The sequence below is a fragment of the Procambarus clarkii genome, chromosome 58, assembly GCF_040958095.1.
Source record: "Procambarus clarkii isolate CNS0578487 chromosome 58, FALCON_Pclarkii_2.0, whole genome shotgun sequence".
Taxonomy (NCBI): domain Eukaryota; kingdom Metazoa; phylum Arthropoda; class Malacostraca; order Decapoda; family Cambaridae; genus Procambarus; species Procambarus clarkii.
The window spans coordinates 27177664-27249752 of NC_091207.1; the positions used below are offsets into that span (position 1 = coordinate 27177664).

Genomic DNA, 72089 nt, shown 5'->3' on the forward strand with positions numbered 1-72089 from the left:
AATCATTTTTTGTCAAATATTTTTGACAAGTTTGGCAGAATTGATATATAGGTCTGAAGTTGTTGACATCAGGGAGATCACCACATTTATGGATTGGGGTTACTCTCGCTTTTTTTTTTAGAATACAGTATCTGGAAGGTTTGGAGTTCAAGTGACTTGTTGTAGAGCAATGCAATAGCATGAGCTAAACATCTAGAGTTTTTTTGTAAATTAGAGTTGGTATCTCCGCAAGAGCACTAGACTTAGTTTTAAGGGAAAGGATAATCTCATTAACATCAGTGGAATTAGCAGGCATTAGGTACAGAGACTGTGGATAGTTAACTGTAAGGTAGTCCTGAACATTAGTACAGGAGGATGGAATATCATTAGAAAGGGATGTCCCAGTGGATGAGAAGAACCTATTGAATTCAATAGCAATATCAGAGGCTGAAAGCAAATCTTCATTATTGGACAGGAGTATTGGTTTCTTATTTAAAATCTTTTTTTATCTCATTATTTGTGAAATAGTGCTCCATGTTTTCTTAATGATGCCCTTTATATAGGAAAATTTATTTTCGTAGTATTTAATTTTGGCTCTCCTAATTATTTTAGATAGCACTGATGAGTAATTCTTTGAAAATTCTTTGGGGACGATTCCTAACCTATACTTCTTCTCAAGGTCATGTTTTTTATTAATACATTTAAGTACCCCCTTTGTTAGCCATGGATAGTTAGCCTTTTAGTTGTGACTTGTTTCGTTTAGCATAGGACAGTGGTTAATATAAAGGCTGAGAGTTTTTTGAAGAAAAGATTGCACTGCTAGGTTGATGTCCCCTATGTTACCTAATTCGAACTCCCAGTTGATATTAGCAGCAGCAGCAGCTATAAAATTGCCTATAGAAGTTTCATTGTGCAGCCTAAAGCTTATCTTCTTTGTATCTAGAGGTGGTTTGTTAATGTTGGTTAGGAGAAATGTGGGGTAATGGTCTGTGGTTCTATCAATGATTATCCCTGAAGTAACCGGAGAGGTTATGTTAGTCCAGATGTGGTCAAGAGCCGTGGCAGTACTATCAGAGATTCTAGTAGGTCTAGTGATTAAGGGTATGAGGAAGCAGGAATTCATACAATTAAGGAAACTAGTAGCAGGAGTATTATCAGGCTCGTAGAGGTCAATGGTAATGACCTCTGTTGATTACAGAGGGTCATGTACCTCTGGTCATGATAGATTGGCATGACGTCTGTTAATGACCAATGTTGATTAATAAATAATGAATTTATATCCTGTGTATTGTTGAGTTCAGATTACCAGTTTATATTGTAAAGTGCATATATGAAGTTCTTTACAGCTGGTTTTCTGTATAATCTAAAGATAAGTTTATTGGTAACCGAGTGTTTTATGTCTATGTTTGCCGACAGGAAGAAAGGATTGTGATTGTTTTTTCTGTCAGTTTTTTTTTTTTTATACCAGAGATAAGGGGGGCTGTTATATTAGTTCATATGTGGTCCAGGGTTTTAGCAAATGTGTGAGTAATTCGTGTGAGGTTGATGATTGTGGGAATTAGCATACCGGAGTTCATGCTATTTTGGAAGTATTCGGCTTGCGGGCTATTTTGTTGACAGAGGTCAATGTTGAAGTCGCCTCCTAGGATGATGTGGTTTTTGTTGACTTTGTTGTTAATGATTAGATTCCTTATATTATCAGAGAATGTAGTTGTATTAGTATTGGGGAATCTATAAATAGCTTTAATAGTTATAGACGATTTAAGGGATTTGACCGAGAATTGAGCTATGGTGTATTAACAGTAAATCGTCTCTTTTGCTAATAACACTTCTACAATTGAAGTTATCATAATAATAGATAACTGTACCACCTCCTATTTTGTCAACCCTGCAGTTGTAAATGGTTTTTTATTCGGCTAAGTTGTATAGTTGGGTATGGTCTTTACTTAGCCATGTTTCTGTTAAAATAATGAGAGATAGTTTAGAGCCCAGTGCTTCAAGTAGTGCACGATGTCATCAAAATGTTTACAAAGTGACCTGACATTTCGGTTGAATACTGACAGGTTAGTGTAATTATTATTATTTTTTTTTTTTGCAAAGTTCGCTGTGTAGTAACTGCATTAGTGACGATCAATGTGCTGGTTATTGTAGATATGTGACATCAGATTTACTTCAGGGACAATTGTAGTTAGCATAGAGTTAGAATGGAGAAGACTTTAAGGATATTGTGATTAGATTATTGGGGAAGTGTGTGATAATAAATTATAACAAAAAAATATAAAAAAAATAATAAAAAATATTCACAGTGAGATGAAAGGGGATTTCAAAAAGGAAGCATATGGTTAATAATAAAATAAGAACATAAGAACATAAGAACAAAGATAACTGCAGAAGGCCTATTGGTCCATACGAGGCAGCTCCTATTCTATAATCACCCAATCCCACTCGTATACTTGTCCAACCCGCGCTTGAAACAATCGAGGGACACCACCTCCACCACGTTACGCGGCAATTGGTTCCACAAATCAAAAACCCTGTTACTGAACCAGTATTTACCCACCTATTTTAAAATAGTATTTACCTATTTGTTAAAATAGATTTAGCAAAATTACTAAATTTATATTATAGTAAAATAATAATAGAAACATACTAATTTCAGTTGAAAATAAAACTTAGGAGCAATCAAAAATGCAAATACATATATTTGCAAAAGGAACAAGCAAAAGTAAAATAAAGAACATTTTAATTAGACAAGCTGGATACAGAAGCTACATGGACAGCTCGTTCTGAGTAGCTAAATCTAAACAACAACAACAACAAAACAAACAAAGATTTAGGTAAAAGTACATATATATTGATTAACAAGCAGAATGTTGGATTTCTCGAAAGAGTTAGTATGTACTATGTCTAAAGCAACTGATTTGCGCAACGTTTCGGGCAATATATATCGGAATATATATTGTTTCGCTTTAACTATGCTAATAACGATATTGTTCTATCGATTCTATATTGTTTCCCAATAAGTCTAAAATATTTGTGTTGTTCTATTGATACTATATGTTCTTAATTGTCGGGCCCCACACCCTAAGGATCCTCAACAGGATCATCACCTCTTCTATCAAGAATCATACTTTTTAATTGTATTCTGTTAAGGACTTTCCCGCTCTGGTCGCCCAAGAGTTTCTGTTGTTTTGGCCAAGTCCATCCCCCAAGGCCTCTCGTACTGGTACTGGATCAGGGGAAATAACTTTACTGATAATCGTAGCTGTTCTTTGAGATATTTTTTCTTGAAGAGAGAGAGCAAACCAGTTTCCAGTCTAAAAGTTTCAAACCTGATCCACATAGAGGCTCCCAGAGCAGCTCTCATACCAATATTTCGGACTACTCCAAGCTTTTTCCATTGTTGTTGTGACAGGCTTATGAGTGCAGGTGTGGTATTGTCGATCACTGATCTGACTGCCTGTACATAGTATGTGCGAAGGACTTGCAGATTGTGTCCTCCAGAGAGGGAGTTTAGCGACCTGGGGATTTCCGTCCGGGCCGCAGTTATCTCTCTCAAGTGAACTCAGCATTCTAATTTATGTGTGTGTGTGTGTCCATGAAAATTCCTAGATACTGATAAATGTCCACCCATTCAATTGGTTGACCCATGTACTGTGATCTGGATGTTGGGTTTCACTATTTTAAGGGGTTGGCTTTTGTCTTTGTGGGGTGGGTTTGATACCGGTCTGCTTTGCCTCTTCACTGATGCAGTTTAAGCATTTGGCTGAAGATGACAAAGTCGTCCGCGTAGTTTAGCAGCCTGCAGTGTTATGGGCGTTTCAGCCTCATTATTTTTTCCATTAAACCGTTAAAGAGTAGGGGGCTGAGAATGCCTTCTTGCGGTATAACATTTTTCATGTCTTTTGTATTCAGAGACTGTGCCATGAAGATTCACTCTTGCATCCCTGTTTATGAGACAGTTTGTAATCTGGAAGAGCAGGTTGCCTTTGACTTGTTTGTCCATGAGGCAGCAGGGAATAGCTCGGGTACTAGCCAGTTCAAAAGCTTTCTCGAGGTCCAGGAACATCAGTATTCCAGTCCACTGTGCCAACCCCTTTTCTATTGACATACATGTCCTGGTGCAGTTTAAATATTTTTCACTCAAATCTGTTGAGTGCCATTCTGTCAACCCTCTTGACTGTATAGCTTTGGGGAGAGGTGGGCCTTGGAATATCTGGATCTTTGGGTTTTGGTATCGGCATTATATCTCCTCTATTCAAAGCTGAAGGTCTAGTTTGAGAAGTCGAGGCTCAATTAATTAACCTAAGGTGTGCAGCGTATCCCTCTGGGCCGAGGTTTCTAAACTTTTTATAGATTATTTTGTCTTCACGCGGGAATGTTTCTTTGGGGTTTTTCAAACTTGACTGAACTCGTCCAGTGTGAAAGGGATATTAGTATCAGAGACTTCTGCACATGCTGTAAGGATTCCGTGCCACCTTTCTTCCTCTAATCCTGTCTGCACGTCTAGTACATCTGGCGAAAGCTGATTACTGGTTGCTCTTTATGCAAATTTGATTGCCAGTAATTCGACTTCCTGTTGAGGATCCTTAGGGTGTCGGGCTTTAGGTGTTTTATTTCCTTTGGCTCTGAGGATTTGATGCCACATCTCTCCAAGAGAGGTGTGTTCATTCAGATGTGAACACCATTCCAGCCACTTTTGTTCTTTGATTACCCTTGTCTCTTAATGCACATGTTCCTTGACCTCACAAAGTATTGTCCTGTTGTGGTCACTTGGCTGCTTTTTGTATAGCTTCCCTGGGCTCTTGAGTCTATAATTGAGTTCTTTGACACGTTCGCAATCGTACCAGTGAACTTTGTAGTGTCTGATGAACTATTTTTCAGTGGCATTGAGTGGTTGACTGCACTTTGAATCGCTTCGACAAAATCTTGTTCTGCCTGATTAATGTCTTCGAGAACGGGATAGTGATTAATGTCTTTGAGAATGGCATAGTCTTCAGCATGGTCTTCATGGCATGGCATGGTCTTTAGAGTGGCATAGTTTCTATGCCACTCTGAAATAAGATTTTGAAATCAGTCCCATTTTGCTAAAGCAAAGTTCCAGGCTTCAGATGGAGGTGGAGGCGGGGTGGGCAGATCAAATTTAAGATCAATTTGGACCCCATAGTGGTCGCTTGTGAGTGTGGACCCAACTGACCATGTTGCTGCATCTCTTAGGGAAGCTGAAACGAAGGTAAGGTCTAATCTGCCTCCTTGGATGTGGGTGAGTTCATTCTTGTTTAGGATTTGGATTTCTGGAAGCTGATCTAGTAGACATACAATGTGAGTCCCTGCCTCTTTTGTTCGGTTCGAGCCCAGTGCCAATCGATGATCAGCATTGAACGAATTAGACTGTGGTGTGGACGTGTATTAGACGGAGGCTGGAGGCGGCGAACGCTGGTGTGGGCGTCATTGTTACCAGCGCTTGAACATACGGTGCTGCATTGTCATTCATTAACTATTATTTCCTTATGAGAAGCATAATTATTTGAGATGTTGTTCCAGAGTATCTAATATATTAAATTCTTGTGTGTAGAAGTGTTTGGAAGTGATGATCTCAGCATGAAAGTGTGGCTGTTGAGATGTTTTGTCAGCAGTGCTGGTCGATGGTGAGCCTGGACGCGAGTGTGATTTGTTATTGTGTCTGAGTGTTGCTTCGTGTTTGGTAATTCATGTTATTCAATGCTAAGCCATTTTCCTTTTACAATGTGTCAGTGGTCATCAGTCTATAATTAACTCATTAGTGATTAAGTTTGTATTCTGTCATTATTTCTTGTGATATATTATGTTATTTATGTCCCTACCACAGAGTAGACTGGTGTTCCCATTTTGTTCTACAGTTGTTTTACTTAATGATAACTGGAATAATATTGACATTTGATAGGCTAATGTGAATATGATGAACATTGACAGAACACGAGCCTTGCTCAGAAGCGTAGTGGGTAACGCTATGCAGACGTGCAGTGCCATATAGGCGCCGGTGCTCTTGTGGGCTTGACAAAAGCCCGTCATTTCCTATCCTGTATCTATATATGTCACACGATTAAGTATTTCCTGTTTGTACTAATTAATTATCAATTAATTGTACAATATTAATTGTACTAATTAATTATTAAAATATAATTATCAAACAAAAGATAAAAAACATCAATCATGTATTTATCAATTTAAGAAGTTACAACGCTTAGTGCTCACAAAATACAACCAGTGAAAAGTTTCACAATAGTTTCCACAATGGAGCTGAGCAGACAGAACACTGGACGCGTGATCCTATAGCCCCGGGTTCGATCCCGGTCGCCTGCGAGAAACAATGGTCAGAGTTTCTTTCACCCTATGCCCCTGTTACCTGGCAGTAAAATAGGTACCTGGGTGTTAGTCAGCTGTCACGGGCTGCTTCCTGGGGGTGGAGGCCTGGTCGAGGACCGGGCCGCGGGGACACTAAAAATCCCCGAAATCATCTCAAGATAACCTCAAGATATGGGGCTGAGCGGACAGAACACTGGATGCGTGATCCTATAGCCCCGGGTTCGATCCCGATCGCCTGCGAGAAACAATGGGCAGAGTTTTTTTCACCCTGATGCCTATGTTACCTAGCAGTATATAGGTACCTGGGAGTTAGTCAGCTGTCACGGGCTGCTTCCTGGGGGTGGAGGCCTGGTCGAGAACTGGGCCGCGGGGACACTAAGCCCCGAAATCATCTCAAGATAACCTCAAGATGGATCAGGAGTGAGATGTTCTTGTGGGTGTGAAGCTACTCTTGTCCTGGTGTCATCTGCAGGTCTGTGGTACCCCAGCCATCACATGGCATATGACTCAGGAGTCCACTGAACTAGAGGAGGTCCATGTAGTCTAAGAAACATATGCGCTGATAAATGATTTACTTGAGTTCTTGAGCGTGTTGTTATTATCAGGTTCATGTGACTGAATCCTCTCTCACACTCAGTAATACTAATGGGAATAACTTGTAAACAGCTCAATAATGGGTGTAAATCTTGGGGGATGCGGCGTCCATGATCCTCCACATAGTCTCTAAAGGCATTTAGTGCAGAGTATGAAGAAACCTCTTATAGAGAGATAATATTTCAGCTTCTCCGTAATTAGGTGTTATTTCATCAGGCCAATAGTCTTTTTCAAGGACACATTTCACTTAGCAGTGATTTATACATACCTTGAGGGTTCAGAAGTTTGAGAGCCGTTCATGGATTTTGTCGTGAACTTACGGTGCTGCAAATTGTTCACAAGACTAGTAAGGAAGTGTTCATAATTAATGGAGACAATTTTCTTGTTGCTTGTAATAATAATAATAATAATAACTGTGAGCGACGTGCGTACCCAATCAGTTCACCAATCTGGCCAACCAAATGGTAATGTATACGTTTATCTCTCAGAATGTTCGGCAATATGTTTATTGTTTGTCATGTGTGTGTATATATGTATTAACACGTAATGAATAGGGTGAGAATAGCTTGACCTACCTCATCCCTTAGTGTGTATTTTACCTAAATAAACTTATTTCAATTTCAATGGTCTTGCATTGGATTGGCGCGTCCAAGGACCCTATCCCCAACATCTCCATTATCAGCTATTGATACTAATAATGGAGCAACACTTGGTGGGCCAGTCAGAGGCTTTGAGCCCGCGCAGGAATATCGCTGCAAAAACAAAAAAAATCTCCAGTATCAGCTATTGATACAGATAATGGCTCCAAAGAGCCTCCAGCCAACACTTTACGTGCTTACCATGGTATTTTGTTCCATTAGCTGAAGCTAAAACAACGTCAAAATACTGATCTCGTTTAGGAGGACTGGTTTAATAATCAATATTTGAAGGAATTGATTGGTAGAACAAATATTTAACAAACTATTTGCGAACATATTACCGTAATAGGTAGTTAAAAATAAGGTAAATAAAAAATGTAACATAAAATAAAACAGTGAAGGTACTGTAACTATAATAACTTTGTTATTTAATTTATTCTCTGAAATACCATGTAAATGTTTGATAAGTAAATTAAAAATGTATACATTTTTTATAAAGTTTAGTAAGAATTCAAATTTAAAACTTTTTCAAATTAAAAAATTATAATGTTCTTATCGAAATCTGAGCAATAAAGAAGGTTTTGTGTGAGATTTCTGCGAAATGGCAAACGCATTCAGTAATAATTTCTATTCCACTCCTGCTTTTGGTCACCTAGTAGTATATAGGTACCACGGAATTACGCAAGTTGTGGGTTGTATCTTGGGGAAGGTCACCAGAAGGCTTTGGCGGGGCTTGGATAATCCTTACAGGCTTCCTGGTTCCCGACACTGAATACAATGAACAAGATTTTACATTTCTGCAGCGTCCCCTTTATATTGGTCCATTTTCTATATCTTTCACAGGGTATAACTCTGCTGTATAACTATATTATTCCTTTGCATTATTAAATTAAATGTTTTATTTTATAATAATGATAATATTTTATTTACAAGAAGGTACAATGAGTTGGTGAGATTGCATTAGTGATATTTTTACATTCTTGCAAAGCCACTAACACGCATGGCCTTTCGGGCAGGTTCTTAATCTAACATATCTTGTAAGGTGAAAAAGTAAATTGTAGGAAGCTTTTATATCAACAATATAAATTGACAGGTTATATATATATTATATATAAATATTTTAAATATATATTTTGGTCACGGGCTCACCATAGCCCGTGCTGCTTGGAACTTTTTTGTTCCAGGTAGCGAATCTTAAACAATAACAACAGCAAATATATATTTTAAATAAATTAACAGGTATATCATATTTATCCTAATATCTAGTTCATCTTTACCTTAATCTTAACATTGGAAAAGATTAAGTGCTTAATTAATCCTAAGTAATAATATTGGGGAAGTGGGTTGTTCAAGATACAGTGTGAGTTTGAAATACAAACTAGGAAACATCGAGGATGAAATAAGGTACTTTTTTGTTTTACTTTTGAACAGGCCATTGGATGGAAAAATTTTTGATTCATCAATGAGTCAGTTCCCTGGGCCCTTTTATTTGCTTGGAGTGTGTGCACAGATTTAGCCTGACTCTAGGGTATAAAGATATATTTATTTCAATATATCATTTATTTATTTCATTTCAATATATCTTTGATTTCATTTATTTATATATCTTTGAAATATATCAGATAGATATATTTCAAAGATATATTTCCTTCTGGTGTGGTGCTCAGGGGTTCAATTACTGTACACCTATCAAGGAAAAGTTTCAGATCAAGATGAGCATTTAGGAACATAGGTTTTGTACATGTAAACAGCAAATGAGAATATGTGCAGTGAGTGAATGTTTAGCATGTTAATAAGTGATTTAACAGAGAGTTCGTGGGCTGTCTGAAGATGTTTGTTATTTTTTTTTTTTTTAGATATATACAAGAGTTGTTACATTCTTGTACAGCCACTAGTACGCTGTAGCGTTTCGGGCAGGTCCCTGGAACACGATCCCCGCCGCGAAGAATCGTTTTTACAACCAAGTACTCATTTTACTGTTGAGTTAAAGATTTGGTGTTCAGGATCTGCGCCCAGTAAATCCTCCCCGGCAAGGATACGAACCCATGACAAAGCGCTCGCGGAACGACAGGCGAGTGTCTTACCACTGCACCACGGAGACTGGTATTTATAGTTCTAATTATAGTAGTTATAGTTTTACTATAACTACTATAATATATACTATATCTATAACTACTAATTATAGTAATTATAGTTCTAATAGCATATTTTTGCTGAGTGATGATAGGCTTGAGGTAATTTGCCTGGAATGAACCCCATGCGCAGATATCCTACGTAAGATTAAGACAGATTAGGGCGTAGTATAATGAGAGGAGAGCAGAGTGGGGAATATAATATCTAATTTTAGAAAGTATACCAACCATTTTCGAGACTTTTTTTGCGATGTGTAATTGTATGTCTCTTGTATATGAATAGGCAAAGGAACTTTCCCTCATTTTTGTTTGTAATGTTAACATGATTTGATAATTTACTACTAAATATACTTGGGTTAACCCATCCTATAGTTGGGTCTGTTTCCAACTGGGGTTCGAATAATTGTTCTTCGAGCAAGTTTTGGTCCTGTTTGTGGAGAGCACGAAAGTGTTTATTTAATGTCACAGTGAACACTGAATTAACTAAAGTCCATCTTTGGCTAACTGCCAACAAACTCACCCTTAACATTGACAAAACTTTCTATATTTTGTTTGGCAATGAATCCTCAAATCAAATTAATCTAAGAATAAACAATATCCAAATTAGTAACAAGGTAGATGGAAAATTCCTTGGTGTTCTCATCGATAACAAGCTGAATTTCAAGGGACACATTCCTAAATATATCAAAAAAACTTTCTAAAACTGTTGACATTCTTTCTAAGATCAGACATTATGTACCTCGCCCGGCCCTGGTAATTAACGCTCTATTACTCTCTCATCTATCCTTATCTCAATTATGGTATTGGTGCTTGGGGTTCTACTACCCAAAATAATTTACATCCTCTAATTATTCAACACAAAGCTGCTATTAGAACAACATCTATCTATGGCCTCAGACAGCACTTGGTACCATTACTCAAATTTTTTAATATGTTAGATATTAGGTTACTACACATCCTCTCATGCGTACTCTATATATTTAAAACTCTGAACTGCAATGTCAAGCCTGACCTTAGAAGCTTCCTAGAAGATTGTAACAGAACTCATGGGTATCACACCTGAAACAAATACCTATTTGATATTCCAAGAGTGCGACTTAACCAACTAGAAATGCTCTACAAATCAAGGGACCCAGAATGTAGAATGGTCTCCCCAATCATGTTAAAGGCTGTACCTCTCTCAAACAATTTATGAATAAAACCAAGTGCTACTTAATTCCATGTAACCTACCATAACCCCATAGATGTCAACCCATGTCTGGCTTTTGTTAACAATGCTGTTTATTCTCCAACTTGTGCAATTGCTGATTTCTGCCATGTTCCCTCTTTTTTATTTTTTATTCCTTTTTTCAACACAATTTATATCTAATCCCAATTAAGTTTTAGTCTAAGTGTTTTTTTTCCACAGCTTGCCCATAATGCTATGCGTATTAGTGGTTTTAGGTATCGTATGTACTAGCTCTATCTTTAAATCCAACATTATTTTTGTAAATCAACTATGTATGTACTTTTCCCGAATAAAAATTTATTTTTATTATTATTATTATTATTATTATTTATTATTAGCCAACATCTTTTCTCTCATGTACCTAACCTGAAGCTCGTACCTAACCCTACACTCGTACCTAACCTGAAGCTCGTACCTGACCCGAGGCTCGTATCTAACCCGACGCCCGTACCTGACACGACGTTCATACCTAACCCGACGCTCGTACCTAACCCGACGCTCGTACCTAACTCGATGCTCGTACCTGACCCGACGCTCTTATCTAACCAGACGCTCGTACCTGACCCGACGCTAGTACCTGACCCGACGCTTTTGCCTGACCCGACGCTAGTACCTGACCCGACGTTTTTGCCTGACCCGACGCTAGTACCTGACCCGACGCTAGTAACTGACCAGATGCTCGTACCTGACCCGACGTTCGTACCTGACTCGACACTCGTGCCTGACCTGATTCTCTGACCTGACCCGACGCTTGTACCTGATCCGACGTTAGTACCTGACCCGACACTTGCACCTGACCCGACGCATGTACCTGATCTGATAGTTGTATCTGACCCGACGCTTTTGCCTGATCCGACGCTAGTGCTTGACCCAACGCTCGTATCTGACTCGACGCACGTACCTGAACCAACTCTTGTACCTGACCCGATGCTTGTACCTGACCTAACACTTGTACCTGACCCGGCGCTCGTACCTATCCCGACAGTTGTACCTAACCCGACGCTCATACCTAACCCAACGCATGTACTTGAACCGACTCTTATACCTGACCCGACACTTCTACCTGACCCGACGTTCGTGCCTGACCCGACACTCGTACCTGATCTGACGTTAGTATCTGACCCGACGCTTGTACCTGACCCGACGCTTGTACCTGACACGACGCTTGTACCTGACCCGACGCTTGTACCTGACACGACGCATGTACCGAACCTGACACTCGTACCTGACCCAACGCTCTTACCTAACCTGATACTCGTACCTGACCCGACGCTCGTACCTAATCCGACGCTCATACCTAACCTGATACTCGTTCCTGACCCGACGCTCGTACCTAAGTCAACGCTCATACCTGACCCGACGTTAGTACCTGACTCAACGCTTGTACCTGACCCGATGCTAATACCTGGCCTGACGTTTGTACCTGACCCGACACTTGTACCTGACCCGACGGTTGTATCTGAACTGACGCATGTACCTGACCCGACGCTTGTACCTGACCCAATGTATGTACTTGACCCGATGCTTGTACCTGACCCGACGCATTTACCTAACCTGAAGCTCGTACCTAACCTGAAGCTCGTACCAGACCTGAGGCTCGTACCTAACCCGACGCCCGTACCTGACACGACGTTCATACCTAACCCGACGCTCGTACCTAACCCGACGCTCGTACCTAACTCGACGCTCGTACCTGACCCGACGCTCTTATCCAACCAGACGCTCGTACCTGACCCGACGCTCGTACCTGACCCGACGCTAGTACCTGACCCGACGCTTTTGCCAGACCCGATGCTAGTACCTGAACCAACTCTTGTACCTGACCCGACGCTTGTACCTGACCTAACACTTGTACCTGACCCGGCGCTCGTACCTAACCCGACGCTCATACCTAACCCGACGCATGTACCTGAACCGACGCTCATACCTGACCCGACGTTAGTACCTGACTCAACACTTGTACCTGACCCGACGCTAGTACCTGGCCTGACGTTTGTACCTGACCCGACACTTGTACCTGACCCGACACTTGTACCTGACCCGATGGTTGTATCTGACCTGACGCATGTACCTGACCCGACGCTTGTACCTGACCCAATGTATGTACTTGACCCGATGCTTGTACCTGACCCGATGCATGTACCTAACCTGACGCATGTACCGGACCTGACACTCGTACCTGACCCAACGCTTGTACTTGACCCAACGATTGTACCTGACCCGACGCTTGAACCTGACCCAACGCTTGTACCTGACCCAATGCTCATACCTGACCCGACACTCGTACCTAACCTGATACTCGTACCTGACCCGACGCTCGTACCTAACCCGACGCTCATACCTAACCCGATACTCGTTCCTGACCCGACGCTCATACCTAAGCCGACGCTCATACCTGACCCGACGTTAGTACCTGACTCGACGCTAGTACCTGGCCTGACGTTTGTACCTGACCCGACACTTGTACCTGACCCGACGCATGTACCTGACCTGATGGTAGTATCTGACCTGACGTATCTATCTGACAAGAAGCTTGTACCTGACCCGACGCTTGTACTTGATCCGACGCTTGTACCTGACCCGACGCTCGTACTTGATCCGACGCTTGTACCTGACACGACGCTTGTGCCTGACCCATTGCTGGTACCTGACCCGACACACATATTTGACCCGACGCTTGTACCTGACCAGACGCTTGTGCCTGACCCACCGCTCGTACCTGACCCGACGCTCGTACCTGACCCGACGCTCATTCCTAACCCGACGCTCGTACCTAACCCGATACTCGTTCCTGACCCGACGCTCGTACCTAAGCCGACGCTCATACCTGAGCCGACGTTAGTACCTGACTCAACGCTTGTACCTGACCCGACGCTAGTACCTGGCCTGATGTTTGTACTTGACCCGACACTTGTACCTGACCCGACGGTTGTATCTGACCCGACGCTTGTACCTGACCAAACGCTCGTACCTGAACCGAAGCTCGTACCTAACGCGACGTTAGTATCTGACCCGACGCTCTCACCTAACCCTACGGTCGTACCTAACCCGACGCTCATACCTAACCCAACACTCGTATCTAACCCGAGGGTCGAACCTAACCTGACACTTGTACCTGACCCGACAGTTGTATCTCACCCGACGCATGTGCCTGACCCGACGCTAGTACCTGACCCGACACTTGTACCTAACCCGACGCTTGTACCTGACCCGACGCTCGTACCGAACCCGACGGTTGTATTTGACCCGACGCTCGTACCTGACCCGAAGAATGTATCTGACCCGACTCTAGTACCTGACCCGACGCTAGTACCTGACCTGACGCTCGTACCTGACCCGACGCTCGTACTTAAACCGACGCTCGTACCTGACCCGACGTTCGTACCTAGCCCGACGGTCGAATCTAACCCGACACTTGTACCTGACCCGACGGTTGTATCTCACCCGACGCATGTGCCTGACCTGACGCTAGTACTTGACCCAACGCTCGTACCTGACCCAACGCTCGTACCTGACTCGACGCTAGTACCTGACCCGACACTTTTACCTTACCCGACGCTTGTATCTGACCCGACGCTCGTACCGAACCCGACGGTTGTATCTGACCCGACGCTCATACCTGACCTGAAGAATGTATCTGACCCAACGCTAGTACCTGACCCGACGCTAGTACCTGACCTGATGCTCGTACCTGACCCAACGCTTGAACCTAACTTGACGTTTGTACTGGACCCGAGGCTCGTACCTAACCCAACGCTAGTACCTGACCCGACGCTAGTACCTGACCTGATGCCCGTACCTGACACGACTCTTGTACCAAACCCGATGCTCGAACCTGACCCGACGCTTGTACCTGACCCGACGCTTGTACCTGACTCAACGCTCGTACTTGTACTTGACCTGTACTTGACTCGACGCTTATACCTGACCTGACGTTTGTATCTGACCTGACGTTCGTACCAGACCCGACGGTTGTATCTGACCCGACGCATGTACCTGACCCGACGGTAGTATCTGACCCGATGCTTGTACATGACCCGACGCATGTACCTGACCCGACGGTAGTATCTGACCCGATGCTTGTACATGACCCGACGCATGTACCTGACCCGACGGTAGTATCTGACCCGATGCTTGTACATGACCCGACGCTTGTAGCTGACCAGAAACTTGTATCTGACCCGACTCATGTATCTGACCTGACGCATGTACCTGACCCGACGTTTGTACCTGACCAGACGCTTGTACCTGACCCTACGCATCTACCTGACTCGACGCATGTACCTGACACAACACTTGTACGTGACCTGACGCTTTTACATGGCCCGACACTTGTACCTAACCCGATGCTAGTATCTGACCCGATGCTTGTACCTTACCCGACGCTTGTACTTGACCTGACGCTTGTACTTGACCCGACGCTCGTACGTGACCCGACGCTTATACATGACCCGACGCTTGTACCTTACCCGACGCTTGTACCTGACCTGATGTTCATACCTGCCCCGACGTTAGTACCAGACCCAACGCTCGTACCAGTCCCGATGCTCGTGCCTGACCCGACGCTTGTAAGTGACCCAACGTTAGTACCTGACCCGACGCTTGTACCTGACCTGACAATTGTACCTGACCCAACGGTTGTATCTGACCCGACGCATGTACCTGACCTGACGCTCGTACCTGACCCGACACATGTATCTAACCCGATGCTTTTACTTGATCCAACGCTCGTACCTGACCTGACATTCGTACCTGACCCGACATTTGTATCTGACCCGACACTCGTACCTGACCCGACGGTTGTATCTGACCCGACGCATGTACTGCACCTGACGCTTGTATATAACCCGCCGCTCATACCTGACCCAACGCATGTACCTGATCCGACGTTCGTACTTGACCTGATGCTCGTACCTGACACGACACTTGTATCTGACCCGATGCTCGTACCTAATCCGACGCTCGTACCTGACCCGACGCTCGTACCTGACCCGACGTTCATACTTGACCCGACGATCGTACTTAACCCGATGCTTGTACTTGACCCGACGCTCGTACCTGACTCGAGGCGCGTACCTAACCCGACGCTTGTACCTGACCAGATGCTCGTACCTATCCCAACACCCGTAGCTGACCTGACGCTCGTACCTGACCCGATGTTTGTACCTAACCCGAAGCTTGTACCTGACCCAATACTTGTACCTGACTCGATGGTTGTATCTGACCCGACGCATGCACCTGACCCGACGCTCGTACCTGACTCAACGCATGTACCTGACACGATGCTTGTACCTGACCCGACGCTTGTACCTGACCCGACGCTAGTACCTGAACTGACGCTCATAGTCTAAACCGAAGGTCGTACCTGACCTGATGCTCGTACCTACCCGACGGTCGTACCTAACCCGACGCTCATACCCGACCCGACGCTCGTACCTGACCCAACGGTTGTATCTGACACGACGGAAGTACCTGACCCGACGCTTGTACTTAACAATACGCATCTACCTGACTCGTCGCATGTACCTGACACGACGCTCGTACATGACCCGACGCTCGTACCTGACCCTACGCTAGTATCTGACCCAATGCTTGTACCTTACCCGACGTTCGTACCTGACCAGACGCTCGTACCTGACCCGACGCTAATATCTGACCCGATGCTCGTACCTGACCTGACGCTTGTAACTGACCCGACGCTTGTGCCTGACACGACGCTTGTACCTGACCCGACACTCGAACCTAACCCGATGCTTGTACCTAACCCGACACTTGTACCTGACCCGACGCTCATACTTGACCCGAAGCTCGTACCTAACCCGACACTCGTACCTGGTCCGACGCTCGTACCTGACTCGAGGCTCGTTCTTAACTTTACGCTTGTTCCTGACCCGATGCTTGTACTTATCCTGAAGCCCGTTCCTGACCCGACGCTCGTATCTAACCTGACGCTCGTACCTAACCCAACGTTAGTATCTGACCAGATGCTTATACATGACCCGATACTCGTTCCTGACCCGATGCTCGTACCTAACCCGATGCTCGTACCTAACCCGACGCTCGTATCTGAGCCGACGCATGCACCTGACCCGACGCTCGTACCTGACTCAACGCATGTACCTGACAAGATGCTTGTACCTGACCCAACACTTGCACCTGACCCGACGCTAGTACCTGAACTGATGCTCATATCTAAACCGAAGGTTGCACCTGACCCGATGAACGTACCTACCCGACAGTCGTACCTAACCCGACGCTCATACCCGACCCGACGCTCGTACCTGACCCAACGGTTGTATCTGACACGACGGAAGTACCTGACCCGACGCTTGTACCTGACCCAATGCTCGTACTTGACCCGATGCTCGTACCTGACCCAACACTAGTACCTGACCCAACACTTGTACCTATCCCGACGCTGGTACCTGATCGGACGCTCGTACCTAACCCGATGCTTGTGTCTGACCCGACACATGTATCTAATCTGACGCTCGTACCTGACCCGACACCTGTACCAAACCCGACACTAGTACCTGACCCCCGACGCTCATACTGAACCCGACGCTCTTACCTGACCCAACGATCGTACCTGACCCGACGCTTATACTTAACAATACGCATCTACCTGACTCGTCGCATGTACCTGACACGACGCTCGTACATGACCCGACGCTCGTACCTGATCCTACGCTAGTATCTGACCCAATGCTTGTACCTTACCCGACGTTCGTACCTGACCAGACGCTCGTACCTGACCCGACGCTAATATCTGACCCGATGCTCGTACCTGACCTGACGCTTGTAACTGACCCGACGCTTGTGCCTGACCCGACGCTTGTACCTGACATGACACTTGTACCTGACCCGATGGTTGTATCTGACCCGACGCATGTACCTGACCCGACGCTCATACCTGACCTGGCGCATGTACCTAACTCGACGCTTATACCTGATCCGATGCATGTATGTGCCTGACCCGACGCTTGTACCTGACCCAACAGTTTTACCTAACCTGATTACTCGTACCTGACCCGACACATGAACCGAACCCGATGCTTGTACCTAACCAGACACTTGTACCTGACCCGACGCTCATACTTGACCCGAAGCTCGTACCTAACCTGACACTCGTACCTGATCCGACGCTCGTACCTGACTCGAGGCTCGTTCTTAACTTTACGCTTGTTCCTGACCCGATGCTTCTACTTTTACTGATGCCCGTACCTGACCCGACGCTTGTATCTAACCAGACGCTCGTACCTAACCCAACGTTAGTATCTGACCAGATGCTTATACATGACCCGATACTCGTACCTGACCCGATGCTCGTACCTAACCCGATGCTCGTACCTAACCCGACGCTCGTACCTGACCCGACGCTCGTAATTGACCCGACGCTCATACCTTAAGGGCGCCTGACAGCTGGGTGGAGAGCACTTCGGATTCCTGTCCGAAGTCCTGAGGTTCCACGTTCGAATACCGGTGGAGGCGGAGACAAATAGGCAAAATGTTTCTTTCACCTTGTTGCGCCTTTTACCTAGCAGTAAATAGGTTCCTGGGAGTTAGACAGCTGCTACGGGCTGCTTCCTGGGGGTGGAGGCCTGGTGGAGGACCGGGCCACGGGGACACTAAGCCCCAAAATCATCTCAAGAAGATCTCAAGATTACCCGATACTCGTACCTGACCCGACGCATGTACCTAACCCGAAGGTCGTACCTGACCCGACGCATGTACCTGACCCGACGCATGCACTTGTCCCGACGATTGTACCTGACCTGACGCTTGTACCTGACCCGACACTTGTACCTGACCCGATGCTCGTACCTGACCTGACGCTCGTACTTGACCCAATGCTCGTGCCTAACCCGACGCTCGTACTTGACCCGACGCTCTTACCTGACTCGAGGCTCGTACCAAACCAGACCCTTGTACCCGACACGATGCTCGTACCTATCCTGACACCCGTACCTGACCTGACGCTCGTACCTGACCCGACGCTCGTACCTGACCCGACGTTCATACTTGACCCGACGATCGTACTTAACCCGATGCTTGTACTTGACCCGACGCTCGTACCTGACTCGAGGCGCGTACCTAACCCGACGCTTGTACCTGACCAGATGCTCGTACCTATCCCAACACCCGTAGCTGACCTGACGCTCGTACCTGACCCGATGTTTGTACCTAACCCGAAGCTTGTACCTGACCCAATACTTGTACCTGACTCGATGGTTGTATCTGACCCGACGCATGCACCTGACCCGACGCTCGTACCTGACTCAACGCATGTACCTGACACGATGCTTGTACCTGACCCGACGCTTGTACCTGACCCGACGCTAGTACCTGAACTGACGCTCATATCTAAACCGAAGGTCGTACCTGACCAGATGCTCGTACCTACCCGACGGTCGTACCTAACCCGACGCTCATACCCGACCCGACGCTCGTACCTGACCCAACGGTTGTATCTGACACGACGGAAGTACCTGACCCGACGCTTGTACTTAACAATACGCATCTACCTGACTCGTCGCATGTACCTGACACGACGCTCGTACATGACCCGACGCTCGTACCTGACCCTACGCTAGTATCTGACCCAATGCTTGTACCTTACCCGACGTTCGTACCTGACCAGACGCTCGTACCTGACCCGACGCTAATATCTGACCCGATGCTCGTACCTGACCTGACGCTTGTAACTGACCCGACGCTTGTGCCTGACACGACGCTTGTACCTGACCCGACACTCGAACCTAACCCGATGCTTGTACCTAACCCGACACTTGTACCTGACCCGACGCTCATACTTGACCCGAAGCTCGTACCTAACCCGACACTCGTACCTGGTCCGACGCTCGTACCTGACTCGAGGCTCGTTCTTAACTTTACGCTTGTTGCTGACCCGATGCTTGTACTTATCCTGAAGCCCGTTCCTGACCCGACGCTCGTATCTAACCAGACGCTCGTACCTAACCCAACGTTAGTATCTGACCAGATGCTTATACATGACCCGATACTCGTACCTGACCCGATGCTCGTACCTAACCCGATGCTCGTACCTAACCCGACGCTCGTATCTGACCCGACGCATGCACCTGACCCGACGCTCGTACCTGACTCAACGCATGTACCTGACAAGATGCTTGTACCTGACCCAACACTTGCACCTGACCCGACGCTAGTACCTGAACTGATGCTCATATCTAAACCGAAGGTCGCACCTGACCCGATGAACGTACCTACCCGACAGTCGTACCTAACCCGACGCTCATACCCGACCCGACGCTCGTACCTGACCCAACGGTTGTATCTGACACGACGGAAGTACCTGACCCGACGCTTGTACCTGACCCAATGCTCGTACTTGACCCGATGCTCGTACCTGACCCAACACTAGTACCTGACCCAACACTTGTACCTAACCCGACGCTGGTACCTGATCGGACGCTCGTACCTAACCCGATGCTTGTGTCTGACCCGACACATGTATCTAATCTGACGCTCGTACCTGACCCGACACTAGTACCTGACCCCCGACGCTCATACTGAACCCGACGCTCTTACCTGACCCAACGATCGTACCTGACCCGACGCTTATACTTAACAATACGCATCTACCTGACTCGTCGCATGTACCTGACACGACGCTCGTACATGACCCGACGCTCGTACCTGATCCTACGCTAGTATCTGACCCAATGCTTGTACCTTACCCGACGTTCGTACCTGACCAGACGCTCGTACCTGACCCGACGCTAATATCTGACCCGATGCTCGTACCTGACCTGACGCTTGTAACTGACCCGACGCTTGTGCCTGACCCGACGCTTGTACCTGACATGACACTTGTACCTGACCCGATGGTTGTATCTGACCCGACGCATGTACCTGACCCGACGCTCATACCTGACCTGGCGCATGTACCTAACTCGACGCTTATACCTGATCCGATGCATGTATGTGCCTGACCCGACGCTTGTACCTGACCCAACAGTTTTACCTAACCTGATACTCGTACCTGACCCGACACATGAACCGAACCCGATGCTTGTACCTAACCAGACACTTGTACCTGACCCGACGCTCATACTTGACCCGAAGCTCGTACCTAACCTGACACTCGTACCTGATCCGACGCTCGTACCTGACTCGAGGCTCGTTCTTAACTTTACGCTTGTTCCTGACCCGATGCTTCTACTTTTACTGATGCCCGTACCTGACCCGACGCTTGTATCTAACCAGACGCTCGTACCTAACCCAACGTTAGTATCTGACCAGATGCTTATACATGACCCGATACTCGTACCTGACCCGATGCTCGTACCTAACCCGATGCTCGTACCTAACCCGACGCTCGTACCTGACCCGACGCTCGTAATTGACCCGACGCTCATACCTTAAGGGCGCCTGACAGCTGGGTGGAGAGCACTTCGGATTCCTGTCCGAAGTCCTGAGGTTCCAGGTTCGAATACCGGTGGAGGCGGAGACAAATAGGCAAAATGTTTCTTTCACCTTGTTGCGCCTTTTACCTAGCAGTAAATAGGTTCCTGGGAGTTAGACAGCTGCTACGGGCTGCTTCCTGGGGGTGGAGGCCTGGTGGAGGACCGGGCCACGGGGACACTAAGCCCCAAAATCATCTCAAGAAGATCTCAAGATTACCCGATACTCGTACCTGACCCGACGCATGTACCTAACCCGAAGGTCGTACCTGACCCGACGCATGTACCTGACCCGACGCATGCACTTGTCCCGACGATTGTACCTGACCTGACGCTTGTACCTGACCCGACACTTGTACCTGACCCGATGCTCGTACCTGACCTGACGCTCGTACTTGACCCAATGCTCGTGCCTAACCCGACGCTCGTACTTGACCCGACGCTCTGACCTGACTCGAGGCTCGTACCAAACCAGACCCTTGTACCCGACACGATGCTCGTACCTATCCTGACACCCGTACCTGACCTGACGCTCGTACCTGACCCGATGCTAGTAGCCGGCCCCATTCTTGTATCTAACCCGAGGCTTTTACCTGATCCAAAACTTGTACCTGACCCGACGGTTGTATCTAACTCGACGCATGTACCTGACCCGACGCTCGTACCTGACCCAATGCTTGTACCTGACCCGATGCATGTACCTGACCCGACGCTTGTACTGACCCGACGCATGTACCTGACTCAACGCTCGTACCTGATGTGACGCTCGTACCTGACACGACGCTAGTACCTGACCCGACGCTCGTACCTGATCCGACACTAGTACCTGATCCGACACTCGTACCTGACCCGACGCTTGTACCTGACACGATGCTCGTGCCTATCTTGAGGTTATCTTGAGATGATTTCAGGGCTTTTTAGTGTCCCCGCAGCCCGGTCCTCGACCAGGCTAGTGTCCCCAGGAAGCAGCCCGTAACAGCTGACTAACACCCAGGTACCTATTTTACTGCTAGGTAACAGGGGCATAGGGTGAAAGAAACTCTGCCCAATGTTTCTCGACGGCGCCTGGGATCGATCCCAGGACCACAGGATCACAAGTCCAGCGTGCTGTCTGCTCGGCCGACCGGCTCCCGAGACTCTGTTGGGTGCCTGACCCGACACTCGTACCTGACCCGACGCTCGTACTTGTACATGACCTGTATTAATAAAAAACATGACCTTGAGAAGAAGTATAGGTCAGGAATCGTCCCCAAAGAATTTTCAAAGAATTACTCATCAGTGCTATCTAAAATAATTAGGAGAGCCAAAATTAAATACTACGAAAATAAATTTTCCCATATAAAGGGCATCATTAAGAAAACATGGAGCACTATTTCACAAATAATGAGATAAAAAAAGGTTTTAAATAAGCAACCAATACTCCTGTCCAATAATGAAGATTTCTGCGGTTGGAAGAAAACGCTCACTGAGTGGGGGACTTGTTTATTTTATAATAATAATTATAATTAATTATTTAAACAAATAATTAATTAATAATAGTCATAATTAATGATTTAATAATTGATAATCCTTAAATGAAGCCTAGTAGCTCATTATAACGAATAAATAGATGATTAAAGTGGAATTAATTATGGTGACTAATAATGATTAGTGAAAAACCATAAATTATTATACAAAAATAAAATTATTGGATAGCCGTTATAATGATTAAATCAAATACAATGAAGAGAGATCTCGTATTCTTGGCTTATCACTTGGCTCCGGGTTCCGTCGGAGCACCCCCAATCCCGTGAAGGCCAGCGCCGCGGAACCTCCACCCTCGAAGGGCGAGCGGAAGCTGGCTGCTATAAGTAGGAACATGACATCTCGCTACCATGGCCGTAAGCGCGTGCCCGTACGCCCGGAGAGGCCATTAAAAAATAATCAGCTTTTCCTGACTGAAAAAGGTACCAATCCGGGTCTACTAGACAGATGCTGCTAACAGACGCAGCTCGCTTGGTAGGCCGATGGAGCTCCAACTTGATGAGCCGTGGAGCAGAGAGGCGGGTTGGCCCACCGACTGTGCCCTGGGATAAGGACCTACTGCCGGGTTTGTACTCCAAGCAGGGAGCGCTTTCCACCATGGCGAATGACTGGGCGATCCCGGTTATATCTTCGTCGTAGTAGCCTGCCCTCACAGAGACCAGGCCTGGAAGGCTGGCCCCAGGGCGGGTGTGGGAATGTGAATGCTGTCCACTCCGAGGCCGACTCCCCAGGGTTGACCCCGTGTCGGTCATTGTCGCTGTGGTGAGCCCCGCGGGTGTGGAGTGGGGGTGTCCGCTTAGAAGCGTGTCGGTCACCTCCCAGGATACCTCGCACGTTGGGCATGATGTAATATCTCGCCTTTTATCTATCTCGACCGCGCACTCCGCTACTACCACTGAGCTAACCGTGCAATCTCCGCTCTTTCTATGGTAATAACAGATGCTATCGATCATGTAAGATGTTAACACTCGGGCCGTCATACGAAGACGTAAACCAGTAAACAGGAGAGAGAGAGAGAGAGAGAGAGAGAGAGAGAGAGAGAGAGAGAGAGAGAGAGAGAGAGAGAGAGAGAGAGAGAGAGAGAGAGAGAGAGAGAGAGAGAGAGAGAGAGGGAGAGAGGAGAGAGAGAGAGAGAGAGAGAGAGAGAGAGAGAGAGAGAGAGAGAGAGAGAGAGAGAGAGAGAGAGAGAGAGAGAGAGAGAGAGAGAGAGAGAGAGAGAGAGAGAGAGAGAGAGAGAGAGAGAGAGAGAGAGAGAGAGAGAGAGAGAGAGAGAGAGAGAGAGAGAGAGAGAGAGAGAGAGAGAGAGAGAGAGAGAGAGAGAGAGAGAGAGAGAGGAGAGAGAGAGAGAGAGAGAGGAGAGAGAGAGAGGAGAGAGAGAGAGGAGAGAGAGAGAGGAGAGAGAGAGAGGAGAGAGAGAGAGGAGAGAGAGAGAGGAGAGAGAGAGGAGAGAGAGAGAGGAGAGAGAGAGGAGAGAGAGAGGAGAGAGAGAGGAGAGAGAGAGGAAGAGTGAGGCAGAGCGAGGAAGAGTGAGGCAGAGCGAGGAAGAGTGAGGCAGAGCGAGGAAGAGTGAGGCAGAGCGAGGAAGAGTGAGGCAGAGCGAGGAAGAGTGAGGCAGAGCGAGGAAGAGTGAGGCAGAGCGAGGAAGAGTGAGGCAGAGCGAGAACGAGACCAAGGGAGGGAGAACGAGAGCGCGTGAGGGCGAGGGAGAGTGAGACACTAGTGAGGGAGAGTGAGACAGGAAGATAGAGATAATCGTAGTCACAACCTATCGTATGAGTTACCGAGTGACGCTGCCACCACCCTGAGTTACCGGACAGGGGACCGGAGTGAGAGTCGTAGGTCTTGCAGATTGAATAACCTACCAGGACAGGTGTAGGGGACAATTGAACGGTACAAGGATCCTGGCCTGACACTCGAATAATCCTGACCACTTGGGAACTATAGGGTACACAAGAATAAGGCGGGACACACCCAATACTAACACCTCAACACGGAAGACGAACGGGGGAAGGAGTACGGGATAATTAAGAACACTAGGTCACTGGGGCAAAGGGGACGGTAGGCCCAATATCACTAAGACCAGGAACCATTAATACACATTTAATAACACTTAATATATGACTTTATTGAATTAATTAAATAAGACACTCCCTAACTATATTCCCTACTAGAGGCCAAGGGTACTGAATGAGGTGCTTTAGTACAAGAGAGCCGTACTTACTCGTATGTTGTTCCACCGTTTCCGGGAGATGATGTTCCTTCCCCGAGTCCACACCCACCTTCCTACTGGGCTGCGCCCACTCAACTAACTCCCCTGATCTGCTGCTCCTCAGCTGAACATGAGGGTTTTGCATTTGTTGTTTAGGGGTTAATCCCTGAAGATTATCCATGACGGCATCAACTTCTGACCTCTTTGTGATTCGATGACCGTTGACCTGACTATGGCTAACTTGTACAGGTGTAACTTTTACATTGTCTGCCGCCGCCTGTCTGGCGCCCGTGGTTTGTTCATCCTCCACGTGGCCTGTTCATGCTGTTATGATGTTCATGTACTATGTACTGCTCTCTTGTTACATATCCCCCAATGTCCCGGTTTAAGAAAAACCGTGGGCGAGGAACTCGAACATGGCTTTTCTTATCCCAGACCACAAAGGAACTAGCACATGCCTCGAAAAAAAAAATAGCTACCCTATCTAAATATACACATCTCACAGTCGAGAAATATTTATAAAAACTCTCAACAATAACAGTTACCATGGTAACTCAAAATCCAGGCTGACCATACCTGCATGGCAACCCAGCTAACCTCTTAGATGACAAATCAACATTAATTTGAGAAACAAAAATTAACACAATTTATGACAAACAATTAAATTTATACTGGAACCATCTTTCCGCTGGTTCCCCAGTTCACCAGAGTCTACACAAAAATTGTCATTCATAACATTTTCTCTGTAACGGTGAACTCCAAGTTTTCTGAACTTAAAAAAAATTACATATATATTGTATATACAAATTAACAAAGTCTTTATTCCCGACGAGTCCGTTGTCCCGATGTTGTTGACTCGCCCATTGCTGTATTCTTGCTGTAGTTCTGCAACGATGCGTCATGTTCTTCACCAACGATGTTCTTCAGCTGGCCTCAGTTGTTGTGAGAAGAGATCCACTCCCCTCTTGACTAGAGTCTTCCACTGAACTAGTCCACAATCCGCAGTACATCCGCGCTGCTGGTCCATCCTTCCGGGTCGTCGACGAGGCGATGACGTCGGTGTTGACAGCGATGATTGACTTGCTGTCCGGTCACTGGGGGAACTCTGGCGTACCTGGGTTCCATCCTCTTGTAAGATGTTGTCGCCTGCTGAACGTCTGCTGGCGATGTTCTGCCTGCCGCATACATGTTGACTTCCTGGGAGTACTGAGACGTTGACACCAGACGAGGTCTTGCTTGATGAGTGAACAGCTCCAGTTCGTTGAGGCGGGGTGGGCGTGGCGGCAGAACCCTCGGGTCCCGGCTCCAGCTCTTGGGTTCCATCCACTTACAGGTGTTTCTTCTGCTACGTCGTACTAGGCCTTTACGACTTTCTTCGTTATCCCATCATGCACATGATTGTAGGCCCAAGATGCAAATCGTGCATCCGCGTTGGCGTATCATGCACACTCTAGAGGGAACGTGCTGTTCTTACGTAGCCACCAAGTTTCACATCTTGTTGCTCGGCGCATCAGAAACCTCAGGAGTGGGCAAGACCTTGTGTAATCCCGCAACCGTTGCCCAATCCACTCCGTTGTTCTTGGCTGTTCATTTCCGGTCACCGGTGTTCTGTATAGCAAGGCAGGTGACCTCATTAATGTCTCGTCTGATATGTTGAATCAGTCCTCCAGATGACAGCTAGTGTTGGCAGTTCCATAACCTCATTAAGTGATGAGGTGTTGGCCGTGACCTTGACTTGTAGCCGCCCCCACCATGGCAGGTACCACTAACAAGGGTGGGGGGAGAGGGATGGAGGGGGTGATGTAGTGTGACCCGTCCTGTCCCTCGGGAACTAAACCTGGTTCCCGCCAGACAATAGCGGTGACATGCTACTCTGGCCTCAGTTGTAGAGATGGGATATGGCCGACAGTGTGGAAATGTGAGCAGACCTGGGAAAAGAAACATTCATAACTCATATCTGGTGGAGACCTGGATCTGCCCTGGAGGTTTTAAGAAAGATAACTCCTCCAGGGTAGGTAAAGGTACGTCACTCTTGACTAAGCACCTACAGTACAATTCTTTGCCTCTACCTATAACTCAGATGACAGCTGAACTCAGTTACTGTGCGCTCGAGATCTGGTGACCATAGGATGACCAGGCCTAACTTGGCTACTAAGTAAGGATGATAGGATGTCATCATCCTCCTCCGATTGAGCATCAGGAATAACCATTCCCTCCACTCTCTCGGGGACTGGAATTACTGAAGGTAATTCCAGTTCTTCCCTTGCTACATAAAGTTTCAATTTATTTATATGGATGGTTCTTTCAACCTGGTCTTCAAATATACCCTTGATTATGAAATTTACTGGGCCTAGTTTCTTAATAACTCTATAAGGGCCTCGCCATCTAGCTGCTAACTTCCTACTCTGATTGGCGGGCGCTGACTCATTCAACCGCATCACTAGGCTTCCCTCTTTCACTCTTAATGGTTGTACCTGCTTATCATAATAATGGGCATACCGTGTTCTTGCTTTCTTTGATGCTTCAGCTGCTATCCTCCATGCATTCTTCATCTTGGTGAGGATTTCTGAAGGATAATCCTCTCCATAACTAATAGTATGTCTGTTAAGCAGACCTGACGCAAAATTACACGAGTGTCCAGTAAACAGCAAGAGTGGTTGAGTATTTATTGACTGGTGCACTGCGGTGTTTAGTGCAAACTGAACAAAGGGCAACTGTTCATCCCAAGTGGCCGGGTCATTCTCTGCTAAAATGGCAAGCATATCCTTCACCGTTCTATTAGTTCGTTCCACCATGCCGTTCGTCTGGGGATGGTATGCTGTTGTTAGCGCAGTTGTTGTTTCTAAGAGTTTACATACTTCCTGAAATAAGCTACCAATAAACTCCTGTCCCCTGTCAGATACTAGAACTTTAGGCGGACCGAACACAGTAACAAACCTAGCTAAAAATGCACCTGCCACTGTTTGGGTGTCTTTCCTGGGGAGGGCTACTAGAGTGGTATACCTGGACAGATGGTCCACTAGAACTAGCGCATATCTGTTGCCTGAATTGCTACTATGTAAATCAATTAAATCAGCCCCCACCCGATCCAAGGGTTCTGCTATCTCTGAGAATTCCTGGAGTGGGGCTTGTACTTTAGGAGTACCTTTGCGTCGTTGACAGTTCCCACATGACCTGACGTACTTAATTACATGTGATAATAACCCTGGGAAATAAAATAATGACTTGGCCTTTGTGTAAGTTTTGTACACTCCCGGGTGACCTGCAATCTTTGACGCATGCCCAAGTTTTAATGCTGAAGGCTTTAATGCGTCAGGGATAACTAGCTGAAACAACGCCCTGTCTTTCTGGGCATTTACATGATACAACACTCCTTCTTTGAGTGCAAAGTCATTTAAAGAGGTACTTTGTTTTCTCGAAGGATATTTCCCACCTTCCAGATGTTCAATAATTTCCTTCCATCGCTGTTCCTTCATCTGAAGTTCTCTCATTTTATCGCTCGCAATCGTTTCAATGTTTACATTCATATTGATGGTGGCAATGTTCCTACTTAACGCATCAGGAACAACATGAGATGGACCAGGCTTATACAATATCTGAAACGAGTGTGCTGACAGTTCGTGACCCCACCTTGTCATTCTCGGGCAACGTGTCTTTTTCTTAAAAATGTGGGTCAATGCTCGATGATCAGTATAAATTACGAAGTGGCGCTGAAACAAATAAGGCTCAAAATACCTTACACTCTCTACTACAGCTAAAGCTTCCTTGTCAGTGGCTGAGTACCTTACTTCCGGTCCTTTCACTTTCCTACTAAAGTAAGCTACCGGGTGCGGGTTGTTCTCCGAGTCACGCTGAATTAAACAGCCACCTATGGCAATGCCGCTTGCATCAGTGTGGACTTCCCAATCTTTCTCAAAGTTAGGAATGGCTAAAACTGGAGTAGTACTCCATTGTGATTTTAACTTCTCAAAAGCCTCCTCATGCTCTCGGGTCCATACAAACTTAACATTTTTCTTAGTGAGATTCGTCAGTGAAGCTGACGTTCTCGCAAAACCTTCTATGTGTCGACGGAAATACCCAGCTGCTCCCAGAAATCTTCTCACGTCCTTTGCTGTCTTTGGTGTTGGCATTTCAGCAAAGGCGCGACAAGAGTCCGGGTCAGGGCGTATTCCATCTGTGCTTACCTGAAAACCCAGAAACTTGAATTTCTGAGCCGCCAGGGTACACTTTTGGGCGTTCAATTTGAACCCCGCCTTGTTCAACAGCGACAAGGTCTCTGTCAAATCATGGAGGTGTTCATCAAAAGTTCTAGAGTACACTACAACATCATCAAGGTACGCCAATGAGTGCCTACCAAGAACAGGGCTTAGAATATAATTTATCGCCCTCTGAAAAGATGAAGGAGCTGTTTTTAATCCAAATGGCATACGCTTGAAATGGTAAGTCCTAACACCATCCGAAAATGCTGTTTTTTCTCTGTCTTGCCTTGCAACTGGTATGGCCCAATACGCTGACTTTGCGTCAAGTGTCGAGAAGTACTTAGCTGTGCCAAACTGGTCTATGATTTCCTGAATGAGAGGCAGAGGATAAGCGTCCGCTGTTGTCACTTCGTTCACTTTACGGTAATCTACACAGAACCTGTAACTACCATCAGGTTTGCGTACTAGCACTACTGGGGAAAGCCACGGTGACGTGCTCTCTTCTATAACGCCCTGTCTCACCATCTTTCTACACTCATCTCTAATAAGTTGTTTCGCCTGCTCTGGGAGTCTCCATTGACGTGTTTGGACCGGAGGATTATCACCTGTTGGAATGGTGTGTTCGACTTGAGGACAGGTAGCCTATTTCCTCATCCTCGGTCGCAAATAACCTAGGAAATTTACGGAGGACTTCCCGTACCTGTTTACGTTCAGCAGGTGACATATGAGTCAAATCTAGAGCAGTTATTAATTTGTCCACCATTTCCTTATCTTGAGGAGATAACGGGGTTTCTTTACCGATCTTACTGTGTGACTCCTCGTCTCTTACGTTCAATGCGCTACATTGCGCTGTTACAGTCGATGTTTGTGTGGTATCTGACTCTATTATTTCTTTTAAATTTACCACAATTCCTTGTGTCAGACTATCGCCTACCCTAAAGCGATAAGGTTTGTGAGAGAGGTTGACCACTGGTATTATCGCACCTTTGTCATGTACAGATACCAGAGTATATGGTATCATCAACTTATCAATTCTGCCAGCTACCTGAAGGGTACTTCCGGGTTGAATGTTTCTTCCTACGGCGACTTTAATAAACTTAAATGACCGTGGTGGACATACTTGTCTGTGTACAGCATGTAGTCTACATGTTTTCTTGTCAGGGTCTTGAAGAGACTTGAACAATTGTTTAGGAAGGTTTACATATTTAGGTGCTCGTTGAATTGAAGCAATTATGGGAGGGTGATCAAGTTAACTTTACTGGGAAAGACACAGATCCCAACTGTAGCCTACTGTGTCTTGCTCCCTTCTCCGATGTCAAAGAATATGTAAATCGTCTCAGAAAATCCATGCCTAACAATATATCACCAGGGAATGTTACATTATCCACCACAGTACACTCATGGATACAAGGTTTATCTTTTTCAATGTTAAAAGTTAAAATACATTTTCCCAGAACGTCAAAGTGTTGACCATTGACAGCTGTTAATTGTGCACCCCCTTCCTTAAGGCGCACCTGACTGAAGGTCCTAAATGAGTCCATCTTAATGATGGTTACCTGACTACTAGTGTCCAGGAATGCAGTCAACCTCTTCCCGCACACCCTCACTTCAAAAGTGGGCCGCCCTTCCTCCTTGGGGGCCTTATCTCATAATTCCTCCTTACTATTGGGGCAGTCCTCTCGTTTGTGGCCTCGTCCGCCACAACTCCAACACCTGGGGTCATAAGTGTAGTACCAGTGAGGAGGCGGACCAGCTCTATGGTGCCCTCCCCTCTGGTTACTAGAAGAGTTACCTACACTCTCCTTAACACGATGTGAATTGTTCATATCTACCGCTTGGACATAAGAGGATTGTCTAGTTTCAGTTGTATCCTTACACTGCCCCTGAATGTTCTGTAAGTCCGTAGCGTACTCTATTAAGCTGTAGTAATCCATCGTTACACTTGCAGCCTGAAACGTGAGCTCCAAGTGTCCCGGGGATTGACATACACAACAGTTGTTTAGCCTTCTGACTAATTCTCAGGTCATCGTATCCTAATTCATGCCTCAAGTCACGCACTCTACGCAATATGCCAGTTCCAAAGTCTTTGAGAGTTTCGTTTGAGCCTCGTTTTAAACTAGCTAAATACCTATTAGCTGTTTCCTCTGTTATTTTCTCTTTATATCGTCTCTTAATTGCTGACACAAACTCTGGCCATGTTTGCAAATATTGAAACTCTTATTGAAACGCATTATTGAACCATTAGGGTCTATACACGCTCCTGCTGCTAAATTAATTTTCACCCAGTCATCCTGGGCAGCTGACAAACATGAACCTACTTGCCCTAGCCAGTCGTCTATTTTCCGGTTACGTTCCACTATATTTGTTGGTAATTCTTTGCAAATTAGTTTGGGTAACACTGGTCTAGGCAATGAGAATGATGAAAATGGGGGCTGACGCATACCATGAGACGCAGGGGGCATGGAGTGTAGATGTTGGCAAGTGGTTAGGGAAGGGTTGGTAATGGGGAGGGAAGGGTTGGTGTAAGGTAGGGTTATAGTGATGGTCAGGTGGGGGGGGGGGTTGGGTGGGGTGATGGTGTGAGGTAGGGGATTCTAGGGGTTGGTTCTGGGCAAGGCATGAGATGGTAGAAGAGGGTTTGGTCGTCTGACCAAGGTTGGGGTTGCGAGGGGGGAGAGGTGGGGTGGTATTGGTGGGGACAGTCACCTGACCGGACCCCTGGGTGGACCCCTGGGTAGGCGTATGTAAGCGCCCTGCCGTAAGGTTCACATATAGGGGTTCAGAGAGGCGCTTCCTAATTTCTGAGGATGGGTAAGGTGGGAGGGGGGGTGGTTGGGGAGGAGTATGTGGGGAAGGTGCAGGCCGCCGCGCCCCTGGGGTGTTGGGTTGGGAGGTCGGTCTGGGAGGAAGTGGGGGAGGGGTGATGTCATTAGGCTGCTGAGTATCAGGGGTGGACAAAGGACGGCTACCCAGCATGTGACCTGATGTGACCCCATCACCTGCACCTTGCGGGTCGTCACCTGACTCTTGAACCGTGCTATCCACTTGGATAGCCTGTCTCGGCTGTATTGCTAGAAGGTTCTGTTGGCTAAGCCCTCCCTGACTCCTTAAAGCCCTATCTGAACTCATGATGCCAATAAACTACGTCTGAACGACTAGTTCACCGGACTAGCGCTGACCCAAAAATGTTGAAAAAAAAAAATTAAAAAAAAAATCTTTGGAACAAACAATGATTCACTGAGAACAAGACAAAAACTCACAACGTCGTTATAACTAGCCCCTTTACTTAACAAGGATGGTAATTTCAATGTCACTTCTAAAACAAAAAAAAACGTAATTACTTTTCAATCTGCCTGCTCTTATGACAGATAATAATCGATATTACTTTCACCGCGTTGAGACAACTTCTCCTACGCGATACCAATACACAATTTCCCACACACTATTCATTAACAATAATTCACTGATAGAAACTATTTGTACTTCCTATCGGGAAACTGTAATTACTGCTCGTATGAGCTTAACTAATAGTTACTCTTACTCCTTAAACCTACAGCCACATCACGTGACCCAGAGTGTTTCCCTAGCTTCTTCGCCGGTCAACAACTCAAAACTTTTGCCACTCCTGTGACCAGACTTCAAACGCCAGGCGTCCCTAGACGTGAGTCAACTGACACACTAGTCCACACTAGCATGCTGTACAATACCAGTACACCTCAGATTATCGCGTTCAATTGGAGTAAATCAGTCAATCGCGATAATTTGAACAGAAACACCGCTTAAAACTACTTAATAGCTACACCGAACGGTACAAGACGCGTGAGACTGAACACTGTAAAACAATGTTCACCACCGCTGCCACCATTGTAATATCTCGCCTTTTATCTATCTCGACCGCGCACTCCGCTACTACCACTGAGCTAACCGTGCAATCTCCGCTCTTTCTATGGTAATAACAGATGCTATCGATCATGTAAGATGTTAACACTCGGGCCGTCATACGAAGACGTAAACCAGTAAACAGAAGAGAGAGAGAGAGAGAGAGAGAGAGAAAGAGAGAGAGAGAGAGAGGGAGGAGAGAGAGAGGAGAGAGAGAGGAGAGAGAGAGAGGAAGAGTGAGGCAGAGCGAGAACGAGACCAAGGGAGGGAGAACGAGAGCGCGTGAGGGCGAGGGAGAGTGAGACACTAGTGAGGGAGAGTGAGACACTAGTGAGGGAGAGTGAGACAGGAAGATAGAGATAATCGTAGTCACAACCTATCGTATGAGTTACCGAGTGACGCTGCCACCACCCTGAGTTACCGGACAGGGGACCGGAGTGAGAGTCGTAGGTCTTGCAGATTGAATAACCTACCAGGACAGGTGTAGGGGACAATTGAACGGTACAAGGATCCTGGCCTGACACTCGAATAATCCTGACCACTTGGGAACTATAGGGTACACAAGAATAAGGCGGGACACACCCAATACTAACACCTCAACACGGAAGACGAACGGGGGGAGGAGTACGGGATAATTAAGAACACTAGGTCACTGGGGCAAAGGGGACGGTAGGCCCAATATCACTAAGACCAGGAACCATTAATACACATTTAATAACACTTAATATATGACTTTATTGAATTAATTAAATAAGACACTCCCTAACTATATTCCCTACTAGAGGCCAAGGGTACTGAATGAGGTGCTTTAGTACAAGAGAGCCGTACTTACTCGGATGTTGTTCCACCGTTTCCGGGAGATGATGTTCCTTCCCCGAGTCCACACCCACCTTCCTACTGGGCTGCGCCCACTCAACTAACTCCCCTGATCTGCTGCTCCTCAGCTGAACATGAGGGTTTTGCATTTGTTGTTTAGGGGTTAATCCCTGAAGATTACCATGACGGCATCAATTCTGACCTCTTTGTGATTCGATGACCGTTGACCTGACTCTATGGCTAACTTGTACAGAGGTGTAACTTTTACATTGTCTGCCGCCGCCTGTCTGGCGCCTGTGGGTTGTTCATCCTCCACGTGGCCTGTTCATGCTGTTATGATGTTCATGTACTATGTACTGCTCTCTTGTTACAATGAGAGCTGTGGTCCATCATCACAGGTTTTCCTCGTCCTCGTCCTATTGTGGATCTGGAAGTATTAAAACAGCAAGGGTGGGCAGGAGCTGGTGTGCAGAGGTAACATGAAAAGCAAAGGCACGGGTGCGTGGGACCCGCATCAAAGTGTACTGCTGGCAACTTAGGCTGCGAGAGTGGTGATAACTGGCTGCGACACCTGTTGCGTAAGGCAAGAATGGATAGAATTGAATGAAGCCCAGCATAACTGAGTGGGGAGCTGCGGGACCACTTACGCTCATCAAGACGAATTAGACTGTAACAAAAGTATTATTAAGAATGTAGAGAAAATGCAGTCTTCCCTTCTACTCTCGTGAAATTCCTCGGCTGGGACACGCCATCTGTAGCCTTGGCAGCTGGACCATTGCAGCTGCGGCATCCTCGGCTGGGACACGCCATCTGTAGCCTTGGCAGCTGGACCATTGCAGCTGTGGCATCTTCGGATGGATGCCGCTAGATGTCAACTTCAGCAGCTGGGACATCGTCGGCTGGATACCTCCTTCCGGAGCCTCAGCTGCTGGGTCATCGGCTGAAAACTCGTCAGCCGGGACATCTGGAGCTAGGCTAGGCCCCCCGGTGTCGTGCACATATGCCACACCACCAGCTGGCCCAACAGCTGGGCCTCGCCCAGTGGCCGTAACACTACCAGCTGGGCCCTCAGCTGCTGGATCATCGGCATGTACTACGTCAGCCTGCTCCTCAGCAGCTGGGTCTGGCCCGAGAAACAACAAACAATATATAATACATAAATAAAAAAGGAATATAAAGAATGACAAATGTAAAGAACAGAAATCGTATATAAATAATGAGAGTGACTGTGCATGCTCGGCTGCAACACCACCAGCTGAGCCTTCGGCTGCTATTATTAGCTACTAATAATTAATTGACAATACTCATAATAATGGTTGATTATATGGGCTTGCTCTGCTGGACCTTCAGCCGCTGGGTCACCGGCAGCATATAAATAATAATTAAACAACTGCAAACAATTAATTAACAATAATCACAATGATTAAATACAAGGCATGCTCAGCTGTAAGACCGTCAGCTGAGCCTGCAGCTGCTGGCTCATCGGCTGGGACCACAACAGTCGGCACGGCAGCAGCTGGCCCCCAGGGGCGTGCTCAGCTTGGAACACCACCAGCTGGGCCATCAGCTGCTGGATCATCAGCTGGGACCACGTCAGCCGGAACCTCAGCTGCTGTGCTTGGCCCCCAGGGGCATGCTCGGCTGGAACACCCCCAGCTGGGCCATCAGCTGCTGGATCATCAGCTGGGACCACCTCGGCCGGAACGTCAGCAGCTGTGCTTGGCCCCCAGGGGCATGCTCAGCTGGAATACCACCAGCTTGGCCATCAGCTGCTGGATCATCGACCGGGACCACAACGGCTGGAACGTCAGCAACTGTGCTTGGCCCCCAGGGGCATGCTCAGCCTGGAACACCACCAGCTGGGCCATCAGCTGCTGGATCATTGGCCGGGACCACATCCGCCGGAACGTCAGCCCCCAGGGGCATGCTCAGCTGGAACACCACCAGCTGGGCCATCAGCTGCTGGATCATCGGCCGGGACCACATCGGCCGGAATGTCAGCAACTGTGCTTGGCCCCCAGGGGCATGCTCAGCTGGAACACCACCGGAAGGGCCATCAGCTGCTGGATCAACGGCTGGGACCACATCAGCCGGGACATCAGCAGCTGTGCTTGGCCCCGGGGGCAGCTCAGCTGGAACACCGCCAGCTGTGCCATCTGCTGCTGGATCATCGGCTGGGACCACAACAGCCGGAACATCAGCAGCTGCCCCAGGGGGGGGGGGGGGCTGGGCGTGGCCCCCAGGGGGCACGCTCAGCTGGCCCATCAGCTGCATGGGTCATCGGCAGCGTATCCCCGTCGGCCAGTACATCAGCAGCTGTGCCCGGCCCGAAGGCTGCTGAGCAAATAGCTGCTGGATCATCAGCAGGGATCACATCAGCGGCAAAACAAATGAGTAGCGAAATTATAATAACCAGTATGATAATTGAATATGAGGATAATAATAAACAGGGAATAATAATAAACAGGGGTCCGTCTAATTACCACAAGCCACCCAAGCCTCACAAAGCTTCAGAAAGCTCCCTGGCAATACGTTAGCAATGAATAAATATGATATGTTGGGTTAGGCTGACCTAACCTAAACTAGCCTAACCTAACTTAACCAAACCTAACCAAACCTAACCTAACCTAACTTAACCAAACCAAACCTAACCAAACCTAACCTAACCGACGCTTGGATCGTCGACTTTATTTGGCGTCACCAGCTCTTTATTTTTGTCTAATTTCTTAATAAAAATATACTTTTTCAGATTAAAATTAAGTTTTCTCGTGTTGTACATTCAGCACCAACATTATAATGAGTAAATATATCACATGTATTCACCACCAACACAAGCCCTCCGAAGCTCCGCGAAGCCCGCGGCAACCAGACGGACCGATAAACAGGGAACACGCCGGGCACTGGGGATATTCCTAACTAAAACAGGGCGCCGCACACGTGGGCGTGGAGGGAACACGGGCAGGACTGTACCTTAGGATAATGGAGATGGGCCGGCTGCTCTGGAACGCCCATGGCTAACACTGAAAACTTCACTCAATCTGTAGCCCCGTCTGGGCCGCCCTTGCAGGCGACAGGGGGTGGCGTTGAAGGCAAAGTCGAAGGCGCATAGTCGACAGAGGTACTGGCGTCGTAGTCCACGTGTAACGGATGGCGGCGGAGCGTTTAGTAGTGTATCTGGCGAGGTGGAGGCGAGCCTTGTGAGTTTTGTGAGTATCTTCCTGTGAGTACCTGCCAGCGAGTTTTCATATGTCCAAGCTGCCTGGACCTCTGTGCACGCTCTGGACACTCGTGAGGTTTAACACCTGGATGCAGTAACATATGGACTTCATACATCGAAGACGCCTGAATCTTTTCCCACATTCTCGACACTCATGAGGACGATCCTCCATATGAATAAATCTCCCGCCACACTCTGCACACTCGAAACGGCGTTCAACTGAATGCCTTAACATGTGTCTCATCATAGGGACAGGACGACCGAATCTCTCACCACACTCTGGACACTCGTGAGGAATTGTCATCTGAATGCACGAAAATGTGTCTTCATATGACGAAGCAGACTGAACCGGTCCGTCTAATTACCACAAGCTACACAAGCTTCAGAAAGCTTCCTGGCAATACATTAGTAATGAATAAATATGATATATTTACTCTGTAACGGTTCTATTGTTACGTAAAGTATGGTGACAAATAAACACAGACACCAAGATACTATACATATATTTGGTCGAATATACAGAAGTACACCGGTGATACTTTGGTGTGAGTTGAGCGCACTGAGCGTCGGTACAGTATCTCGCAAGTGTCTGTTCTAGACCACACTTGAAAGTAGACTAGCCAATGTTCGCTACACCGCTGCTTATATGCTCGGGCAACACCTCACCGTGTTGCCCAGGCAACACCTCATCTCATTCATCTCCAAAGGTTGACAGGAATATTAACAATGCATTTGGAGCGAGTATATTATTGGGATAATCTACTCGCTACAGAACTCCCCCTCCCAGGGGATGAAAGGAAAAATACATGATCAATCAACTTAGCTGGTCGGCGAATTGTACGCCCTGCTCGCGTTACATAACCATCAAAGTTAACTTCCTCCTCTTCGCTGATGTCATCTAACTGGGGTCGTAGGGTGGGAGGTCGCAAAGGATCGTCCGTCGTCGCAGGATCAGGTTGTGGTGCGGCTGGTAACTGGGGTTGTAGGGTGAGAGGTCGTACAGGATCGTCCGTTGTCGTAGGTGGCGGTGCTGCTGGTAACTGTGGTCGAAAAGTGAACTGCGTAGTCAGCGAATGTGTCTCTGGAGGGATGTCTGGGGCAGCGTCACAGTGTGCTGGTTTAAGGCGATCGATGGAGATGTTTACCCGCTGTCCTCGGCGTTCAATGGTGAAGAACTTCGGTGTTCGAGAAACCACTTTAAATGGTCCTTCGTAAGGTGACTGTAGAGGGTGTCGAACAGCGTCGACTCTTACAAACACGTGTTCAGTTGTGTGGAGCTCATGAGGCACATATGTAGCACGAGTTGTCGGTTGGCGTGGTGGTGTAGGCCGAATGTTTGTCATGGCCGCCCGTAATTTCTGGACAAAAGTGGGGTCTGGGGGTGTGATAAGTGGCGTTGGGGTTACGAAATCGCCCGGAAGCCGCAGGCTAGATCCGTATACTAAGTCTGCTGCCGAGAATCCACTGCCCTCCTTCGTGGCCGAACGGATGCCAAGCAAGACTAATGGAAGGTTGTCGATCCAATCATCAGGGCGTGCTTGAGCTCTTAGGGCAGCTTTTAGTTGTCTATGAAAGCGTTCTACCATTCCGTTCGACTCAGGGTGGTATGCTGTGGTTCGGTTATGTGTGGTGCCTAGGAATTCCATAAGTTCCTTCCATAGATATGATTCGAACTGTCGTCCTTGGTCGGTGATGATGACAGAGGGGCTGCCAAAAAGGGCGACCCATCCAGAGAGGAAAGCCTGGACCACTGACTCAGCTGAGATGTTGATTAATGGGATTGCTTCCGGCCATCTGGAGAATCGATCGATGCAGGTGAGTAGATAAGAATATCCTCTTGCCGACGTTAATGGTCCAACGATGTCTACATGCACCACCTCGAAACGGGTAGAAGGTAACGGAAACTGTTGAAGAGGGCTCTTTGTGTGACGATGTGTTTTCGCTCGCTGGCACTGGAGACATGAGCGAGTCCATCGTCGAACATCGGCATTGATTCCTGGCCATACAAAACGCTCCGTTAGTAGTTTCTGGGAAGCACGTACTCCTGGGTGTGCTAGGGAGTGAAATACTGAAAACGTTTTCCAGCGAAACTGGGCAGGAATGTAGGGCCTAAGTGCTCCCGTCCGTGAGATGTCACAGATTATCCTTCCGCCACCTTCCATGGGAATCTCGATGAACCGGAGAGCTGTGTCAGATGTTCGTAATCGCTGCAGATCAGGGTCTTCCCGTTGGGCCTTACTGATTACACAATAGTCCACCTGAGCTGGGTTTGTCACGACGTGGTTTATGGTGGGTCGAGACAGTGCATCGGCTATGACATTATTAGTTCCTTTGACATGACGGATATCCGAGGTAAATTGGGAAATAAATCCCAGGTGGTTGGCTACTCGAGGAGAGTGAGCATCACCCTTGGCCGCCAGCGCATAAGTGAGAGGTTTGTGGTCTGTGAGGATGTGGAAGTTCCGCCCCTCGAGAAAGTGCCGGAAATGTTGTATGGCTGAGTAGATGGCGAGCAGTTCCCTATCAAAAGTGCTGTACTTCTCTTCAGTGGGTGACAGGCGCGCTGAAAAGAATGCAATTGGGCGCCATTCTCCTTCAACGAGCTGTTGTAGTACAGCACCAATTGCTGTGTTTGAAGCGTCGGTAGATAGATTGGTGGGAGCGTCAGACACTGGGTGTGCGAGCAAGGTGAATTCCGCCAGCTTGTGTTTTATGTCGGTGAATGCTGTCTCTGCCTGGGGAGTCCACTCCAACGGAAGACGGGACGTGAGTTTCCGACCTCGTAAGAGGTCGTATAAGTGTCGCAAGATGTCCGAACAATGTGGGATGAATCGATGATAAAAATTCACTACACCAAGAAATTCTTGCAACTTCTTTGGAGTAGATGGGCGCGGGAATTCCTTGATTGCCTCGATTTTCTTCTCTAGTGGTTGGACCCCTGCTGCTGACACACGGTGTCCCAAGAAATCCAGCTCTAGAACATGGAAAATACACTCCTCGGAGTTGAGCTGCAAGCCGAAGTTGCGCAGACGGGTGAGAAGGAGTCGGAGGTGTAGCAGATGTTCTGTTGGTGATGTACTGGCCACCAGAAGATCGTCAATGTAGGCGTAGCAAAAAGGAAGGTCCTTAACTACTTGGTCGATGAAGCGTTGGAATGTCTGGGCTGCATTCCGTAGACCAAAAGGCATCCGGACGAATTCAAACAGTCCAAAAGGTGTTGTGATCGCTGTTTTCGGAATGTCTGCCGGTTCCACAGGGATCTGGTGAAATGCCGGCACAAGGTCAATTTTCGAAAAAACGGTTGCGTTGCTCAATCCCTGTGAGAAATCCTGGATGTGTGGTATTGGGTAGCGATCCGGCAGAGTACGAACGTTGAGAGCCCTGTAGTCTCCGCAAGGGCGCCATTCCCCTGGGGCTGTTTTCGGGACCATATGGAGAGGTGAAGCCCATGGACTGTTCGAAGGGCGGATTATTCCCGCCTCCTGTAGCTTATTGAATTCAGCACGTGCTACCGCCAGTCGTTCCGGTGCCAGGCGGCGTGGTCTGGCGAAGGTAGGTGCTCCCGTTGTAGTAATGTGATGCGTAATCGTATGTTGCACCTCTGGTCGAGGGCTGGCGGGTTGGGTCACATCTTTGAATTCATCCAGGAGTGCTTGAAGTTCCGTAGATGCGACTGGGGTGACGATGTTAACTTGTGTAGAGGTACTAGGAGAGGCTCGAAGTACTGCACCTGCGGGATCCACCATAAGTCGATGGTGTTGCAGGAAATCCCATCCAAGAATGGGTTGTTCCACATCCGCTATGAGGAAAGTCCACGTAAAGCGACCCAGAGAGGCGAACTCGAGAACCAGGGCGCGGGTCCCATATGTACGGACGGACGTACCATTGGCGGCTCGTAAGTCCAAACCAGGAGTACGGGTTGGTTTGACTAGTGGGGGAGGCAACACGCTAGCTGCTGCACCTGTGTCAACGAGGAAACGGCGTTTGGTTATGACGTCAGATATGTAGAGCAGTGTAGTGTTTGAAATGGCGGGGTCACTGGCCGTTAACAGTCCCCGCCGAAGTAGTTTCCCGACCAGGAACAAGGAGCCCTACAGTTGCGGGCTTGGTGTCCGAACTTCTGGTGGTAAGAACAAAGCTTTCCCCGACGTTCTCGCTGTCGCCTAGAGACTGATACTGGATTCGCATGGTACGTTTTCCCTGGGTGGACGAAACGCCGGTTCTGGAGGACGTCGAGTTGTTGGGTGTCTGTAGTCTACTGTGTATCACTGAGGTGGGACAATATAGTGTTATTAGACGTCATATGAAGCCGGTCTGCCAGTGTAGCCAGCTGGGCTAATGGGGTGTCGTCAGCCATACTGAATAAGGCCGGTTGAATGTGTTTTGGACAGAGTTGTATCCACAGTGATCTCACAATCTCGCTGGGGGCTGGGCCAGTTGCAGTATGCATCACATACTGAATATGCCGCAGAAGCTGAGCTGGTGTTTTGTCTGCTAATCTTTTGTCAGTGAGGAGTTGGTCCCTTTGTTGAATGCGGCGTTTCATTGCTGCCTGTAGAAGAGCGGCCTTCAATGCAGTGTACGTCCTGGTGTCCGGTGATGGCGCGGTGATGACAGCGGAGGTTGTGTGCATAGCCTCCGAGGTAAGTGTTGGCAGGGTACAGGCATATCGGGCTTTCTCAGTCGAAATTTCGTGAAGGTCGAAAATAGCCTCCATCTGCATGAACCAAAATTCTGGCTCATCTGCGTTGTATGCTGGAAACCTGGTAGATAAATCCATGGCGAAGATCTAGTTTGTGACTAGGTGTTCTTTTTCACTCACTGGGTCACCAATGTAACGGTTCTATTGTTACGTAAAGTATGGTGACAAATAAACACAGACACCAAGATACTATACATATATTTGGTCGAATATACAGAAGTACACCGGTGATACTTTGGTGTGAGTTGAGCGCACTGAGCGTCGGTACAGTATCTCGCAAGTGTCTGTTCTAGACCACACTTGAAAGTAGACTAGCCAATGTTCGCTACACCGCTGCTTATATGCTCGGGCAACACCTCACCGTGTTGCCCAGGCAACGCCTCATCTCATTCATCTCCAAAGGTTGACAGGAATATTAACAATGCATTTGGAGCGAGTATATTATTGGGATAATCTACTCGCTACAACTCATTATAATGTTGGTGCTGAATGTACAACACAAAAAAAACAATTTTAATCTGAAAAAGTATCTTTTTATAAAGAAATTAGGCGAAAATAAAAAGCTGGTGACGCCAAATCAAGTCGACGATCCAAGCGTCGGTTAGGTTAGGTTTGGTTTGGTTAAGTTAAGTTAGGTTAGGTTAGGATAGGTTAGGTTAGGTTAGGTCAGCCTAACCTAACATATCATATTTATTCATTACTAACGTATTGCCAGGAAGCTTTCTGAAGCTTGTGGTAGCTTGTGGTAATTAGACGGACCCGACTAAACCTCTTCCAACACTGTGGGACACTCGTGAGGTTTTGCATCTACACTTGTGGGGTTTGTCAGCCGAATGTAATAAAACATGAGTGGTCATACTTCGAAAATGCCTGAACCTCTTCCCACACTCTAGGCACTTATAAGGATTCTCCCCCGAATGCACTAACATGTGAGTCTTTATATTTCCACGCTGACTGAATCTCCTCCCACACTCAGGACACTCGTGAGGTTTGTCACCCGAATGCACCAACATGTGAGTCTTCATACCTCCAAGCTGACTGAAGCTCTTCCCACACTCTGGAGACTTATGAGCTTTCACCTTCTTCGCGACAAGTGCAGAATATGTGAAGAATTTCGTGAGCACTTGGCGCTCAATGGTGATGCTCCATTATGATAGGCGCAGTGTGTGTGAAGGTTATACCTTAATGCTGATGTGTGGAAAACACAACACCAGCGTTTTGTAGTGTAATTGGTGAGGCGAAGGCGAGCAAGAGGGCGCTGTGTCCGCGTCGGATACAAGACACTCCGTACATTGACAACATCGCACACTAATATTTTTACCACTTCGGACACCAGCTTTCGACGTTTCGCATATGTGTACGTGTTCCATATTAAAACGACAATATAATGCTATTAACAATTAAAATCTTCTATTTAACAGGCATATAGTTATTAAATGAAGTTTATTGATGTAATAGACATAATCCGGAGTTGGTAAGGACGCCGCCCGCCAGCGTAAACACAACACACCCGAATGCCCACAAACACGATACAACGCACAAAACACAACACTTCTGTCAGTTTTTGGATAAACTTCTTTATATTTATTATGTGAGAGTTATACATGTATAAAATGATAACTATTATACGTAAGCGCCTAATATTTAATATTAATCAATAAAAAAGAAGTCAGAAGCCACACGCCTGTCTGTACATGTCTTTTGTGTAAAAGTATTTTGGGCGCTCATGTACTTGTGCGCTAGCTGGCGTTCACAACTGTTCTCGCCTACACGCATTAGAATTAAACAAACGAATTTATTTTTTCATTTATATACAAGAAGAGAAGGCTACCCTTGAGTCTGTAATATTCATCTGATCACTGGTCTCCCAATTGGTCCTCATTGCTTTATCTTGCTATTATTGAATGTCAATAACCGTATTATGCAATTTCAATTACAACTATTTCTTTCTTTATTATGCACCCCATACCCATCCCGTGGGCGGTGGTGTAAAGGATTACAGAGGCACATAATCGGTTCAGGAACTGAACCCTCTAGTTCGTTTAGCTAAGCAAATAACAATGTTTGACGCAAGTTACAAAATTATTAATGTTGTATACACATGTACACATACTCATGCATACATGTACATTATATATATATATATATATATATATATATATATATATATATATATATATATATATATATATATATATATATATATATATATATATACATATATACATACACATACATATTTAATCACCTACACAAATACACACATCAATAATCTTTGTGTCACAGGTGATCAACAAGAGGCTCACAACAGTCACTATAAAAGGGACTTTACATCTATAGTGAGTCACACAGTTACTAGTCTTGCTGCACACCCACCCAACTGGGCGGCAGCTTTACAGTCATGTGCATGCAATACCTACAGTAAGCAAATTTTGGATACTTCGCTAAGATTTCGGGCAGCACATCATTATGAATGAAGTACTTACACATTTCATTATGCAACATTAATAAAGTTGTCCATCAACATTTTGTGGTGTTCAGCTACCCTTATCTTCTGTATGTTCCTCACATTACCAGTATACACAAACATTGACATGTAGGGATATAGACTCTCAGGTAAGTTAGTAATTTAAATGCACAGTATCAGTCCTAGGCGTTCAATCCCCGACCGCCGTCCAAGTGGTTTGGCACCATTCCTCCCCATCCCATCCCAAATCCTTATCCTGATCCCTTCCCAGTGTTAAATAGTTGTAATGAACAGGCACTATATATATATATATATATATATATATATATATATATATATATATATATATATATATATATATATATATATATATATATATATAATTATACCAGTATAATCTAATAATATATACTGGTCTAATAAAATAATTAGACCAGTTAATACTCTCACTCGTTGTGTTAGGATATATTAGCTTGATAAAACTGACTGTTCATTGTTGAGAAATGTGTTAACAAACAATATATCTGACTTTATCAAGACTGTAGCTTGCTTAGCAAAAGGAACTTTTTTTAAATTTGGGTTCAGTTTAACTACCGCTCAATGGATGAGTAATTGGGGCATAATGAAGGAACTAATTAAGCTGATAAAATGAAAGATGGGAAAACAACATTAGAGAGATAAACTCGAGAGACGTTTTCATGTTAACCCGAAAATTATTTGAGGAGCAAGACAGACTGCGGGTCAGGCAATTTGTCTTCATGCTATCGTGATTGGGGATCAGCCATTATACGTGTTAATGACTTTTGTATAGTTGTGTAGTTAAGGACAACAGGGTAAAGGGGTAATGGGCATAGTGGTTGATTGTTCTACCTGGGAATCCTCCACTGTTTTATATCTTATGTATGTATGTATGTATGTATGTATGTATGTATGTATGTATGTATGTATGTATGTATGTATGCATGTATGTATGTATGTATGTATGTATGTATGTATGTATGTATGTATGTATGTACGTATGTACTAACCTAGTTGTGGTTGCGGGGGTTGAACTTTGGCTCTTTGGTCCCGCCTCTCAACCGTCAATCAACTGATGTACAGATTCCTGAGCCTACTGGGCTCTGTCATATCTACATTTGAACCTGTGTATGGAGTCAGCCTCCACCACATTACTGCCTAATGCATTCCATTTATTAACTACTCTGACACTGAAAAGTTCTTTCTATAATCTCTCTGGCTCATTTGGGTACTCAGCTTCCACCTGTGTCCCCTTGTGCGTGTACCACATGTGTTAAATAAATGTATGTATGTATGTATGTATGTATGTATGTATGTATGTATGTATGTATGTATGTATGTATGTAAGTATGTATGTATGTATGTATGTATGTATGTATGTATGTATGTATGTATGTATGTAAGTATGTATGTATGTATGTATGTATGTATGTATGTATGTATGTATGTATGTATGTAAGGAGAGAAAGAGATGAAGACTGAGACAGAGAAATAGATATAGACAGAGTCAGGGAGAGAATGTTAGACACAGAGACGGATAGATAAGGATATGCAAAGTCAGTGAGAGAATGACAGAGATAGAGCGAGGAAAGAGACAGAGAGATAGGCTGACACAGAGAATGGCAGAAACGAGGAGAGGCAAAGACAGAGGGACAGGGACAGACGGACAGGGCCAGAGGAGGGACGGGGGAACAGAGGGGGTCAGTGGGACAGAGAGGGAGACAGGGACAGAGAAGGGGACAGAGACAGAGGGACAGGGTCAGAGAGGGGGACCGGGGGACAGAGGGAGGAGAGGGGGGGCAGGAGACCAAGAGAGAGGGGACAGAGGAGAGACAGGGGGATAGAAAGAGTGGGCAGGGGGACAGAGGGAGAAACAGAGAAAGACAGGAACAGGGGGGCAGAAAGGGCGGACAGGGGGACAGAGAGAGGGACAGGGGGCAGAGATAGGGACAGGGGAACAGAGACAGGGACAAGGGGACAGAGATGGATAGGGGGACTGGAGGAAAGGGAGGGGGACAGATAAAGGAAAGCGGACAGAAAGAGTGGGCAGAGGGACAGAGAGGTACAGGGGACAGAGAGAAGGACAGGGGGACAGAGATGGACAGGGGGACATAGAGCAACAGGAGAACAGAGAGTGACAGAGAGAGGAACAGGAGGACATAGAGGAACAGAGAGAGGGACAATGGAATAGAGAGGGACAGGGGGACAAAGAGATGGAAAGGGGGGGGGGGTAAAGGGGGACAGGGGACAGGGGGAAAGGGATCGGGGACAGAGGACAGAAAATGTGGGCAAGGGGACAAAGTGAGGGACAGGGGGACAAAGATGGACAGGGGGACAAAGATGGACAGGGGGACAGGAGGAAAGGGGGGAGATGTATGAGGGGGAATGTTTGCGAGAGATGGAGAAGGGGTATTTAGAACGGTAAGTTAGAGAGGGGGCAACTAAGGCGCGTGATTGAAAAGCAAATGAGCATCATTGCAATAGCAGGAGCCACGCACATCTTCAGCCTGCGTTGTTGAGACATTGTCAATTAAGCGGTGTCCAATAACAGTATCTTCGGTATTTTAGCGATACCTTAAAAAATACTGGAAATATTGAAAGATGTTAATCCAGATATTAATCCCCTTGTGCAACGCACACAAGAGGCAATGGCTTCTAGCTCTACAAGCGGCAATATAAAATAGAGAATAGGCGATTGTTTTCACTCATAGTGTAATAAACCCACGGACCCACCCACCCGCTGAAGCCGTAAATGCCAAGACATTACTTCCGTTTAAAATTAAGCCGGAAAAATCCTCAGGTATGTGGAGGATGTGGGAGGCCTTTGATCAACCGCCGACTTCCTGCCCCGTCGACGGGGCCATCAGCCCTCAGTGTGCCCTCAGCCAAATTCATGTGAAACATGTATGTGTGTGTATTAAATATTTTAATTTATTATTTCCAAAATTTAGCTGTTAGCTCTTGGACCCCGCCTTTCTAAGCGTCGGTTGTCTAATGTACCGACTCTCGGCCTCTTTTCCTCCATCATATCTAAACAACATATATTTTTATCTAACACACACACACACATCCCCAAGATGCAGCCTTTAGCAGCTTCCTGACTTTCAGGTTCCTATTTACTGCAAGGTGAATAGAGGAATTAGTGTGTGTATGTTTGTGTCTGTGTGTGTGTGTGTGTGTGTACGTGTGTGTGTGCACGTGTGTGCGTGCGTGTGTATATTCACCTAGTTGGGGTTGCGGGGGTTGAGCTCTGGCTCTTTGGTCCCACCTCTCAACTGGCAATCAACTGATGTACAGATTCCTGAGCCTACTGGGCTCTATCATATCTGCATTTGAAACTGTGTATGGAGTCAGCCTCCACCACATCACTGCCTAATGCATTCCATCTATTACCTACTCTGACACTTATGGTTATAAAAACGGAAACCACGTACAAAACTCAGGCAAATCATAACATAGAACGAAAAGGCAATGTAAAGGATCTGGGTGTACTCATGTCGGAAGACCTTACCTTTAAAGAACACAATAAAGTAGCCGTCACAACTGCAAGAAAAATGACAGGTTGGATAACAAGAACTTTTCACACTAGAGATGCTATGCCGATGATGATATTTTTCAAAACGCTTGTGCTCTCTAGAGTGGAGTACTGCTGCATAATGACAGCACCTTTCAAAGCTGGAGAAATTACTGACCTGGAGAGCGTGCAGAGATCCTTTACTGCTAGAATCCACTCAGTAAAACATCTAAACTATTGGGACCGACTAAAGAGCCTAAAACTGTACTCCCTTGAGCGCAGGCGGGAGAGGTACATAATAATTTACACGTGGAAAATATTTGAAGGGCTGGTCCCAAACCTGCACACAGAAATAACATCACATGAGACCAGAAGACATGGCAGGATGTGCAGAATACCCCCGATGAAAAACAGAGGTGCAACTGGTACTCTGAGAGAGAACTCTATCAACATCAGAGGTCCGAGACTGTTCAACACGCTTCCACCACACATAAGAGGCATAACTGACCGACCCCTCACAGTGTTCAAGAGAGAACTGGATAAGCACCTCCAAAGGATACCTGATCAACCAGGCTGTGACTCGTACGTCAGGCTGCGAGCAGCCGCGTCCAACAGCCTGGTTGATCAGTCCGGCAACCAGGAGGCCTGGTTGACGACCGGGCCGCGGGGACGCTTAGCCCCGCAAGCACCTCAAGGTAAGGCTCATTTGGGTACTAAGTTTCCACCTGTGTCCCCTTGTTCGCCTACCACTCGTGTTAAACAGTTTATCTTTATGTACCCTATCAATTGCTCTGAGAATTTTGTAGGTAGTGATCATGTCTTCCCTTACTCTTCTGTCTTCCAGTGTCATGAGGTGCATTTCTCGCAGCCTGTCCTCGTAACTCATGCCTCTTAGTCCTGGGACTAGCGTATTGGCATACCACCAAACTTTTTCAAGCTTCGTCTTGTGCTTGACAAGGTGTGTGTGTGTGTGTGTGTGTACATGTGTAACACACACGTACTTATGTGGTACGTATGTACTACATAATTGTAAGGCGTTTGCTGAATTAGAAAAGTCGGCTAGCAGTCCACCCTTAACGACACAATTAACTCATTACATAAAAAAATACGTGGCTGTGCAACAGTGTGTGAGAATTGGGGAACTGGTGTGCATTTAGACGACTGGTGAGGACCAACAATGACGTAGAAGGATAGCATCAGCGTCTGAATCAAAGGGCAGTGAGGGACAACTTGGCTTTATATATTTTAATCCCCTTACTATACCGTGAGGCGTCCCTGGCAACCTTGCAATACCAACTGGTTTCTGATCAAAAGCTAAAGTCCAGTCGCCGCAAGGGCAATAAAGAGAAACAGGAACATTTGTGGAAGCTTTGGGACCGTTACGAGGAAAAACAGATAAGCACCTCACAGTTCCTCAAGGAATGTTCGCGTTTTATCCCAGGAAGTGCCTGAATTAGAATTAAAAAACAGCAGTCTGTTTACTGGTTGTTATTTAACTTAAGTTAGTTGTAAATGATAATGTAAAAATAGCCACTGAGAACTGATGAGTTGCCCCAAGACTTTTGCTCGTAAAGAGGGAATTGATTACAAACTTGGACTGCCTTTGAGCAGCCTGAGGGCAGCAATATCCCAGGAACATCAACTAAATTTCGGAGACTTGAGGCAAAGTGAAATTCACACCAGTTACTCCATCTATCATCATTCTAATATGCAGGAAGAACCGCACGTCTATGGGTCATCCAATAATGTTAGCAGACTTCTAGATGTTACCACTGCTAGGCTTAGGCTCGGCTACAAGTACCTCTGGGAGTTTGTAACATCTGCTGATGTAGATTTGACTAAATGTAAACTCTGTCAGCAGAACTATTCGCGTACTTTGCGTCATTATATAATGGAATGTGAAAAAAATCGCGGAATTTAGAGATAACACCATCAATAGTGTTCAAGATATGTGTAAGTACTTCATTCATAATGATGTGCTGCTCGAAATCTTAGCGAAGTATCCAAAATTTGCTTGCTGTAGGTAATGCATGCACATGACTGTAAAGCTGCCGCCCAGTTGGGTGGGTGTGGAGCACATGACTGTAAAGCTGCCGCCCAGTTGGGTGAGTGTGCAGCAAGACTAGTAACTGTGTGACTCACCATAGATGTAAAGTGCCTTGTATAGTGACTGTTGTGAGCCTCCTGTTGATCACTTGTGACACAAAGATTATTGATGTGTGTATTTGTGTAGGTGATTAGATATGTATGTGTATGTATATATGTATACGTATATATATATGTACATGTATGTATGAGAGTGTGTACATGTATATATAATATTAATAATTTTGTAACTAGCGTCACAAATTGTTATTTGCTTAGCTAAACGAACTAGAGGGTTCAGTTCCTGAACCGATTATGTGCCTCTGTAATCCTTTACACCACCGACCACGGGATGGGTATGGGGTGCATAATAAAGAAAGAAATTGAATTGAATTGGTCTGATTAAGACTTTATGACCATGTAATCTGTGTTTTGCTCCACTACCTACTGGTTGAGTATGGGGTGCATAACAAATAATAGCCTCCTTCGGGGGCGCCTTGTTTCTAAACGTGTTAGTCTTAAATCCTTTAATCTCAAATCTTGCTACAATATACCTCTTAATATATGTTATGTACTCTCGCAACCCAATGTACCTTCTTGTATATAAATAAATAGATTTCAACTGTAAGGGGGTATGATTTGCACCTTGTTATTCTAATAATAGATAAATAATTCTAATAATGGAAGCGCTAATTATATGAACAAGTTCCATGTATTTATTCAGACGAGAACAACAGCGAACACAAACCAGCGCATATACGAACGGAATGGTTTGTATGTACAAACTTCTCAGTGAACGAAGTTGTTTCTAGCCCGGTATCCGAAATTGCAGTATACGACTTGACCAGTCCTCGTCCGGGATTTGCATTTAAGTACCACACTTGGTGCGCGCGCGCGCTACATAGTCGGTTAGTCTCCGACTCATGGTAATGCATTTTCTTCTTCGCAGAATTTCACCGCTTTTCTGAGAAAATCAGTGATTATTTGCTTTCAGCCTCTGATATTGCTATTGAATTCAATAGGTTCTTCTCATCCACTGGGACATCCCTTGCTAATGATGTTCCATCCTCCTGTACTATGTTCAGGACTACCTTACAGTTAACTATCCACAGTCTCTGTACCTAATGCCTGCTAATTCCACTGATGTTAATGAGATTATCCTTTCCCTTAAAACTAAGTCTAGTGCTCTTGCGGAGATACCAACTCTAATTTACAAAAAAAAAACTCTAGATGTTTAGCTTATGCTATTGCATTGCTCTACAACAAGTCACTTGAACTCCAACCTTCCAGATACTGTATTCTAAAAAAAGCGAGAGTAACCCCAGTCCATAAATGTGGTGATCTCACTGATGTCAACAACTTCAGACCTATATCAATTCTGCCAAACTTGTCAAAAATATTTGAAAAACTTATCTACAAGCAGCTCTGCTCTTATCTAGCCAAACACAATATACTTAGCCATTGCCAATATGGCTTCAGACCAAAAAAATGCACTAACGATGCACTTATTAGTATGATTAACTTGATACATTCAGCTTTTGATAAAAATTAGTTCCCTGTTGGATTATTTGCTAACCTACGTAAGGCTTTTGACACTCAGTCACTAAAACCTTCTTCTTAAATTACAACATTATGGAGTCAGAGGTCACTCCCTCCAGTATCTTCAGTCTTACCTTACTGTAGAGGTGACCCACGTGTTACAATAATAGTACAGTAATATTTCACCTTGAACTGTCGTCGTAGGGAGAGGTAGGGCTGGTAGGGCAGGTGGAGCAAGTCTAGGCTCCTCAGGAAGGGTAGGGCAGAGGGAGTCAATGCCTCTTTAGGGGTCCTATGGGCACATATCCTAAGTGCCAGTGGTGCCGGGCAGGCGTCGTCCGCGCTGGGTCACATGCAGTTCAAATCTGGCCCTCCGCACCTGCGCGGGTAGGCTGTGCGCCGTCGCCGTCCACCAATCAGGGCACAGCCCTGCCTATACTGTAAAATGTCTCCTTTGGCGGGCACTTTGAATGTGGTTCCCTCTACACTCCTCCCGTCCCTATAGAACAATGGGTATGTTGGAGGGAAAACGTTTCACTATATATAACATGTCTTTTTGTAAAAAAGTCTGGTTTCATGAATGGGTCCTATTACAATTATTACCCGTATTATCTTTGCACTGTACACGAACATTACAATTATTACCCGTATTATCTTTGCACTATACACGAACATTACAATTATTACCCGTATTATCTTTGCACTATACATGAACTGTTTCAACATTGCATACACTACACTATTCCCTTTCCTTTTTTCTTTTTTCTTTTTTTTTTTTTTTTCCTGCTCTTATGGCTCACACCGAGGACATGCATACTCTGGTTTTGACCGTACACTCGCCAGAGTCACTCCCTCGCAGACCCCATGGAACCACTCCGCGCACATATCGCATTGTACCATAAACTTTCCATCGTATGGTTGCCGACACACACAGTAAAGGTCCTTGTATGGCACTCCCACTGGGTCCTGAACCTGTGACATATGACGTTTAAACTTCTCAATCCAGCCCGGGCATGTACGGTCCTTGCACTTCTTTAGTTTATCATGATTTGCTGTGATATTGTCATTCTGGAGCTTGACCCTGAATAAGCAAGATGAGAACTTGTGGATGATGACGCCTGGGCCCTTCCACTGCGGTGAGAGCTTCCGGCACTGCCCCTTCACCTGTGCCGTGTCTAGCAGGTAAACCAGGTCCCCTTTCTCATAGACCTGTAGCCGTGCCCGTAGGTCATAATCTCTCTTCATTCGTTCCTGGTTTGTAGATAGAGACTTCCGTAGTCAGTCCATGCGCCTTCTCGATTTCCTTCTGCAAATTTGCTAGGTAAGGTACTGCATCTGATTGAAGTTGCACCTCCCGGGGGTACATTAAATCTATTGGCTGGTTGGTTTCTCAACCGAGCATTAACTTGTTGGGCGTGAACCCAGTCTGTCGGTTCACACTAGACCTGATGGCCTCTGCTATGTGTTGAATATAGGTGTCCCAGCTGTTATGTTGGGAACTGGCATAGCACAGCAATGCATCCATGATGGTTCTGTTATACCTTTCCACCTGCCCATTCGCCGACGGCCTGTAGGCGGTAGTACGGGCCTTGTGGATGTGCATCAATTCACAGAGCTTCGTAAACAAGTCACTTTCAAAATTCCTGCCCTGATCGGTGAAGATCTCAAACGGATACCCGAACCTGGTGAAGAACCCATCTAGTGCTGCTCGGGCGGTGTCCTCTGCCGTCTGGGACGGTAGTGGCACACACTCAATCCATTTAGTGAACTGATCTACCATCACCAGGAGATATTCGTTGCCTTTCGGAGTCTTAGGCAATGGTCCCAAAATGTCCAAGTGTACTCTTTCCATTGGTGCACCCGCCTGGTACTTAAGCAGCTCGTGCCTGCTGGTCTTGGATGCTTTTTTGTTCATACTACAGTGGTGGCATGATGCCACGTAATTTGCGACATCCGTTGATAGCCCGTACCAGAAGTACCTTGCTTTGACCCGCTCCATTGTGCGATTCCGGCCCTGGTGGCCCATATCAGGTATATCAAGGCACAGATTCAGTACCTCCTGCCTCAGGCTGGTGGGTATATACAAAAGCTTCTGGGCGGCTCCCCCCTGATCTACTTTGTGCCATCACCAAAGCCCATTTTCCATGAGAAGTGCCTCTTTGTTTAACCAGTAGTATTTTGTTGCAGGACTGGCTCCGAACAGGTCCCCTTCTGTTGGCTGACGGCCTCCCACCCATTCTCATGTCCGGGTCTCTCTCCGTCTGCTCCTGTAACTCGAGTAAATGCAACCCTAGCCTGTCCGCCGTTGTTCTGGTGATGATCCTAATGCCTACTCTGGGGCCACTGCGTCTTCCTCCTTATCCAGCGTCTCCGCAGGCTTTCTTCGGCCATCTTCACCAGGGTCCCATGGGAAGACAGCCAAGTTGGAATCCTCCGACCACCAGTCTTGAATAGGGGCTATAGTGCTCACTTGTCTAATCGTCCCCAGGATCTGAACGTTACATGCACATCTGAACGACCCCGTAGTCAGTGGGACGACGTCATCTACCGTCTCCTGGAAGGTCGCCCAGTTCTGATGTGCCCTGCGACAGTATGGGCATCCTCCACACGGCAGGTCCTGCACTGGCACGTCCTAGCGAAAGTGGGTACATGCCTGTTGAGTGCCTCCCTCCCTGGATAAAGAGTCAGCATTGTTGTGTTTTTTTACCTGCTCTATGCTGGATTTTTAGATCAAATTGGCTCAGCTCCTCCAGCCAACGTGCTAGTTGGCCCTGGGGGTTCTTAAACCTAATCAGCCAGACCAGGCTGCCGTGGTCAGTGCGTATGGTAAAAGGCCGCCCCAAGAGATAGTGCCGGAACAGCTGGTAAACCTGACTACTGCCAATAGCTCTTTCCTCGTGGTGCAATACCTTCTCTGTTCTGGGGTCAATGCGAAGCTGGCATAAGCAATTACCTTTTCTTTCTTCTCTTGAACCTGTAGCAGCTCCGCTCCTATCGCCCAGTCGGATGCATCGGTGTCCAGGATGAAGGGGTCATGTCCATTAGGTAATCCCAGCACCGGAGCTGTAGTTAAGGCCATTTTGATAGCTGCAAAGGCCTCGTGATGCTTGTCTCCCCATTGGAATCTGTTTCCGCCGGTCAGTGCGTATAGGGGTGCGGCTAACTCTGCAAATCCCTTTATGAAGGTCCGATGGTAGTTGGCCAGTCCCAGAAATCTTTCCACGTCTTTGGATGATCCAGGCTTCTGCCATTTCACCACTGTGTCTATCGCCTCTTTTCCCAGTTCTAGTCCCGTCCTGCTAACCATCCTGCCTAAGAACTCAACCCGCTTCTTAAAGAGGGCGCATTTTTGTGGTTTCAGGCGTAAACCATAGGTTCTGAATCTCTCAAATACCTGTGCTAGGTTGGAGAGGTGGCTTTGGAATGAATCGCCCAGCACCAGGATGTCATCCAAGAATGCTAGCACAGTTTCCCAATTTAGCTCCCGCAACACCAAGTTCATGACCCTGGCGTAGGTAGCCGGAGCATTACAGAGACCAAAGGCCATTTTCTTAAATTCAAACAGTCCGTACTTTGTTATGAATGCCGTCTTCTTCCGATCTTCTTCTGCTATGTTGATCTGATAATATGCAGAGTTGGCATCTAGCTTGCTAAACCATTCGTTTCCCGCCAAGGTGTCCAGGCACTCATCGACTAGAGGGAGTGGGTACACGTCCTTTATGGTGCGAGAGTTCAACCCTCGATAGTCTACTCACCACCGAACTGACGCATCCCTTTTCCTTACCAGAACTGGTGCCGATGCCCACTCAGATACTGACGGTTGGATGATGCCCGCGTCGAGCATGCGCTGAAGGTGTCCTTTCTCCTCCTGTGCGAAGCATGCGGGTGTTCGTCGTATTATTTGCTTCACAGGTCTTGCATTACCCGTGTCGATGCGGTGAGATACCTCCTTGAATGATCCCAGGTCAAATTCACTTGCGGCAAAGATGTCCTGGAAGTTCCATAACAGGTGGGTCAGTTGGCTTGCCTGCTCTGCTGTCAACGTTTCCTCGACGTCCTGTACCATGGTCATCATATGGAGAGGTAGTTTGACTTGAGTTTCACTTGGTACCCTCCCCACTACCCTTGCTGCTACCGCTGGACCCGGCCCCGGTAGAATTTCCCATACTGCCTCTGCATTGGCCACATGCATCCGCCTCTTTAATGTAATATTCTGTCCTGTTACGTTGAGTACACATACCTTCAGGACTCCTCCCTCCTGATGGAGTGTGCGAACCACTGGCACCTGCCCATCCTCCAGGGGCTCCACTATACACTGGGGCATACTTTTGTCCTTTTCACATTTGACCCTGGCCACAGAATGTGGTGGGATAACAGTGTATTGGAACACTGCTACCTTAGCGATGCACGGAGCTAGGATAGGGTTAGGCTCCTCTTTCGTCTCTAGCTTCATAGGAATCACCTGTCCCTCTAATATCATTTGGGACTTGTCTAGGGCTATACTAACACCTTATCTTTTCATGAAATCGAGCCCTAGCAGCATGTCGTCTGCAATAGGCGCCACATACACTCCCACAGTGTATTCCCGTCCCGCAACAAGCAAGGGGATGGGGCCCACCAGTGTTCCCGTAAGATGCATTCGTTTCCCCGCCGTCCTTAAGGTTATGTGTTGTATCACCTGGGGTGGTGGGTTCAACCGTTGATGGATCTCCTGGGAGATAATGGTGACCTCGGCCGCTGTATCCACAATCGCCTTGACCTCCACGTCCCCGATCTGGACTGGGATCCAAAACATAGAGCCGGATCTGAGCTGTCTGATGGTTATGTGATCTCTTCCCCCGTCCTGCTCTTCCGTGTCCGACGTCCCTTGGCCCGCCCCTATCGTGTTCTCCCTTTCTAGGCCTGTTGTACATTGGGTAGGAGTTAGGCCGACTGGACCGACCCGGCCGCGTTTAAAGACTCTTTCTCGTCCTCAAATGAAACGCGCAGCTTGTTGCCCAGGGGGTCCCTGAGCCGGCGGCTTCCCTCCCCATCACTTCCCGGTTCCAGACAATCCCGAGCTACGTGACCCTCTTTCCTACATCTGAAACACTGCAGCGGTCGCCTGGGAGATGGGGAACGACGATTATGCGGCGATATGATGGCCATCGTGAGACGCCTCAAACCCTCACACACCTGATCCAATCTCCCGCTGAGTTCTGAGAAACCTGCTACCAAGACGTCCAGTTTCGCCTCCGAGTCCATGGAAGATGAATGACACGAGCCTGCACTTGACGGGTGGTGAGTACCGGTTCCACGGCCTGCGGGACTGGTAGCCGGCAAGGCGCCCGGTGTCGAGCGCCGAGAAGCGTCCTTACTCCTGGGTGGTTGCTCATACCGGGAGTACCTGCCCACTACATTCACTCTTACTGCTGGCCCCTGGGACCCGCGGCGATGGGAGTCGTGCCTGCTTGAACCTGTGGAGCCGTGGATTGCTACGGCATTGTGCTGGAAGGCTTGGGCCCGGTCAATAGCCTCCTCCATTGACGAATTCCTTGCATTGGCAATGTATTCCGCCAGAGTCTTGTCCTGTAATCCCTGGCCAAATCTCATTACTGCGATTTGTTCCACTTCCCATCGTGGCACATGTTTGTAGGCCCGATGAGCCAAGTGATGGGCCCTATCTGCCCAATCAGCGATATCCTCTTCTGGTTCCTGCTGAGCCTGGTTAAACTTCATCATGGCTACATCCAGAACTTCCCTATCGCCAAATCGCTTGATCATCTTATGCATCATGCGATTATAATCGATCGACGGTTCTCTGTCCAGTAAGTGATTGTAAAAATCACTTGCCTTACCCTTGAGGCACCACCCTAACTGTGTCAATAACGTAGGTCCGCTCCAGTCCTTTTCCGAGGCATAAGACGTGAAACGGCGGTAGAAGGTTGCCCAATCTGACTTCCCGTCATAGTCCAACGCCCGAGGTGGTGTGCGGAAGGTCTCTTTCTGTTGGCGATAACCTGTCCGCCTGCTGCGGGATAGAGAGGCATCCGAATCGGAAGTCCGAGAGCTATGTGACGAGTGTCGAGCTGTCCGTCTCCTTGATCGAGCCGATCGATGGTGGGAGGGGCTCCCCTGCCGAGTACCTTGCCGGCCACTAGCCCTGGAGTAAGCTGGTAACTGAGGTCGGCGTCCACGTTGTCTGCCGCTGGCGGCACCCCTAGAGGAACGGCGGGTACCCGTTTCGCTGGACGAGGACGATGAACGACTTCCTGCCCCCTGACCTGAGGGCCCGGGGCCCTGTTGGGACGGGTCCACCTCAAACGATATAGCAGCCATCAACTCGGGTGTGGCCCGAAGGTGGTTGATATCATAAATGTTGTCCTCCGTGATCACGTGGCGACGCCGAAACTTGATAATGCGAGCGGCCAATGTATCTCCTACACCCGGTAGCAGCTGCAGCTCAGCAGCCGAAGCAGAGTTTATCTTGATTATGGCCATTGTGCTGGTGTCGAAAGTTAAAGCTTCAATATATCGTGCCACACCTGGTAATAAGCCTTAGATCTGGGGCCAGGCACCTCACATGTATATCACCCCAAACAAAAAAAAACAACAACAAAAAAACACAGACACCAATGGCCACACTTAAGGTTCCAATGTTCAGAGATAGAGATAAATGTTCCACCAGGAAAAATAAGCACTGCACAGTCAATAATGTAAATGATGGGGCCAGGTGGGTTTCAAGCAACATAAAACACTGCACACTTAATTGGTACCTAAATCACTTGAGGCTTAGACAAAAACTGGGCACTTACTGCACTTGCAAAACTGGAAAATCTGATATGGCAGGCACTTTGAGGAACTTTAACAAGCAATGTGCCTGATTTTCATAAGCACTGGGCTGAGGGTTCTCAAAAACACTTTTTTCAAGTGAACGTGTGGAACTGTGTGCAGGGCGGATCACCATCCACCTTAAATCTGGTATGAACACAAACTCACAGGCTTACTTAATGTATCTGTTCCCCTTGAGCCGTTACTTCTGTAGAAAGCCTAGAACAGGTTACGTCTAGCTAACAGTAGAAATGAGAAAGTAACAGACCTGTATCAAGCACCCTGCAGAGCTGGGACCAGCGTCGCTGTAGTAAACACACTGGAGATGGATGCGCTCGGGAACGACAGCCTGAAATCCTCCGCGAGCGGATTCGTAAACAATACAGGTCGGGTATGCTCATGAACGGTGGCCCGTATTCCGTGTGAATGGTGGTACTCGTCTCCCCTTCTTCAAAGAACCTGGGGACCGCGGGAATCGGTGTTTGGGGGACAAGACAATAAAATGCAACAAATCCGGGGAAATAATCCGTATAAAACACTGATAACTGGAACTTATGGAGAATCTTGGGGGATTGCACGAGATGTGTAATAAAACATGTGCACAAAAAAAACAGGGGTTGAAATATCTTTGGCACCGCTATTGAACAACAAACCGAAGAACATCTATGGTGCAACCAAAGCCAGTAATTCGAGACTGGAAACGTTGAACACTATCTAAGACGTCTTGACTGAAGTCGGCAGACCGATGATGCAGATATCTTGGCGAGGTCCTCTTGATCACCGCGTGGGAACGTTTACTCACTGCGCCAATGTAGAGGTGACCCACGTGTTACAACAATAGTACAGTAATATTTCACCTTGAACTGTCGTCGTAGGGAGAGGTAGGGCTGGTAGGGCAGGTGGAGCAAGTCTAGGCTCCTCAGGAAGGGTAGGACAGAGGGAGTCAATGCCTCTTTAGGGGTCCTATGGGCACATATCCTAAGTGCCAGTGGTGCCGGGTAGGCGTCGTCCGCGCTGGGTCACATGCAGTTCAAATCTGGCCCACTCGGCCTGCGCGAGGCTGCTGCGCGGGTAGGCTGTGCGCCGTCGCCGTCCACCAATCAGGGCACAGCCCTGCCTATACTGTAAAATGTCTCCTTTGGCGGGCACTTTGAATGTGGTTCCCTCTACATTACTGACACGGCTCCAGTACATTTATGGGAATAATTCAATTTCTCCCACCCTACCCACCAACATTGGTGTTCCTCAGGGCAGCATACTTGGCCTCTCTTTTCTTTCTCATGTACATTAATGACCTTTCAAATGCCTCTCAACACCTAGCTCAAACCAATTCTATTTGCTGATGACACAACCTTCATTTTCTCCAGCCCTGACCCTCTTGCTCTTAATTAATAAACACTTTCCTCCCCGGCGGACCCAAAATTGGGTCCGCCGGGGGTCACTTGAAAATCTGCGGGTTTTTAAGTCTGACGAACAAATATTTCTATAAAACTCAATTCTTATCCGATCGACTTGGGGATAGAATGAACATGTGTACCATAAAATTTACGTTTTAAGTAATAACCACATAGCCTATTTGGGAGAACGGCATTGTCTTATATCTTCGTGGTAAAACTATTGTATTGTTGACACGACGAGTGTAATCGACGAAGTTTCTTTATTTGGTGCCGGTCAAACGCATCCTTGTGTGACATTTTATACATAAGTTCTTCTAGAACATTCTATTGCGAACGCATTAGTACAAAAAATGAAATACGTACATAGAAAATTAAGGTCAGGACAGTGAAAAGAATATTCAATTTTCAATACTGGTTTCGCTGATGTGCGGTAACAGGTAACACTTCGCCCACTTCCCACACTCTTGCGGGTGGGCCGCGATCATGATTCTACATTTATATGCATATGTCCGTGAAGAGAATTTTATTGCGATCTCAGAGATACCAAATTTAACGCTGTAGGACAAGTGTGGAGTTTACAATCCTGAAAAGAATGGAAACATCTCGTCGCTGTTTGAAGCTCATGGCTAGTGATCCATGTAGTTTCTTTATTTGGTGGTGGTTTAAATCACGGTTTGGTGACATTTTATACAAATGTTCTTCTAGAACATTCTATTGCGAACACAGTGGTACAAAAATGAAATATGTACATCGAAAATTAAGGTCAGCACAGTGAAAAGAGTATACATTTTCCCGTGTTGCCGCTCGATGGCCCGAAACGGTGATTCCACTTCGAGTAAGTTTTGGTCCTGTTTGTGGAGAGCACGAAAGTGTTTATTTAATGTCACAGTGAACACTGAATTAACTAAAGTCCATCTTTGCCTAACTGCCAACAAACTCACCCTTAACATTGACAAAACTTTCTATATTTTGTTTGGCAATGAATCTTCAAATCAAATTAATCTAAGAATAAACAATATCCAAATTAGTAACAAGGTAGATGGAAAATTCCTTGGTGTTCTCATCGATAACAAGCTGAATTTCCAGGGATACATTCTAAATATATAAAAAAAACTTTCTAAAACTGTTGACATTCTTTCTAAGATCAGACATTATGTACCTCGCCCGGCCCTGGTAATTATCGCTCTATTACTCTCTCATCTATCCTTATCTCAATTATGGTATTGGTGCTTGGGGTTCTACTACCCAAAATAATTTACATCCTCTAATTATTCAACACAAAGCTGCTATTAGAATAACATCTATCTATGGCCTCAGACAGCACTTGGTACCATTACTCAAATTTTTGGATATGTTAGATATTAAGTTACTACACATCCTCTCATGCGTACTCTATATATTTAAAACTCTGAACTGCAATGTCAAGCCTGACCTTGGAAGCTTCCTAGAAGATTGTAACAGAACCCATGGGTATCACACCAGAAACAAATACCTATTTGATATTCCAAGAGTGCGACTTAACCAACTAGAAATGCTCTACAAATCAAGGGACCCAGAATGTAGAATGGTCTCCCCAATCATGTTAAAGGCTGTACCTCTCTCAAACAATTTATGAATAAAACCAAGTGCTACTTAATTCCATGTAACCTACCATAACCCCATAGATGTCAACCCATGTCTTGCTTTTGTTAACAATGCTGTTTATTCTCCAACTTGTGCAATTGCTGATTTCTGCCATGTTCCCTCTTTTTTATTCTTTATTCCTTTTTTCAACACAATTTATACCTAATCCCAATTAAGTTTTAGTCTAAGTGTTTTTTTCCACAGCTTGCCCATAATGCTATGCGTATTAGTGGTTTTAGGTATCGTATGTACTAGCTCTATCTATAAATCCAACATTATTTTTGTAAATCAACTATGTATGTACTTTTCCCGAATAAAAATTTATTATTATTATTATTATTATTATTATTATTTATTATTAGCCAACATCTTTCTCTCCAAAACTTTTAGCCTCTACAACAATCACTGTCCTCTCCTCACTTAGCAGATAACTGCCAAAGGATTAAACAACCCTAGCTCGCAAATGGCATACTTAGAGCAATTAACAACACGTATATGAAAAAAACCCGCATAGGATTGGCCTAGTTACAAAAGAAGAAGTTAAGAGATACTCATCAATGCTTACCAATATAATGCAAAGAGCCAAAGCTTCCTTTTATGAGAATAGATTTCAAGAACAAAAGGAAATATGAAAAGTATATCGAAAGCTATTTCCAACATCCTAGGGTCTAAAAACAATCACATAACAAGCAGATAATACTCTACAAAGACGGTTACACACTTGCAACAGACTTAGATATTGCAACTGAATGCCATAGCGTCTATTAATCAATTGGTACTAACCTTGCCAGAAAAATCCCTGAGACCCAAACTCATTTTACTACATATCTCACAGACAGCTATCCTAACGCTCTACTACTTTTATCAGTCAGCCGGAAAGACATTATACCAATAATTCAATCCCTTAAAACAAAAGCTGAGAATTTTAATGAAATAGCGTCTATGATATATAAGAGTGCTCCCCCTGCTCTTGCACCACCACCACTCTGCTATTCAACAAATCTCTAGAGTGTCATACTAGATATTCATAAAAAATGACATCAAGTGTCATTTTCTTATATCCATAAAAAAACAAGAGTGTCGCCAGTTCATTAAGGAGGCGAGACAACTGACAAACAAATACACACCAATATCAAATCTACCTATGCTTTCAAAAATATTTGAACAAATTATTTACAAATAGCTCTATTCCTACATTGTAAAACTCAACATATTAAGTCCCTGCCAGTTTCGCTTCCGTTCCCAAAAGAGTACTAATGATGCCATTATTAGTCTGCATAATATAATTTAGACAGCCCTTGACAAAAATTAGTTCCCAATTGGCCTTTTTATTGACCTGAGAAAGGCCTTTGATAATGTAAACCATAACTATTTTATTTATTTATTTATTTATTTATATACAAGAAGGTATATTGGATTTGTGAGAATACATAGCATAGTATTTACAATCTTGTAAAGCCACTAGTACACGCAGCGTTTCGGGCAGGTCCTTAATCTAACAAAAAATTTTAAGTAGGTAAATTCTAGCAGAATTAATAAAATGATAACAGATACAGTGCAAGAAAAAAATGAGATGAGAGAGATTAGTAAGTATAGTAAAGCACATTGGTATATTAAAGCTCTGAATGATTACATTTACAACTTGATTGGTAATTTAAACAAGATTAATAGACACCATACAGCAGATTGATAGCACATATAAGAAGACAGCAATGATCACAATGGTAAAGATGTTCAGATTGGGTACATAAGGATTGGGGGATTGGGAGATTGGGTAGCACTAGATACAATGTAATTTTAAAGCAAAAGGTAAAAAACTATGAAGACGAAATTAGGTACTTTTTAGTTTTGTTTTTGAATGTCGCAAAAGTTGGACAGCTTTTCAATTCATTAGGGAGTGAGTTCTATAGACTGGGTCCCTTTATTTGCAGAGTGTTTACACAGATTAAGTTTGACTCTGGGGATATCAAAGAGATATTTATTTCTGGTGTGGTGATAAAGGGTCCTATTACATCTGTCCAGGGAGAATTTCAGAGCAGGATTTGCATTTAAGAACAGGGCAATAGATCCACTGCTATTAAACATTGTTTTGTGCGCGATGGTAAAATAATAGCTAGGAAGACTGACTCTGGAAAAACTTATGTCATAACCACTGAGGAACACGTCACTTCGTTCCTGGATGACTGTGGGATATCAGCTGAATAACCAGAACATAATTTGTAGTCTCACATACAACCAAAGTGTACTTAAGCTCTGCCTTTCCTTTCCAAAGGTGTTTATTTTTATTTTTATTTTTTTATTTTTTTTTGTTTGTCATCTTTGCCTGTTTTATACTCTTAATTATTTGTTTTTAGTTAATCCCCTTGTCACTAAACCTAGGGCTTTTTATTACCCTGTTAATTAACCATTACTAAGCTAATTATCTTAAAGATCATTTTTTTTTTATGATTATTATTTTTCTTATTATTTTTTATTTTACATTTATATTGTCAGTCTCTACTGATTTTTTGTTTTTTATTTTATGTAACTTCTGTGTCCTCCCTGGCTATCTATTGAATCTTTATTTTACTTCTAAATTGTTACTATTTTATTGTATTTGCTTTTATTCTTGTGTTTTGCTTTATCGTGTATCTTGTATCGTGATCCGTCTGCATCTCTATGCACACTGATATTGATCCTGATCAAAATCTTCTGTCTCATATCTACACCAACCAGCACATTGATCATCATTATTGCAAGTATTTCACAGCACACCAGTCTAAAAACAAACTTCAAAATAGCACCTGTCTATCAGTTTATAACCAAAATGTTAGATCACTTGGTAAACATTTTGACGATTTAAATGCATTACTCACAGCACTAGGTACTAACCTATCGTTCATTATTTTAACAGAAACTTGGCTAAATAAAGACTATACCCAACTCTACAACTTAGCTGGTTATAAAGCCATTCATAACTGTAGGCCTAATAAAAAAGGTGGTGGCACAGCTATATATTACCGAGATACATTTATCTGCAACAGTGTTATTAGTGACAGAGATGACTACTGTGAATATACTTTTGCTCAGTTTACAATTAAATCCCTTAAATCCTCTTTGACTATTGGAGCCATCTATAGATTTCCCAATACTAACATAGCTTCTTTCTCAGACAACCTAAGGAATCTTATTATAAACAACAATCTCAACAAAAACCACATCATTCTGGGAGGAGATTTTAATATTGACCTGGGTCAACAAAATTGCTTTCAAGTTGACTATTTCCTTAACAGCATGAACTCCTGTATGCTAATCCCCACAATCACCAAACCTACCCGAGTCACTCAAACATCAGCCACTACCTTGGACCACATATGGACAAACATAACAGCTCCCCTTGTATCTGGTATAATCTACGACAGAACAACTGACCACTATCCTACCTTTCTCATAGCGAACATGGACATAACATCACCAAACAGCAAGAAACTTTCATTTAGGCTAAACAGTGAATCAGCTTTAGACAATCTTACAGAGGCACTTTACAATATTAACTGGGATTCTGAATTCAATAATACCCATGAAATAAATTCATTAGCTAACCTCTTCATCTCCAAAACTCTAAGCCTCTACAACCTTCATTGTCCCCTTCTTACCAAGCAAGTAACTGACAAAAGATTAAACAATCCATGGCTCACAAGTGGCATTCTCAACTCAATCAACAAGAAACATGAATATGAAAAGAAAGTTAGGATTGGCCTAGTTTCAAAGGAAGTAGCTAAAAGGTACTCATCAATGCTTACCAGTATCATAAGAAAGGCAAAACTTGCATATTATGTGAATAGATTCAATGAAGCAAAAGGCAACATGAAAAGCACTTGGAAAACTATCTCTAGTATCCTAGGAACTAAACAACACTCACATAACCAAATAAAACTCTACAAGGATGGGGATATACCGTCAACTGATTTAGAAATGGCAAATGAATTTAATAGTTTCTTTTCATCGGTTGGTGCTAATCTTGCCAGTAAAATCCCACAGACTCAGACACATATTAACACATATCTCTCAGGCAGCTATCCAAACTCTCTTCTCCTTTCACCAATCAGCCCGGCAGATGTTGTGTCCATCATACATTCTCTAAAAACCAAGGCAGGGAACACCAGTGAAATTCCGTCCATTGTGTACAAGAGAGCCTCCCATGCCCTTGCCCCACCCATAACACTACTGTTCAACAAATCTATAGAGTGTCACACCTTCCCTGATATCCTCAAAAAAGCAAGAGTAACGCCAGTCCATAAAGGAGGCAATCCGGCGGACATAAACAATTATAGACCAATATCAAATCTACCCACTCTATCAAAAATATTTGAAAAAATTATTTACAAACAGCTCTATTCCTACCTCGTAAAATTCGACATACTCAGCCCCTGCCAGTTTGGCTTCCGGTCCCAAAAGAGCACCAATGATGCAATCATTAGTCTCCTTGACATTATCTACTCAGCCCTTGACAAAAATGAGTTTCCGATTGGACTCTTCATTGACCTAAGAAAAGTCTTTGATACTGTTAATCACAACTACCTCTTACTTAAACTCCAGCATTATGGAATCCGAGGCCTTGCCCTTGACTACATCCGATCCTATCTTAGTGACAGACACCAATATGTAACCATCAATGATACAACTTCTTCCACTCTACCAATTACCGTTGGAGTGCCACAGGGCAGCATCTTAGGACCTCTTCTATTTCTTATATATATAAACGATCTGCCTAATGTCTCTAATATTCTCAACCCTATATTGTTTGCTGACGATACTACATTTATCTACTCAAACCTCAACCCACATACACTAAATAATGTTGTGAATAATGCATTAAAAAAAGTCCACTTATGGATGTCAACGAACAAACTAACATTAAACATCGAAAAGACTTACTACATCTTATTTGGAAGCAAATCATCAAATGCAATTCAGCTACAGATAGACAACATTAACATCAGTAATAAAAATGATGGCAAGTTTCTTGGCCTATTCCTAGACAAGAGACTCAACTTCAGCACCCACATTCAACACATAACTAAGAAAGTCTCTAAGACAGTTGGTATACTCTCCAAAATCAGATATTATGTTCCTAACTCTGCTCTCCTCTCACTATATTATGCACTAATCTACCCCTATCTTAATTATGGTATCTGTGCATGGGGGTCTACCACTGCAAACCACCTTAAGCCCATCATCACACAGCAAAAATCTGCTATCAGAATTATAACTAACTCTGCTTTCAGACAACACTCAGCTCCCTTGTTTAAATCTCTAAACTTGCTAAATATTAACTCCCTCCACACATTCTCTTGTGTCAACTACATTTACAAAACCCTGTTCTTAAATGCAAACCATGCTCTGAAACTCTCACTGGGCAGATGTAATAGGACCCATTATCACCACACCAGAAATAAATATATCTTTGATATCCCCAGGGTCAAACTTAATCTGTGTAAACACTCTATGCAAATTAAGGGACCTAGTCTATGGAACTCACTCCCTAGTGAATTGAAAAACTGTAAAACTTTTGCCTTATTTAAAAGCAAAACCAAAAAGTACCTAACTTCATCTTCTTAGTTTCCTACACTGAGCTTTAAATTTGCTCTGTACCTAGTGTTACCCAATCTCCTAATTTTTATGTAATATCAAACAACCTTATCATCGTGTTCATTGCTGTCTTCTTTTATGTGCTAGCCATATGCTGTATTGTGACTACCAATTTTTGTCAACTACCATTCAAGCTGTCATTGCAATCAATCTTATATTGTTTCTGCTGTATTGTGCCTACCAATTTGTTGTCAACTACCATTTTAAGCTGTCATTGCAATCAATCTTAGCTACCTATGTGCTTTAATATACTGTACCTACAATTTTCTCTCATCTTCTTCTTTTTTTTTTTTATTTTTTTTTTTTTTTTTTTTTTTTTTTTTTTTTTCCATTTCATGTAATCTGTTATCATTTTTTTGTCTATAAATTTTGCAAGTATTTACCTCCTTAAAATTTTCTTAGATTAAGGACCTGCCCGAAACGCTGCACGTGCTAGTGGCTTTACAAGACTGTAATTACCATATTTGTATCCTCACATTCCTTATGTACATTCTTGTATATGCAGAAATAAATAAATAAATAAATAAAAGGTTTTGTAAATGTAATTGACACAAGAGAATTTGTGGAGTGAGATTATGTTTAGCATGTTTAGGGAGTTAAACAAGGAGGCTGAGTGTTGTCTGAAAGCAGAGTTTGTTATTATTCTGATAGCAGATTTTTGCTGGGTGATGATGGACTTGAGGTGGTTTGCAGTGGTTGAACCCCCATGCACAGATACCATAATTAAGGTAGGGATAGATTAGTGCATAATATAGTGAGAGGAGAGCAGAGTTAGGTACATAATATCTGATTTTGGAGAGTATCCCAACTGTTTTAGAGACTTTCTTAGTTATGAATTGTATGTGGGTTGAGTCTCTTGTCTAGGAATAGGCCAAGAAAATTTCCATCATTTTTATTGCTAATGTTTACATTATCTATCTGAAGCTGAATTGCATTTGTAGATTTGTTTCCAAATAAAATGTAGTAGGTCTTTTTTATGTTAAGTGTTAGTTTGTTGGTTGACATCCATAAGTGGACTTTTTTAGTTCATTATTAACAACATTATTTAGTGTATGTGGGTTGGGGTTAGAGTAGATGAGGGTAGTGTCATCAGCAAACAAAATAGGTTTCAGAATGTTAGAGACATTAGGCAGATCATTGATGTATATAAGAAATAGGAGAGGTTCCAAGATGCTGCCCTGTGGCACTCCAACGGTTATTGGTAGAGTGGGAGAGGTTATATTATTGATGGTTACACATTGATGTCTATCACTAAGATAAGATTGGATATTCAAACATTCTGAAACCTATTTTGTTTGCTGATGATACTACCCTCATTTTCTCCAACCCTAACCCACATACACTAAATGATGTTGTTAATAATGAACTAAAAAAAGTCCACTTATGGATGTCAACCAACAAACTAACACTTAACATAGAAAATACCTACTACATCCTATTTTGAAGCAAATCAACAAATGCAATTCAGCTTCAGATTGACAATGTAAACATTAGCAATAAAAATGATGGAAAGTTTCTTGGCATATTCCTAGACAAGAGACTCAACTTCAGTACCCACATATAACACATAACTAAGAAAGTCTCTAAAACAGTTGGTATACTCTCCAAAATCAGATATTATGTTCCTAACTCTGCTCTCATCTCTCTATATTATGCACTAATCTATCCCTATCTCAACTATGGTATCTGTGCATGGGGTTCAACCACTGCAAACCACCCCAAGTCTATCATCACCCAGCAAAAATCTGCTATCAGAATAATATCAAATTCTGCTTTCAGACAACACACAGCCCCCTTGTTTAACTCCCTAAACATGCTAAACATAATCTCACTCCACAAATTCTCTTGTGTCAACTACATTTACAAAACCCTATTCTTAAATGCAAATCCTTGTCTGAAACTCTTCCTGGGCAGATGTAATAGGACCCATTATCACCACACCAGAAATAAATATTTCTTCGATATCCCCAGAGTTAAACTTAATTTGTGTAAACACTCTATGCAAATAAAGGGACCCAGTTTATGGAATTCACTCCCTACTGAATTGAAAAGCTGTCCAACTTTTACATCATTCAAAATCAATACTAAAAAGTACCTAATTTCATCTTCATAGTTTTTCTCTTTTTGCCCTAAAATTGCACTGTATCTATTGCTACCCAATCTCCCAACATTTTTGTTCCCAATTTGAACATCTTTACCATTGAGATCATTGCTGTTTTCTTATATGTGCTGCCATTCTATTGTATGGTGTTTATAAATCTTGTTTATCTGTATCTTTTGCTACCCAGTCTCCCAATCTTTATGTACCCATTCTGAACATCTTTACCATTGTGATCATTGCTGTCTTATATGTGCTGTATGGTGTCTATTAATCTTGTTTAAATTACTAATCAAGCTGTCAATGTAATCAATCAGAGCTTTAATATAACAATGTGCTGTAATATACTTACTTATCTCTCTCATCTCATTTTTCTCTTGTAATGTATCTTTCATTTATCAATTCTGATTGAACTTACCTACTTAAAATTATCTGCTAGATTAAGGACCTGCCCGAAACGCTGCGCGTACTAGTGGCTTTACAAGAATGTAATTACTGTACTATCCAATGTATTCTCACAAACCCAATGTACCTTCTTGTATATATATAAATAAAATAAAATAAATAAAATAAATAAAATAAAATATAGTCCAGTGCGTGGCCTCGGATTCCATAATGATGAAGTTTACGTAAGTGGTAAGAGGTATCTCTTACTTAAACTTCACCACTATCATATTCGAGGCCTTGCTCTGGACTATATTCGTTACTATCTCAGTGACAGACTCCAGTATGTAGTCATCAATAATATAATCTCCTTCACACTACCATTGACCGTAGGGGTGCCACAGGGCAGCATCTTGAGACGTCTCATATTTCTTATATACATCAATGATTTGCCGAATGTTTCTAACAATCAACCTTAACTATTTGCTGACGATACTATTTTCATCTGTTTTGACCACAACCCCCACATACTAAATAATATTGTCACCAATGAATTAAAAAAGTCCACTCATGGATGTCAGCCAACAAACTTACACTAAATATAAAAAAGATTTACTATATTTTATTTAGTAGTAAATTATCAAATCATGTTAACATTACAAACAAAAATGAGGGAAAGTTCCTTTGCCTATTCATATACAAGAGACATACAATTACACATCGCAAAAAAAGTATCGAAAATGGTTGGTATACTTTCTAAAATTAGATATTATATTCCCCACTCTGCTCTCCTCTCATTATACTACGCCCTAATCTATCTTAATCTTACGTAGGATATCTGCGCATGGGGTTCATTCCAGGCAAATTACCTCAAGCCTATCATCACTCAGCAAAAATATGCTATTATAACTATAACTACTATAATTAGTAGTTATAGATATAGTATATATTATAGTAGTTATAGATATAGTATATATTATAGTAGTTATAGTAAAACTATAACTACTATAATTAGAACTATAAATACCAGTCTCCGTGGTGCAGTGGTAAGACACTCGCCTGTCGTTCCGCGAGCGCTTTGTCATGGGTTCGTATCCTTGCCGGGGAGGATTTACTGGGCGCAAATCCTGAACACCAAATCTTTAACTCAACAGTAAAATGAGTACTTGGTTGTAAAAACGATTCTTCGCGGCGGGGATCGTGTTCCAGGGACCTGCCCGAAACGCTACGCGTACTAGTGGCTGTACAAGAATGTAACAACTCTTGTATATATCTAAAAAAAAAAAAATAACAAACATCTTCAGACAGCCCACGAACTCTCTGTTAAATCACTTATTAACATGCTAAACATTCACTCACTGCACATATTCTCATTTGCTGTTTACATGTACAAAACCTTGTTCCTAAATGCTCATCTTGATCTGAAACTTTTCCTTGATAGGTGTACAGTAATTGAACCCCTGAGCACCACACCAGAAGGAAATATATCTTTGAAATATATCTATCTGATATATTTCAAAGATATATAAATAAATGAAATCAAAGATATATTGAAATGAAATAAATAAATGATATATTGAAATAAATATATCTTTATACCCTAGAGTCAGGCTAAATCTGTGCACACACTCCAAGCAAATAAAAGGGCCCAGGGAACTGACTCATTGATGAATCAAAAATTTTTCCATCCAATGGCCTGTTCAAAAGTAAAACAAAAAAGTACCTTATTTCATCCTCGATGTTTCCTAGTTTGTATTTCAAACTCACACTGTATCTTGAACAACCCACTTCCCCAATATTATTACTTAGGATTAATTAAGCACTTAATCTTTTCCAATGTTAAGATTAAGGTAAAGATGAACTAGATATTAGGATAAATATGATATACCTGTTAATTTATTTAAAATATATATTTGCTGTTGTTATTGTTTAAGATTCGCTACCTGGAACAAAAAAGTTCCAAGCAGCACGGGCTATGGTGAGCCCGTGACCAAAATATATATTTAAAATATTTATATATAATATATATATAACCTGTCAATTTATATTGTTGATATAAAAGCTTGCTACAATTTACTTTTTCACCTTACAAGATATGTTAGATTAAGAACCTGCCCGAAAGGCCATGCGTGTTAGTGGCTTTGCAAGAATGTAAAAATATCACTAATGCAATCTCACCAACTCATTGTACCTTCTTGTAAATAAAATATTATCATTATTATAAAATAAAACATTTAATTTAATAATGCAAAGGAATAATATAGTTATACAGCAGAGTAATAACTTCAAACCTCTCAGAAGTAACCCATGGCTTCAGAAACTGCACAACCTTGTGCAAATGCAATCTGAAGCTATTTCGGCCCTCCAAATCACAGTCACCAGACAACAACAAACCATAGATCGCCTCCTTGAATCGTCGACGAACAACAACCAAGAAATTCTCAACTTACAAACTGTTGCAAATGGTGCAATGGATCAAATACATAAGATTCGGGCCGAGGAAACCCTCTCAGCTCAAAGTGACCTCCTTCAAAAGCTGAAAAAACAGATCAATCTCCTTCAGATTCACCAGGCGGCTTCCGAAGATGACCAAGAGCAACAACAACTTCATGACTC

At 44.8% G+C, this 72089-nt stretch overlaps 5 protein-coding genes across 5 annotated transcripts; 4 read left to right on the forward strand and 1 right to left on the reverse strand.

Annotated features, from left to right (window-relative positions):
* Positions 1–14938: 14938 nt before the first annotated feature.
* LOC123768013 (soluble scavenger receptor cysteine-rich domain-containing protein SSC5D-like) lies at positions 14939–16267 on the forward strand. Its single transcript, XM_045758271.2, has one exon. It carries the CDS (start codon positions 14939–14941, stop codon positions 16265–16267), a length of 1329 nt encoding a protein of 442 aa, XP_045614227.2.
* Positions 16268–16504: 237 nt separating this feature from the next.
* Positions 16505–17302, forward strand: LOC123768014 (soluble scavenger receptor cysteine-rich domain-containing protein SSC5D-like). Its single transcript, XM_045758272.1, has one exon. It carries the CDS (start codon positions 16505–16507, stop codon positions 17300–17302), a length of 798 nt encoding a protein of 265 aa, XP_045614228.1.
* A 319-nt stretch (positions 17303–17621) lies between these two features.
* On the forward strand, positions 17622–19510 carry LOC123768015 (soluble scavenger receptor cysteine-rich domain-containing protein SSC5D-like). The gene is made up of 2 exons (XM_045758273.2): positions 17622–17879; positions 18626–19510. The coding sequence occupies exons 1-2, from the start codon at positions 17622–17624 to the stop codon at positions 19508–19510; spliced, it is 1143 nt and encodes a 380-aa protein (XP_045614229.2).
* An 11-nt stretch (positions 19511–19521) lies between these two features.
* On the forward strand, positions 19522–20319 carry LOC123768016 (soluble scavenger receptor cysteine-rich domain-containing protein SSC5D-like). The gene has a single exon (XM_045758274.2). The coding sequence runs from the start codon at positions 19522–19524 to the stop codon at positions 20317–20319; it is 798 nt and encodes a 265-aa protein (XP_045614230.2).
* A 32000-nt stretch (positions 20320–52319) lies between these two features.
* LOC138353601 (uncharacterized) lies at positions 52320–52775 on the reverse strand. The gene has a single exon (XM_069306798.1). The coding sequence runs from the start codon at positions 52773–52775 to the stop codon at positions 52320–52322; it is 456 nt and encodes a 151-aa protein (XP_069162899.1).
* Positions 52776–72089: the final 19314 nt, after the last annotated feature.

Excerpts from the sequence above, each read along its gene's own strand:
- LOC123768013 (XM_045758271.2), top strand. The coding sequence starts at position 14,939 with ATGCTTGTACATGACCCGACGCATGTACCTGACCCGACGGTAGTATCT.
- LOC123768016 (XM_045758274.2), top strand. The coding sequence starts at position 19,522 with ATGCTTGTACCTTACCCGACGTTCGTACCTGACCAGACGCTCGTACCT.
- LOC123768015 (XM_045758273.2), top strand. The coding sequence starts at position 17,622 with ATGCTTGTACCTTACCCGACGTTCGTACCTGACCAGACGCTCGTACCT. Across the intron at positions 17,880-18,625 it reads TTATACCTGATCCGATGCAT|GTCGTACCTGACCCGACGCA; the intron begins GTATGTGCCTGA and ends CCTAACCCGAAG.
- LOC123768014 (XM_045758272.1), top strand. The coding sequence starts at position 16,505 with ATGCTTGTACCTTACCCGACGTTCGTACCTGACCAGACGCTCGTACCT.
- LOC138353601 (XM_069306798.1), bottom strand. The coding sequence starts at position 52,775 with ATGAAGAGAGATTATGACCTACGGGCACGGCTACAGGTCTATGAGAAA.